This window comes from Polyodon spathula, chromosome 8 (assembly GCF_017654505.1).
Source record: "Polyodon spathula isolate WHYD16114869_AA chromosome 8, ASM1765450v1, whole genome shotgun sequence".
In the NCBI taxonomy this organism is placed as follows: Eukaryota; Metazoa; Chordata; class Actinopteri; order Acipenseriformes; family Polyodontidae; genus Polyodon; species Polyodon spathula.
The window spans coordinates 4,182,599-4,249,270 of record NC_054541.1 but is presented as its reverse complement, the minus strand read 5'-3'; the positions used below and the strand labels follow the sequence as shown (position 1 = coordinate 4,249,270).

At 40.5% G+C, this 66,672-nt stretch overlaps 2 protein-coding genes across 2 annotated transcripts in view; both read right to left on the bottom strand.

Moving 5' to 3' along the window:
* Positions 1–18,997: 18,997 nt before the first annotated feature.
* LOC121319212 (prostacyclin synthase-like) lies at positions 18,998–36,085 on the bottom strand. The gene is made up of 10 exons (XM_041256413.1): positions 35,897–36,085; positions 32,752–32,875; positions 31,446–31,624; positions 30,834–30,977; positions 29,721–29,875; positions 28,991–29,172; positions 24,820–25,000; positions 23,427–23,608; positions 21,353–21,504; positions 18,998–19,837 (listed from the first exon to the last, which is right to left on the bottom strand). The coding sequence occupies exons 1-10, from the start codon at positions 35,965–35,967 to the stop codon at positions 19,675–19,677; spliced, it is 1,533 nt and encodes a 510-aa protein (XP_041112347.1). The 5' UTR covers positions 35,968–36,085; the 3' UTR covers positions 18,998–19,674.
* A 24,870-nt stretch (positions 36,086–60,955) lies between these two features.
* LOC121319211 (collagen alpha-1(XIV) chain) overlaps positions 60,956–66,672 on the bottom strand; it is a 61,481-nt gene continuing 55,764 nt past the window's right edge. The window contains exons 41-42 of the mRNA XM_041256412.1: positions 64,935–65,090; positions 60,956–62,048 (exon numbers count right to left, since the gene is read on the bottom strand). Of these exons, the coding sequence (XP_041112346.1) occupies positions 62,026–62,048; positions 64,935–65,090 (179 nt within the window). The 3' untranslated portion in view covers positions 60,956–62,025. The remainder of the gene's footprint in view (positions 62,049–64,934; positions 65,091–66,672) is intronic.

The window sequence follows — 66,672 nt, the reverse complement described above, 5'->3', positions numbered from 1 at the left end:
TGGAGGCGGCCAGGGACACCACATCGTCCTGCTCCTCCTCAATCGGCTGAGACTGCGGGAGAGCAGTGGTGGGTGCATGGGGAGCTGTCAAATTGACAAGATGCTCCAACAACTGCTGATTTGCAACCATGCTTGCTAGCTGTGTCATTTGTGCCCATAAGGCTGACATTTGCATTGGGCGAGTGCCTGCTCTTCTTCGCTTTCTTGGTCTTGTGCTCTGGAGAGCGAGACACAGACCGAGCACTGTGGCTCACAGACAGCTCATGCGAGGGGCTCCTCGAGAGTGTCAGCAAAGGCCGCGGAGAGCCAGAGCAGGTGGAACGACCTTCAGCACGGTCTGCCCACTTTTGAAAACTGGCGCACAGAGCACAAAAGGTGGGATCTGCCAGCGCTCGCCGGGCATGATCGGCACTCAAGCATTGGACGCACAAATTATGGCTGTCCTCCAGGGGGGAGGCTGGCCCCACAACTCACACAATCGTAGAACGACATTGCTGTACTGAGCACAGGGTAAGACACTGGTGCTATGCACAGGAGTGCTAAGTACCGAGGTGTAAGTGGAACAGGGACACTGAGGAAATGCACAGGGATGCACGGGAGTGCTATGCACGAAAGTGTTGTGTGTATCGTGGTTAATGCGGATTAATTCAGATGAGTGCACGGGTCACCGAGTACGGGGCACTGAGCACAGGGCACCGAGGGTGTTACGTACTGCAGTACAATGCACAGGGGTGGTGAGTGTACCGGGGCTATGAACAGGAGTGCTATGCACCCGGTAAGGTACAGGGCACGGGGTACCGATGGATGTGCGGGGTACTATGCACTGGAGTGCTAAGTACCATCGGAAAAGGCCCCAAATGCTACGCACTGGGTTAATGTGCTAAGCTGCCAAGCTGGAGCTATGAAGCGCGCAGACTAAAACAACTGTAGCCCGTTTGAAGACAGGAACATTACGTTTTTTTTTTTTTTTTGGAAAGTCAAAAACAACAGAACTCAGTTTGGCACAACACGCGAACGCAGACCAAAAACCGAGATACAAAACAATTTGTGGAGGACAAAATCCAAAATGGACTAGGCAGGAAACAGCAGCCGCCGCTTCTCAGTCGCCAAAAAACACACAGCCGTGTGACTCAGGCTAAAAAAGAACTACCGTCGCATCCAAAGGAAGGGGCAAGCAGGCTTCCGAGGAGGAATAGCGAAGTACTTTCCGAAGAGAAAGCGATTCTCATGAAAACAGAGCAAGTGAAGACACGTCTGCTCAGGTTTTAGTGAGGAATCAAAAGGCGAAGGTTGCTGTGTGACACAGCGACTTGTTCTAGAATGCAACAGACACGTGTTCACACCGGCCTATCAGGCAGCTTTTTAAATATGTGCTCAGGTCATGTGACACGAGGGTCATTTCCCAACTAGTAATAGTTGACATTTTGAGATTGAAAGGGAACTGCTGTGCACTAGATGGCACCGGCCCTTCTATAACGGCTGATCTTGCTCACTGTACATTACATAAGCCTCTGTCAGGCAGCTGGAACTGAACAGCAGCTCCTGAATTTAGATGAAAGCATCTGAACACAGACTTGTGAAATGAGCAATGGGAGAATGATCATTTGCACATCAATGTCTGAAACTGTTGGAACCGTTTGCATCACAGTATGAAGATGGAATTTGATTCTCTCTCCTTCTCTGGTTAAAGATCAGATTTGGGAATTGCTAGAACCTCCTGCCAATGCTTCTCCTCCAGTCCATATTAACAAATAGAAATGACTTGTTTAGACTATTCTTAGATCTCTGTATGCTGCTGCTTAAGTTTGGCCAACACATGTTTTTATTGTATTTTGTAGATTGTAATACTTGTTTTATACATGGCAATTGCCTATATTGCTTCCAGGACTCCTTGTAAATGAGGCCTCAGTCTCAATGGGACAATCTCCTGGTTAAATAAATAAATACTATGAGTACAAGAACCACTCCGAATGTTTGCAAAGACAAAAGGGTAAGGGAGGAATAAAATCAATAACTAAATAAATACAAATCGGAATGTTTAGTGTACCACCCGTACACAGGAAGCACGGTGGCTAATTCCAGCATGATATATAATGATTACTGTAGAGACTAATCAACACAAAACACTTAATTAATGCCACAGACTAAAGCCCAGCTTACATGAGGCAACATGTTTCCAGACAGAAAGTTTCCACGTGTATGCTGGATTTTTCCATGTTTCCAGAAAAAATGGGAACATGATTCCCACAGCAGACCTGGGTTCGACTTTGAGAAACATCTTGCCTTTAGCCAATCAGAAGAGACTCTCAGAGTCATCGATCATGTCACTGTGCAAAATGGTGACTTCTACAGAAGATAACATGGTAGGGAATCCTGCTGCTATCAGTTGTTTTATTGATGCACGCTGTCACATTGCAGGGTCACTGCAGGTTACGCAATACGGCTTTCCTGCATTACTGCAGCGTGCAGCAGGAATGATCACGTGCCGCTTCAAAAAGTTTCCTGACATGTCTCCACGTGTATGCTGATCTTTAAATATAAGGATTTCACAGACAAAGTGCAGATTAAGAACAACTAACCCTTAAAGCTCGCTCACTCAATACCATTGGCAAAACTGATCAACTCGAGGTTGATATTCAGAAATTCATTTCAGTTTTTCTTTTCAGCACATTATGTTAAAAGTAGAATCTAGGGCACATTGATCTCCCAGTATGGATGGTATACCCATTAAAACAATTACACATGTGTGCAGGGTGATAGTGTGCTGTACTGTATCTTACTATTAGCAAACTTTGTGAAGGGTTTCTCAGAAATGATTGTTTCTTATCCTTTAAAGCACTTTGTTGAATATGGGTTGGGTTCTACCCCGATTTTGACAATAAGGGGTCTGGTGTTCAAAGGAAAAGGGTCTATAAAAATGAAATATGAAGTTATTAAATATTAAGTATAAAGGTGAAACAACTTCCATGCAGGGGGGCATCAGCATATTAATAGAGGGAAAGTGCTGAACCAGTAGTGGGTGTTGAAGGAGAGCAAGAGCGATAAAGACAAAGACAAACTAAAACAAAGGAAAAGAAAGTAAAACAAATAAGTGCTTCTCGTGCTGGAAGGACCAGCGTGACAGAATTATAGGCTCAGTGAAGGAGACTGCCCACTAGTAGTACCTGCCTGTGTCTCTGTCAGCTTCCTGGTCTGGGGTCGATGTGTATCATGACCCTCAACATTGCCTACATACTGATAGCTCTCATTTTGAATGTACAGCGCAGTGTGGGATATGCAACTGACATACTTTATTTTTGAACTTTTGGCATTTGCCTTGTTCAATAAAGCCACCAGCACAACCTTCATTTGGGGTAATGTCTGCAACCAGGCCTGTGCACTGGCAGTCAGCTCAGAGCCAGGCAAAGACAGATACAAAGAGAAATTATAGCTCAGTATTGGAGCAACATCAACCCTTCAAAACCAGTGAAAACACCAAAAACAGAAGCAAACAATCCATTCAAAACACATCTGAATATAGCCTACTGTGCTGTTTATAATTAAAAAAGCTATCCTCTCAATTAAACTGTGTTCGATCCAAACGTGTTCTGTTTGGCCAGGTTTGAGAAATGTCCACCCTCTGTCTATAAATAATTTAGTGCAATTGGACACACTTCAGCACCAAAGGGTTTGAGTTCAGCTAAGTATTAGAAGACTGGAATCTAAAAAGTCTAAATTGTTATGGCGTATCACCTTGTGATTTCATATACACAGTATAACAAGAGCTATGTGCTGGCATGACTTTGAGCATTAGCAGAGACCACTCTAAAGTGGAACATGTGTTTTTCATGTTTAAACACTCTTTCTCCTGTATCCCATCACATTACCCACTACAGAAACATGATAAACACTCTCCCATAGAGTTGAATGGGTGTGTGGTGTTTATTTCATACAGCACTGCTGCCTTGGCTTTCTTTGCACATGGCCATGTTTGCTACCACAAAGCAGCATTAGCTTGCATATTCATCTGTCCCAGCACTACTCAAAAAAGGATGTTTTTAAAGTGATACGAGCCTGTTTATTGAAAGAAGAATATCACATGGTAACATGACTAATCTGATTCAGCGCAGCAGGTGCCTGAACATTCTGCCTCTATGGAAAGGGCTGCTCGGTCATATAATTGAAAACTAATCAGTGAAGCACAATCTTTCTGCAATGTTTACAAGTATAAATACTCTGGTAAACATAATTAAAAAATCACAATTGTGTTTTATTTCCCATTTAAAAAACGACCATTTCAGAAATATCACCATCTGAAGTGTTTTGAAACTGGTGAAAATCTAATCAAAACATTATGTCAAAAATACACATTTAACTCCAAAATACACAATTTACAATTTGAGTTTATTCATCATGTGACTTCATATGGCAGCTGCACCGACGAAGACAAAAAATGCAGTCTTTCTGTAAAAGACAGTAGAGCTAAAAATGTGATTCTCTATATGAGATGGTGGGATGCTATTGTTCGTGTTTCTGTCGTTGCTTTGATCATGTATGAGTCGATACCATTAAAAGATCATACTGCCAGTCATACACACGTAGAGAAAGCAAATAAGATGACAGCAATCTGGTAACACACGGCAGTGAACCTGTGCAGAACAATGAGTTAGTTAACACTTTTTAATTTTTTAATCAGTGTTTCATATTTTATCCTGGTTATTTTAATACTAGTAAAACTCTAAACTTCATTTGTGGAGTACTGTACATAGGATTACTCTCACACGACATTGCTGGACTGTTACTAAGCTGTTTCATATTGGTGTATTGTTATTATTAAACTCTTTTAAAACCTCCTTCATTTTGTAAACTGAACTACAGTGTCAGTGGAAGACTGTCTCACAACTGCGCTGGATATTTGTTTTCTGAACTGTTATAATATAAATGAGTTTTTCCTGATTATTTTAATGCCAGCAATGAGCCAAGTGATGTCTATAAACATTATGACAGGTCTGAAGTGTCTTCTGATGCTTTACTTACTAGTACAGCAACATCAGTCTGATTGAAAAACTCTTGGGTTTAACAAATAAAAAAAATTAAATAAAAAATTGTGGTAACATTTATTAATTTACTTATTTTAACTGTAGACATGTTTAATTATTAATACATTACTAGAAAGTGGCGGAAAGAATGAAATTAGCCATTTTTGTAAAATAATTTTCTATTCCCAAAAATGGAAACTCAGTAGCCCTATGGTTACAATTGAACTCAGTGTAGGCGCCAGTGTTTTATACAGAAGTATAAAGGAATTCTATGCAGGCAACCAGTTATGCAGGCAGTCTATATCTATGATAACAACTGACAGAGCTACAGTTATGAGAGGATCTCACACTTCATAAAGGTAAATATACGCTTCATAAACATTATATATGTTGCATTTATATAGCTGTTTTGTTTTAATGTAACTGTTCTATTGTTTGCTTTGTTTTATTATTATTGTTATTGCTATGTTCCTGATTTTGTTTTTTCATATTGTGCAGCACCCTGAGACACCTTGGCATGAAGGGTGCTATATCAAATTAAAGTTACTATTATTATTATTATTATTATTATTATTATTATTATTATTATTATTATTATTATGTAAAATTGTAAAATTAAGATACTTGTGTTGGAATATCATTTCAAAATTGTATAATGCAACAAAAGTAATACAGTAAAAGGATTACTGCATGGACAAAGGTTTCTCACTGATAATTCACCCTTTCTCGGTCAAAAAAGCAAGTTTCTCAGTACCAGAAAAGCTTAGAGGGAAGTCCTAATTGATAAGATCAGACAGATAGAAGGCTCACAGTCAGTGCTCGGTTGGCAGGTGCTTCTCGTCTAATAAATCACTGAAGCCACAGTATTCTGTGGATTTGTCTAAATTGTTTCTCAATATCTATCTTATGAAACAAAGCTATTTAATGGACTGTCACAAAGACGGCCAGAGTGGGTGGCGTCAGACCAGAGCCAGGAAATAAACAACAAGAGAGGTGGAGTTTGGTGGAGCTGAGCGAATGGCTTCGCTCAGCATTTAATGAGTGAACAGACAGACAGAAAATAAACAGTTGTAACAATACAAAACACAAGGACACAGCACATTCGCCAAAACAAAAGAGATAAACAAAACAGATTAACACTACATAAAACACGGTGAGCAGATATTTTAAATATGATTATTCTTATCACAATTATTACCTCCGTCTCCAATCCCGTTCTCCACTCACTGAACACACAACCCCGAGTGAGTGAAAACATGCTGCTTTTATGCAGCTGTACCGAGACTCGACTGCTAATCAATCATTCAATTGGAGTTGCGGTACAACTGCACGTGAATTAATAAAGTGCAATTCCCCGTGCTCACATATTACATTTTACTTGCATGTGAAGTGTTGTGCAATCCTTGTGCCTAAATACAAATATACATTTTAAATACCCATGTTACACAGGTCCGTTTATATGCTGTGTACCAATAACTATACACCAACATTAACATACAACACAAAATACACACAGGGGAGGGCACTTTGCCACATATACCTCCCCCCCTTGTGCAAAGCACACATGGCCTCAATGGCCACCTCCCCCCATAAAATCCCAAAAGTCTCGCTCAAAGTCCTGGGCCAAGAACAGGGACTTTAAGGGGTTGATGGGCGGTAATGTTGCCAGTAGCCAGGCTGCTACTGGCCATGCTGTCAGTAGACGTGCTGACAGCTCCCAGACTGACTCCTTCAGCCAGGGCAAGTCCAGCAGCGGAAAAGCTGCTGGGTTTGGTGGTCTCCAGACCTCCCCCAAGATCTCCGGCAGCGAAACTGTTGCGGGGGAAGGTAGTCTCCTGACCTCTCCCCCCTTTATTGCCGGCAGCTCCCTCTGGGGGGACTCCAGCCCCCAGAACTCCTGTAGCGAAATTGGTGAGGGGAAAGGTGGTCTCCTGACCTCTCCCCCCTTTTTCATAGCCAGCAGCTCCCTCTGGTGGGGCTCCGGCCACACAGACCCCTGCGGCCAAGCAGAGCCGACTGCGACCCCTGGCGAAGCAGTTCCAGCGACCCCAGGCAATGCAGAGCAGCTGTCAACCCCAGGCAAAGCAGTTCCAGTGACCCCAGGCAATGCGAAGCAGCTGGCAACCCCAGGCAAAGCAGTTCCAGTGACCCCAGGCAATGCGAAGCGGCTGGCAACCCCAGGCGATGTGGAGTGGCTGGCAACCCCAGGTGAAGCGTGGCAGGAATCCTTGGGCAAAGCGAGGCAGGGAGTCAGGACAAGCTGGGGTGCGGGTGTTGGCCCTCTTCTCGGCCACTGCAGCCGGGCGGTTCTTCCCCATGCTTCCCTCAGCAGCCTATGCAAGGGCTGCTGAGGACCGCCAGCATCTAGTCCTGGTCCTTCTGGTGAAGGGAGATGCAGCTCCCTCTCCTATCCCCCTGATGGTGATGGAGGCAGAGACAGCTCCAGCTCCTCTCCTCGTGATGGTGGGGGAAGTGATACCAGCAGGCATTCATCCTCTGCTGGTGGAAAGGGACCCAGCAGGCATTCATCCTCTGCTGGTGGGGGAAGTGATACCAGCAGGCATTCACCCTCTGCTGGTGGAGGTGGCGCAGAGGCAGCGTGTAGTCTACCCTTGTTACAGGGGACTGGTGACGCTCTCCCTCACTTGCAGAGGACTGGTGAGGCTCTTCCTCCTGCTCTGGAGACAGCGGTGGGACCTCTCCCTCTGGCGCTGGAGATGGCTCCTCCCTCTGGCTCTGGAGGCAAAACCAGCAGGCATTCTTCCTCTGCTAGTGGAGACTTGGGCGGTGGACGCTCTGCCTTCCTCTTCCCCTTTCCCCTTCTCTGCCTCCTCCTCACTTTCCTCTCCTGTGCCAGTTCCTCCTCTCCCTCTTGGTAGGGGCAGCGCACCACCGGGTGCCCAAACTCCCCACAGGCAAGGCACCAGCCTTGGTCCTCTAGACCACTGAGGAGGTCCTCCAGATCCTGGAAGCCATCTCTTCAGCTCCAGCCTTCCATTTCTTTCTTTTTTTTGTTGTTGTTGTTTTTGTGTTTTTATTTTTTTATTTTTTTTAATAAATTTTTGCGGTTCCTGCTCTGGTATGCGTCTAAGGGGCGCTGGTAATCCCACTACTAACACCACATGTCACAAAGACGGCTGGAGTGGGTGGCGTCAGACCAGAGCCAGGAAATAAACAACAAGAGAGGTGGAGTTTGGTGGAGCTGAGCGAATGGCTTCGCTCAGCATTTAATGAGTGAACAGACAGACAGAAAAGAAACAGTTGTAACAAACACAAAAACACAGGACACGGCACATTCGCTAAAACAAAAGCGACAAACAAAACAGACTAACACTACACAAAACACGGTGAGCAGATATTTTAAATTTGATTATTCTTATCACAATTATTACCTCCGTCTCCAATCCCGTTCTCCACTCACCAAACACACAACCCCAAGTATGTGAAAACATGTTGCTTTTATGCAGCTGTACCGAGACTCGATTGCTAATCAATCATTCAATTGGAGTCACGGTACAACCGCATGTGAATTAATAAAGTGCAATTCCCCGTGCTCACATATTATTACTTTTTACTTGCACGTGAAGTGCTGTGCAATCCTTGTGCCTAAATACACATATACATTTGAAACACTCGTGTTACACAGATCCGTTTATATCCCGTGTACTAATGACTATACACCAACATTAACACACAACACAAAATACACACGGGGAGGGCACTTTGCCACACGGACACTCTGATTAAATACGTGATCTTGTTTTATTATGTCCTGTTAAACTAAACACCAATGCCCTTCACGTAACCCTAGTTACAGTAAACTCATGTCACAGACTATATGAAAGCTGTTTCATACTGAAAGCACAATATTATTTACACATTTATGGGTGTATTTGTGTCAACCTTTTCACCAATTTCAAATGGCAGATGATGCATTTGTCTCATCACTCTGCTTACCACTCACTTCTCTTCCAGTTCAAATGTGTGTATATATATATATATATATATATATATATATATATATATATATATATATATATATATATATATATATATATATATATATATATATATATTTGTTAAATTAGTAGAAATTGTGTGTTTTGCATTTTGTTTTAAGAGAAAGTGGTTAATGTTTACTAAATGTTTGTCATTACCTTGAATTATGATAGAACAGGCCTAGGATATGATCTAAATATAATCGAAATATAGTAAACAAACATTTTAAATTAATTTAAATGAAATTGCAAAAGTAGTGTACAAATAAACTAAAATCAGACTAATTTCTCTCCAAGCATTATACTATCTGGTGGTGTGCTCTTTTTCATCTGTTAATATCTGGTGGATTCTGTGAGATAGGGGAGATATTTCATTACACAAAACTGGTTTGTTTATTGAAGTGGAGAAACTATTAATCAATGTAAATGCATAATGAAAGATTTTCAAACTTACCACCATTGCAAGCGGATAAAGCGCTCCGACAGCCTTGGCTAATTCTAGTAAAAAAACAACACTTTTGCGGTCGTTTCTGATACGTATCCGAGAACCGAGGACAACGCTAACCCCACAAGTGCCGCCAGCAAGCGAATGCGAAGTTCATTCTTCATAAAAATGAAACAGGCGACCTTTTGAATTCCACAGTGTCAGTGTCATCGCGCTGCAATCTCAACAAACACACACACACACACACAAAAAAAAAAAAAAAAAACCTTGCAGAAAAAAAAAAAAAAAATTGCAGCAGCTAACTGAACTTCATACGCGGAGAAGACACTGCTTACTTATCATGGAAACACAGAAGAGCGGAGTAATTAACGAGACGTCCCCGCTTGTTTAAACTGTTCCTGACAGCAGTGATATTTCTCGAACTTTTGTCTTTGCCGCGTCAGCTGCAGAGTTATATCTGCATTCATGTGGTGTAAACGGCTTGTTTTTATTGTCATTATTTTATACAGACACCCAGGATACATTTAATAAAACTATTAACGTGAAAGCATATCAAATATTCGTATGTATCTCTAATATAATAACACAATTCATTTTTATAAGTTTGACAAGTTGTTAACAAGTGTTAACTGTCGTTTCAGAATCTTCGTGTAAAAACAACTAGAAAGCCGCCCCCCCCCCCCCGTTAAGAAAACATGCCCAATTAACAGTTGTCCATTATTAAAGAAAATAAACTATTGCAATTTATAAGTATAGCAAAATTAATTATTATTATTTTTTAAGTATTCTAAAAGATAAATTAGCATACCCACCATACACCGTGTTGAAGGAAAGACCGCGCTAGTTAAACGATCAAGTTTCAGTGTGTCTATCGGGAATTAAAAAAACAAAAAAAACAAAAAAAAACAAAGACAAGGTTACCGAGTGCAGAAGTCAATAGAGATTCAAGAAAGATCTTGAGCAACGATTCCCAAAAGGTAGTTAACAGGAATTACTGTCTGTAATATGCGTTTTAAGTCTATATCAATTACGGTTCATTTTTGTACAAGCCCAAAAATCAGGTTTAAGATTTTTGCATTTCTGACATTTTGGTTCCTGCTAGAAGCCCTTAAAAACAAAAGTAAAGATTTCCTGTTTTATATTCTGTATTTACTTCTTTAAATCATGTCATATTGTTTCAAAAATATTGATAAATGTTTTGTTTTTGTTACTTTTTGTAATCAATCATTAATTATATTTTTGAACATTTTTAATAAAAAATAATTAAAACATAAGTCTATAGCGATGGAGCTTTGTTTTTACACAAATGAACCGACATATAAAACACGGGGTAATTGTCTGAATCCTCTAAAAATGTACGGGCCAAGTTCGCCTTTGCAGAATAGAAATATTAAAATAAAAACTAAATTTAAATCTATATGTACAAATTACTTTCAGAATGCTTGCTTTAATATTAGTATTTATTATTAGTTTTTTTTGTAATCCAGTATTTACACATTTCATGGGTCTCATAACGACCACACTACAGTTTTTCTTAGCCATTTTATAAAGCAACATTACTCTGCACGCAGTGTTGTCGTTTGGGGGTTTGAATAGATAACGATGCACTCAGCTTCGTATTATAACTTCCACCATGGCCGATAGGGGGCACCATGTTCGACCATTCAAGTGGTTTAACCTGACTCCTTAGTTGAAGAACGAAAATATTCACCATTTTGGTATACATTTTGATAAACCTAGTCAAATAATATTTCTTTTTAAAGAGCAGCCGTGGTGACAATAAGCGAAAACCTGGTCAAATAAACATAAAAATAGAGAAGATTTGTTAAGAAATGTTAAAGCTGCACAGCGCAAACGTCCTAATCTTATTGAAGTGATATTAAGTGCAGAGGAAATCAGTTTTATTACTAACCAAACAGTAACCAAAGTGATATTATCATACTGCCTCCCTTTGTATTCTGTCTGGGGCATTTCAATGTGGTGATAATAAGCAGAGGCTGTGCAGATGGGAGCGGGGGAGTTGCAATATGCAGTGTGTAGTCCTCACAGCAGTTATGCAGATGGTACAGCGGGCGTTGCGATATGCAGTGTGTAGTAGTACTACTCCCAGCAGTGTGCAGATGGGACAGGGGGCGTTTATTTGCTGTCCTTGTTTCAGGCAGAATTTCAGAGACAGTATCTACCACGGTATCTTTGTATTTCTTTGATTCGATGCTAACGTTAGTTTACCTACCGTAAACCTGGTTCCCTGAAAGATGGCCACCAAAACATCATTATGGGAAACCTGTACCAGAGCTGTCCTGCCTTACCAAGGTCAGCGGTGTGAGCGTGCAACCTCGAGGACCCTAGTGCCCACAGAGGGAAATGAGGGATCTACCACATTCAGGTGATAGAACCTGGAAAAAGTGTGCGGGGTAGGCCAGCTAACCGCATCATAAATCTCAGCCATGGAAGCACCTCGAAAGAGGGCCCATGACGTAGCCACACCTCTCATGGAATGTGCAGCTATCCGCCCAGGTGGGGGTAAGTCAGTACCATCATACACAGTCGAGACAGTCGCTGCTTCGAAAGGGGATGTCCCAGGGTCCATGATCCATAGCAGACGAAGAGCTGGTCAGATTGACGCCGCGCTCTTGTCCTATCCACATAACATTTCAATGCCCGAACTGGGCAGAGAAGGTTCAACTTCTTATCCTCCTCCATCGCAAACGGTGGAGGATGGAAAGACTCCAGTTCCACAGACTGATTCACGTGGAAGGCTGTATCCACCTTGGGGAAAAAAGCAGGGCTTTCACGCAGTGACACCCTGTTGCCATCATCCCAAATATGCAAATGGTAGCAGGCACTCTATGCTACCTGCAGCTCACTAACCCGTTTTGCGGAGGTGATAGCCAAGAGGAAGGCTGTCTTCATAGACAGCTGCTTCAACTCAATGGAGTATATAGTCTCAAATGGGGCTTGCATGAGAGCCTCCAGTACAATCTCAAGGCTCCATTCGGGGTGACTGGAGTATGTGACGATGAGTTAGCATGTGGAACCCTTTCTGTTTCAGAAACCGGTTGAGAAACCTCAGGTCCCTGGTACCACCTTCTAGGTTGTTCCTGTGTGGGCTGGCTACAGACACGTCCACATCCACCACGCTGAGGGAGGGTCCAGACTCTCGCCTGAGATGAGGCCTGTAGGCGATGCCTAAGGTCACCTGGCGGAGTTGTGGGAACTGGCACCGTCCGGGTGACTGCTCGCGTTGGAGTAGAGTGCCAGCAGCTCGACCTGACCCGCGCCAGAGGGAGCAACGTGGCTACCTGTCTTCACGCCTCACATTCCCTAAGAGACCGCTGCAGGATCTCCTCCACTGCCGGGCCAAAGGTGTGGTCTGGTGATACGGGCGTGTCCCGCGCCTGCAACAGCCGCAACTGTCTGCATGCGACCACTAGACCCGCCAGTCTCTGGCCCAGGGTCTGACCCTGCAGGCCGGAGATCTGGAGCAATGTGTGCGATAGCAATCGTAACTCCGTGGCCACTGGCTCTGGGAGCGGGGTGTCACGCAAAATCCCATCCGAGTACGCAATCAGCATGGTGGATGTGTTCGCTAAGCGGGTACTTTGGGCTCCTGCCACATAAGCTCTCCGGACATGTGTCTCTGTAATCCTGCACTGCAGGTTCGGGCACACAGGGTCCCTGGGCATACCTCCCACCGGTGGAGCCTTAACCAAAGCTGCGATGGTGGAGTCCACAGGGCAAAACCCGGCCTGGCCCAGCTTCTCTGCACTCTCCAGCGAGGCCAGAGGAGAACCATGTTTCAATTGCACCGGTGCTGTGGCTGGGTGGTTCCAGGAGGAGCGCGCCTCCTCCATAAAATTGGGGAAAACTGGGAAGGGTTGAGCTCAGGGAGCCACGTCATGTGGTCGAAAGATGGAACGCCGTGGCTCTGTCTGTGGTTTCCAGGGGACCTGCAGGTATGCCGCCGTGCACCCCATAAGCACAGGCACGGACCCTGCCAGTGGCAGCACACTAGTAACCGAGGCAGCCTCAGAACTGGGGTCGTATCAGCCAGGAATTTGGGCTCTGCCTCGACCTCCATATCCAGAGGGAAAGTGGACTCCCCCCACAAGGTGGCGATGGAGAGCGCATTCTCATCCGAACAGCACACCTGGTCGATCCGCTCGCCCTGCTCTCCCAAGGAGGGGTCATATCCATGATGTCCCAGGCCTGCCGGGACTTCTTCACCCATCTAGCTGGAGGTGACAGGGAGCGGCTGCAGGTGGATACTGACACATGTGCATAGGGGATCTCCCCGAAGGGGCTCTGTGACGGTTTTCGGGAGGCATGGCTGGGAGGGTCCCACAGCAGGGGACAAAGAATGCCCCATGTGAATCTCTCCAGGCGATTCACGAGCATACGGAGGTAAAGGCCCACGAAGCCCGCGTACATCTCAACCCAACAATGAGGGAAGCCTCCGTGAGGAGCATACGACTGTCGCGGCTGAAGCAGCCGCGCTGTGGCTAGTCCTCTGCACAAGCATGGGGACGTGTAGCTAACTCGACAGCAGGGATAAGGCAAGCCCAGCCCCGTGGAGTAACAGTGCTCTCTGAAGCAAGAAAGGGTGAAAAACACACACAAGTCTTAACAATAATACCTACCGTTACTAAGACGGACAGACAGAAAGAAGCAGCCTGACACGCGGAGCGAGCAGGTGCTGATAGTATATAAATAGAATAAAAAAGGCTACGAATTTTTAATCCACTGATTCCGGGAAAAGCAGCGAAGGCCAGCTTTCTGCTAGGGGTGAGACCGAATAGTCGAACATTCGACTATTCGATAACGATGGCACCTATCAACAAGTGAATCCAACATTCGAAACTTTAAAAAAAATAAAAATAAAACAATTTTTTTTATTTTAATCTTTTAGAACATAAGAACATAAGAAAGTTTACAAACGAGAGGAGGCCATTCGGCCCATCTTGCTCGTTTGGTTGTTAGTAGCTTATAGATCCCAGAATCTCATCAAGCAGCTTCTTGAAGGATCCCAGGGTGTCTGCTTCAAAAACATTACTGTCAACTTCAACAACCTTTTGTGGTCCATTTATGCACGTCAGGTCCAATTTATTTTCAAATGCACTGTTTATTTTACAGGCGCTGTTTAAAATATTTTTTTTCGAGTAAAACAGTTTCAAAAGGCATTGAATCGCAAAAAAACTCAGTACTCTATCTACAGCCAAGCCCCACCCCTTGTTCGCTGTATTTTTCACATACCTCTTTATAGACGTGCATACCGATAAATCCTCTCCTGATCACTCATTTTATCACCAAACTCCTCAATAATGAGATCCAAGTCATTATTTTATTATTATAACATCTCAAAAAGCTCTGCAAATGTTCGTGATATTCTTTGAGCCCTGGGTGCAGAAGGAGCTACCTATATTGTTATGTCTGTGTTATCTCTATAATGCATGGGGCTATGAGAAACGCCCTTTTTCAATTAAACTACCACAAATTTACAACTGGTATGTTAACCCACCTAAATGCCAAACACCCTTCTGCAACGTTAGCAACGACAGAAAATGAAAGAGGACCGCAACAAACCACCATTTTATCCTTTGCGGTGAGGCCTTACTCAGGCTCTGAAGTTGAAACATAATGACAAGAGATGTTTGAGTGCTTACAGGAACAGAGATGGGCAGTTGTCCGCAGTACAGTTGGGACGTTATCGGGGCGCTACTGCCAGTGTTATGCTCCTTGAAATGCGCTGCAACTGCTTTGTGCGGTGAGTCGGAGGTATCGATCTCTATGATGTACCCTGTCACGTCCATTCTGCTTTACAAGCATCTGATTTCTACCACAGGAGAGTCCACAAAAGTCTCACAGTTTAAAACAACTGTGTCCGAGTCACTTAAGCGCCGGTTGGCACCCGTAGACACACAAACAGCGCAGAAGGTGGCGCCCATCGCTTCGTTTTTAGACCCTAGACACAAACACCTGAAGTTTACAGAGGATGCGGTAAGGAATGCAGTCAAAGATAAAGTTGGGGAATTACTTCCAAGTCTCCCGGAGAACAGTGATATCGCAGAAAAGGAGCCAGGTACATCAGAGGCAAGTGGACCACCCGCAAAGCAACAGCGCTCTGGCAAGGATTCTGCTGTGGCTGCTTTATTCGGAGATGAGTACTACAAAGACGCCACAACCTCTCTGCAAATGGACCTGGAAAAGTACACACAAGATGAGTACATTCCTCCCTATGAAGACCCGCTGTGATGGTGAAAGGTGAATGCAAGCAGGTACAGGAAATTATCACGGCTTGCGAAAGCCTACCTGTGCATCCCAGCAACCTCTATACCAGCTGAGAGAGTTTTTATTTATTTATTGGCTTCCATGGAAAGCTAGTGCGTTAATGCCACTCAGGTCTTTTTGTTCATGTGTTTGTTTTTTAATATTATTAAGCTAGCTACTTACATAGCAAGCTATTGCCTGTATAGGTTGATTATTTTTTATCCACTGGAACTCGAACGCACAGGCATGTTTCCGATTTGATTTAACGTAGACCGGCAGTCTATATATTGAGTGTGGTTTGAAAACGTGGGAAAAGTAAATCGTTTAGTTAAGTGAATTGTATATATTAGCTAGCTAGACAGTCTAATGCATTTTGTATTTCGCTGTTATGACCGGAAAACATTACTGCCACAAGGATGCAAATGTTAAGGCAGTCTCACACGAGATTCGTGAGAGTTGACAGGTGTGCTTATATTAGTCCTGCTGTCATTATGGCATTTCTGTATGTCTCCTAATAGGAAGGTATTTTTTACATAGCCTACTGTTTATTTAACAAAGTTAAACAAGTATTTTAAAATGAAGTTCAGAATTTATTGCAATTGCAATAATTGTCGCATTGCATTATTTTGCATTTTGTGCGGCTCATTTTGAATGGGGAGGGGGCGACTATTCGATTAGTCGACCTCAACAGCTGTGGAATTGTCGATAGTCAAAATATTTGTCATGCGCATCCATACTTTCAGCACGAAGTGCAGGGCAATTGGCAATAGCTTACGCAACACCTTTTAGAAGAAAAAATGCAACACAGAGAGGTCTTACCGTAACAATTGTGAGAAGAGAAAGAGAGCGAATCTCCTCTGCGTGATTATACATGACGGATTGTTTATATCCACACATAAGACTCAGGCAATGCTTGGCCTCTTACTGTTTGTAATTCATTAAAGTTGGTAGTTACTAGGTTTCCATTGCAGCATGACAACAGTAAAGTGCAGCAAGCTTCAAACGTCATTGCCACCCCCCTTACTGTCTGATGGTGTTTGTAATCATTCACAATGGTTCTGGGTTTTCCAGTACTGAGTTGTGGTCATTCTTTCTCTAAATCTGCCAGTGTTCCGTCCTTTTTTGCGTCTCAGCAGTTTTGTCTTCTTTTTTCTAAATGACGCTTACTGCGTCAGAAAAAGCCCCCAACTTAAATAATTTTAATTTATTGGAACTTAAGGAAGTCCATTAACTACACCAGTCTCGAATCAGCAGTTTTGAAAGAAACACATTCTAAAACATGATAGCTGTTACTAGTGTGGGTTTAGAGGAAGTTTCCATTTTCTCTGCCTTTTTCACAGGATATATGTTACACTTTCACTTCCTGGGTCATTTCCCCTTAGCAGTGTCTTCTGGGTCATGTGACTGGCTGAAAGCATGTCAGTCAATAGCAGGAGTAGCTGGTTGGTTATTGACCAGAAAAAAGCCATTAAAGAGTTGGGAAAATATCACCTTACAGGTGATGAAGAAGCAAGTGTAAGATAGTGCATGTTTTAAATATAAACACATGTTTACAATAACAGGTTTGTCTGTAACAATTGACATTGGAGACCTATATAATGAATGGAAGTACACAGGCTGTAACAGTTATGGAATTATTTTGTTAGCTAGTCATTGATAGATTCAAGCATGTCAAGCATTGATTTGAAACACTGAAAAAAGACTTCTAATCAGAACAACTGACATTGGAATTTGTTAAGTTTCTTTTGGTATTTCTAAATGTGAATGTTAATAGTTATGGATGATCAATCAGTCAATCAATGTTTATTTTATATAGCACCTTTCATAGTGGAACACCATCACAAAGCGCTTTACAAGATGGGGTGACATTACATTAATGTTTTGTACTACTTTTAGAAAACAACATATAATGCTAAACTGAAGTCGCAAGCCCTTTAAGTGTTAAGTTTGAAATATGTAATATTGTAATTAACTAATTGTTGAAATGATTGTTGTGTAATAAAGTGGTATTCACTTTTCTGCTGAATTGTTCTGACTGATTTAATTGACGAATCAACAGTTTTCTGTGGCTTTTCTAGCACAAACTGTGGATTTATCAACAATATATCTGCCTTCTCTTCAAAGCCACTTTTTGTTAGAAGAGTCGTAGAATGAATCAATTCAAAGATGAAGCTCTTCATCCAGTTTGTACCGTGAGATTATAAAGCAGGTCAGAGCCCAGGATGAGGGAGTCCTTCAGCACACAAAGCACAGTGGAAAGCATTGCCGGTGTAGCAGCTGTCACTGTCACCCCCATCCTGAGAATACTTTATGGCAGTAAATGCTTTTGGAAAGCAACAGCAAGCACACCAGATGCTTCCACGGATCTTCAGTTTCTAGAGCCAGTTTATAATACAATGAAATGTTCCGTGTACTGTCATGACAATCCCATTGACTTCCATTGTAGCTTCTGCAGAAAATTGATAAATATTAAGGCCATCATCTGCAGTCCCAAGTGCATCAAGCCTCTTTTCAAGTGGTTGTAGCTAACCAAGTAATTTAATCATTTCTACCATTTCCCATATAGGTTCCCAAGTGTGCAGTTTTGAAAGAAACACGTAGTATAACAAACACCTGTTTGCATTTTAAAACTGGTAATACCCCAAGTAAAAGAGAGTTCTCAGTTTGCTTGCTTTCCCATCCATGAAATCTGCTACTGCTTCACTTCCTGAGTCATTTTACCTCAGCGGTGCCTATTTTTGAAAGGAGAAAAAAAAATACCAAACTACTAGCAAACAAATAAATACTGTAGTTGAAGGTCTCTTAAGCATTTTTAAATTGTTTCTCAGTTTTTTTGTTGTACATTAAAAAAAAAATAGGAGTTAACTAAAGACTGCAGTAAATGCTTTGAAAATATAGCCCTATAGTTCTTATAAATGTATAAAACCCATTAGAAATCATCTTTCTTACACTGTAGTAGTTATGTACATACATGTAAGCAATCAGTTGAGTGCTTTCTCTTAAGCAGAGGGAACACAAAGCCACATTTTCAGCAACAGTAGCTGAAACCTGGTTCTAGGAGACTGGGAGACCTAGTTTGAGGCAACTTCTGTCTTTCCTGGTGTGCCATGCAGTGGCCTGAAACCTAGTCTCCTGAAAAGTGCCAGTGAACAAAGTGGCTATGTGTTCCTTCAGTGCTCTCAAAATGTCCCCTTATTCATGTCATACATAATAGAGTTTGCAGAGTTTGGAGTGAAAGAGTTATAAATAGATACAAACCAGAGGGAGCATTTAAAATAAGAGGCGCGACTAATTGGGTTCTGCGAGTTAGAGAGCACACCTCCTAGAGTGCAAGTTTAATCATTTTTACATACATGTATTTTGTGTGTTTCTTCACCTCAACAGTACAAACGGCACATGACTAGAAGGGTAACAGATATGTACAAAACATATATGACAAATATCAGAGTATAACAAAATAAATTATTAAAATATAAAATATAAAAATACTTTACAAATACCACATTCAAGAAGTCATAGGGTCTGCTTGCCAAAAGCTGTGCTAAAAATATGTGTTACCTTCAATTGTATGCTTAAAATGCAAAGTGTGTCCTGTCTTGATCAAGCAAGTTACATTGTTAAATACAACATGCCTGACATGGTACAATAGATTTTCTATTGACTTGTGGATGCACATATAACTTTATTAGCCTGGCTGAGATATTCAAGGTTAGCTTCCAAGTACTGAGAGCAGACCCAAGAGTGCAAAAGAAAGACTGGCTGAATATTTTTTAAATATGATTACAGTCCATGACTAGCTTTATAATGTCTTACACAAGCTAACAATAATCAATACACTTTAATACATTGTGATAGAGGACCTATTCGAAACTAAATCAGGTATGACTAGGGTCCCATGCACAGCACCAGCATATAGAAAACATGCAGGATGCTCTCTGGACTGTCTCTAGGCAGTGCTGTGTCCGAAGTTTCTCAGCCTGTACTGAATCTCAACGTCTCCCTTTGGCTGAAGCATTCCGAATCCATAGCGGCTCACATCAATGTCAGGGACTGGAGCTTCTGGATCACACAACTCCAACTCAAATGAGGTGAGAACCATGAACAGGAACCTAGAAGGAACACGAAACAGCTTTCACCAAAGGTTTTAAACAAAGGTTTATAGACCCCTTTGTTTTTGGACCAAGTTAGTGGCAGTTAGAGCTGCACAAGCTGCTGATTCGGATCAAGCTCTCCGCCATTGAGGCTCATTGGTGTTGATTGGGCTAATGTACCATTAATAGTGAAACAAGTGAAGACGCAGCTGCTTGGATTTGTATGGATCGCTGTTCTCCACAGAGTCTAAGAAATGGTACATTAGCCCAATCAACACCAATGACCCTCAGCTGGTTGTCAGCGATTGATTTCTGTGGAGCGCTCAATCTGTATAATCTGTTTGTGCAGCACCAGTGACATTGCTTGTTCCTGTGCTACAGGCAATAAGACCCCTCTTGATTCCACGCAGGAAATTGACACAGGTGTGAGCCTCCAGCGGGGTTCAATGATTAAGATGGAATGATGAGAAACTCAAGTCAAGTAGACAAGCATATCTTCTTACTTCGTTTCATATGGTTTCACTTCGTAATTCGTACTGTGTTTTGAAGTTATGGATTATTCAATTACTTGTAACACATGAAGCGAATCTAAAGCGTTGTGTCTGAAAAAAACATCAGCAGCAAAAGATACTTGTGAGAAAACAGTGTGCTAATGCTGAAGAAGAAAATGCCGAAGTCTGTTAGTTTAACATAATGGTTCACAGCAGACCTGCACTTCTAACGGCAGTCTTAATTTGGAAGCATCTGCTAGGTTAGCGATTGCCATTTGAATCAAGCTCTGTTTTCATTCTCATGTATTTCTAATGATGTTGTATGAGGGAGGCTGGCCTGCAGACTCATTCTCATGTATTTCTAATGCTGCTGTATGAGGGAGGCTGGTCTGCAGACTCATTCTCATGTATTTCCAATGCTGCTGTATGAGGGAGGCTGGTCTGCAGACTCATTCTCATGTATTTCCAATGCTGCTGTATGAGGGAGGCTGGCCTGCAGACTCATTCTCATGTATTTCTAATGCTGCTGTATGAGGGAGGCTGGCCTGCAGACTCATTCTCATGTATTTCTAATGCTGCTGTATGAGGGAGGCTGGCCTGCAGACTCATTCTCTTGAATTTCCAATGCTGCTGTATGAGGGAGGCTGGCCTGCAGACTCATTCTCATGTATTTCCAATGCTGCTGTATGAGGGAGGCTGGCCTGCAGGCTCATTCTCTTGAATTTCCAATGCTGCTGTATGAGGGAGGCTGGCCTGCAGACTCATTCTCATGTATTTCCAATACTGCTGTATGAGGGAGGCTGGTCTGCAGGCTCATTCTCATGTATTTCTAATGCTGCTGTATGAGGGAGGCTGGTCTGAGAGTCAGATGTCCTGTTGCGTGGTTAAACAAGGACAGCTCTTTCACCCTCCTCTTGACAGAACTTACTATGCTGGTTGGAAACACAGGCTGGCTCATGCATTCTTTAACACACTTGGCACTGGCTTGTTGTCAACAGTGCTCCTTGTATTCAAAGTTCTCTTTTCCTCTCTGAAAACTTACTGTTTGATGCTATTGATTGCAAAGAACCTTCCCACGCACATGTGACTGCCTGCTCCCCACGGCATGTTGTAGTACTTCAGCTTTGACCCATCTTTATAGAAGTCTTTCTTCTCCGTCCCATCGGGATTGAGAAATCTATCGTATTTAAATTTCTGGGAAAAAACACAGATGGGGTTAATTTTAGCATTTCAGACAGAAAACTGATAAAACCCCTTGTGAAATATCTTCAGTGGCAATGCAGCAGTTGCACTAAAGGGCCATGCAATGGTTCTTACTGAGTTTAACCATAATGGCATGAGGGTGCCATTGGTAGAATGGTGCCACAGTAGAAACAATTTCCTATTTTGTGTTGGCATTGAGCAAATCACCACACTGGTAATCCATTCCAGTACTATATCAGAACCACACAGCATTCTAGCGTATCTATAGCACTCTAGATATGGGCCTTCAGATTTTCTTTGTTGGTAATGCTATAGTCTGATAACGGCTCTGTCAGAATATTCTGGGCTAAACCCTGAATGTTTCTTGAATGTTTTAAATTGGTATCTGCAGTTCCTTCCTGTGTAACAGGCTTTACACTTTGGTTCAAAGTTGCCCATTTTATGTTAATTCAGTAGATGGAAAAATATTTGAAATACGACACTAGAGATAAATGGCTGCATCCTGACTGCTGTAGGTCCCATAGTCTGAATCTGATACACCACTGGAGTCAGTTTGAACTTCAACACATCAAGGAATTACTGTAAGTACATGGAAGCAGCAATAACTTTTCATCTATAGTACTGACTTTGAAATATGTACATTTTAAAATACAAGCAAAGAACCAAATCTGAAGAAAAGGGGGACAAGTGATAACATTGCTAACGCTAATGCAAGCCAAGAACAAGGCTTGTTAGCACTTGTTTAAACACTTTTGTTATACTGTAAAGCAACCTCATTTTAAGCCAGCAGTAACTTTATCCATTCCAGATGTCTATTACCTGCTAATGAAGATTGCGGAGATGAGCATGTACCTAGTGTCCCGTGAGCTGGTGACGTACCTCTTTAAAATGATGATCTAATGATTGTTAACATGCCCACTTTGCCAAGTGTAAATAATAATTAACTAGGCACCAACTGGAGCTTCATCTACTGAAAACAAACAACTTGCAGATAATTGAAATTCTCCCTGATGGCTGCCCGAGAAGGAATGTCAATATGTTTCATTAACTGGCTTGGGAGTGAATATGGCAGGCTTAGCTAATTTACAATAATGAGAAATACTGGTTGATTGACCTAAATAGATTAAATAGAAACAGATCATTTAATTACACAGCCTTTATTGGTTTGGACAGTAAATTCCATATGTCATATCCCTTTATAAGCTTTCTTGCTTATAAATGGATATGACATGTTACAGTGCTCCTCCTTTACAATGCTGCAGTCAGGGTCTATAGTTAACTATAACGAGTTAGTGTTAGTGTAATGGCATTATGGGGCAAATGGGAGCCATGACTGTACCACCTTATAACCTGTTCTGCAGTATAACGGACCACCTTATGAAGGGCAGCACTGTTTTATAGCGAAGAGATTGACATTTTTTCCAGGTCACAGTGAAGTCATGCAAAAGTGGGTTGAATCCAGCTCAGGCCAAGTTGCCAATCTTTATTGGGAACCCACAGGGAACACTGCATTGGCCTTTGCGCTCCTTTAAAAGTGGCTTTTTAAAAAGAAAAAACATAACTGTGATAAATCTAACAGATGTTGATGTGCTATGCAGTGTTAGCATTAATAATTGCACACCGTTATTTTAGATTCTGTTAGTACATTTTAAAAGTTGCTACAAGGCAGCAGCCACATAATTAAAATGTGATTCATTGAATCTAAGTTTGTACCCAATCCCGGGTAACTGTGTAAATAAACTCATTACACTCAAGGTTGGATTATTTTTGTGATATTTCACTAGATTGCTCGTTACAGTATCAGTAAATGAATGCTAGTCACTGTGCCAACTGTCAGATATCATCGCAAGGTCCACTCACTAAGATGTATAACGTATAACCTGGCAATTCTAAAAACAGAACTATCTAGTTACCTGGGGCTCATGGTGGATTTCGGGGTCCATCTGGGGGCTCAGATAGGGGAAGAGAAAGATGCGGTCCCCCTTCCTCATGTTGTACTGCCTGCCGTCAGCAAGGCACAGCGGCATGTCCTGAAGGATTTCTCTGGTTATAAAGGGGGCTGCTGTCAACCGCAGGGTCTCATGCAACATGCTGTCTGTGTGAAGAGACTCCAATCAGTGCACTGTACTATTAAAAAACAGCAACACATGTTCTTCTCTGACCTAAAACAAAATCTGTCTGCTGTGTCTCTTATGTTAGTTTTATTAACTCATCAGCCACTAGGGAGAAATCCATTAAATGTTCACTAACAACATGGAAAGCTTCAAGGGAGAGGAGGAAGCTTGTGCCCCTGCAGCAATAACAGCCTTAGGTAATGTAAACAAACTGGTAAGCCAACAAAATGTGCTTTCTGATGTAGGCACAGAAGGCTATGGAAGAATGCAAACATTCCCCTAGACATGGCCTCACTGCTCACTGCACCCATGCAGTTATCAGGGGGGCTGAAGATCAGTTTGTGACCTCCGTTCCTGCACTGAAGCCAATCTCCACTTTTCACCTCCTGCCAAACCTAATCAAGAGGTATTATTGAGCTACTGCTCCAAGGGGCCCAGCCTCGGAAGTGTATATATTTCATACGCTCCAGCTAAAGAAAGGAGAGAAATGGAATAGGGGCATCCCTCCACTCTGTCACACTGAAGCAATCTTGACAGTAACGGTTTCTTCTCAGAGCAGTGTCAGTGATGAATACATTGAAACATGTCAGTTTAATTAGAGGGAGGTGTGTCTGTTCCTAATATAGCGGAAGCATTTTAACACAGCGCCAATGCTTGCAGTCTGATCTATTGAGAATCTGTGTCAAATTCATATCTTTTGCATAAGGGCTGAGATCTGGATTGGTTTTGCTTTAAACCGCGTTTGCAGGTGTTTGATTATTCATAAAAGTTTCATACTGGTTTTGTAACATTTTACATTCAGAACCTAAACATTATAATCAAATCCCCTAGCTTTGCAAATGTATTCATGACCTATGATCCACTCGCCCTACATAAAGTGGGTGAGAATAGTGTGCAACTATTCAGCAACAGCCATGGGAAAGCAGAAGAGTCTTGGTGAATCAGAAGAAGAGGTTTTGACAACTTCAGCAAGCCAGCATTACTCAAATGTTCACTTTCTTGATGTGCTGATCTGAACAGTTTTTAATAATGCAGCGATGCTGGTGATTACAGCGTGGAGTGGATGTCTTTTCAAATCTAAAAGAGCGGTTCCAAAATCCCAGGCTTTTGCGGTCATCTAACGTGGGTTAACGATCGCTCGACTGACTTGAACCGTGAGGTTTATAACAATAATAATAACACACAAGTTTACCAAAAACTGGAGTGTTATCCAGCATTTCTTGGGTGACGCTGTGCAGTCGAGGATGTAGATGCTGTCCTTGCTCTCTTGACCCCTGCAGGATTTTATTAAACTCATTTTTCAAGGCTGACATGGCTTCAGAGTTCTTCAACAGGAACACCAGCAACCAGAAAGCAGCAGGGCCAGCATTCCCCTGAAACAGGAGGAAGGGAAATGAACCGACTGAAAAAACTATCTGCTAACTTCAGCTACCTTTAACAGAATCCATTTAGCACAAGCTTATTGTGATTGTTACAAAATAATCCTGCATGTCATTTTCCATGCATTTTTAAAAAGGGGTGGCATCTGGTACTACGCTGCAGAGAGTCTTGCACTTTCTTTGTCATTTCACCTGGAAAGTGAAATTATCCCCACCTATTCACTGCGGATTTCCTGTTATTAATCAACCAGCTGCTGCATCTAGTGACTGACATGCTTTGCAGCCAGCAGAAATTCTCGACCCCATAGAAACTGCTGAACTGAAATCATTTCTGAAGTACCATTTCTCGAGGATAAAGCAATCACATTTTAGTTTACTAAGTGTAGTGTCAGTATCAGTGTAGTAACAGATGTATCATTTTAAAGTCAAAATACATGTTAAGATGTCATATTTTCTTTTGAAACGGCACATTTGAGACCTTTCTATTGGATGGCATTGCAGAATGTACTGTATACTATGCAATACCACAGTTTTTGTATGCGTTGCTCAATGGGGGGAGAAAACAGCAGAACCTTGAGATTTTTCTATTGTTGTGTACTTTGTAAAGCTGACAAACCTTCTGTCTTATACATGCATACATCTTTGAGTTCTCCGTTCAAAGTTATGAGTACAGGATAAGCTGAAAACAGTTCCTCATTCCTCAAGAATGTACCACTGCATCGATTATACTAACACCTCTGAATATCCTGTTTTAACCTGGCTTGTTATGTGCAGCACTCCCCTTACTAAAGTATCCCATAGTAAAAGCACAGCAAAGTGTAATAAACCACAGAGGAAGCATGGTAAAGCATGACTAAAAAAAAAACATGGAAACAACAGTAAGCTATGGTAAGTGCACAGTATAGCCAGGAGAAAACATAGGAAAACAAAAATGACCAAGCAGATTTACAATGGAAAACTAGAACGGTCTTGTGCCCTACTGTCACAGAAAGACCCTCAATCTCTGGTATTTACAGAACAGTGCAGTATTGGATGGTATTTATTTAAAGATAAAGGGGATGTATTATATGTTTTTGATGAGGTTTGCTGGAATTGGGAAAGTAATACAAATAATCACAATAATTCAATAATCTGAGCACCCCATGGTCCCAATTACTTTAGATAAAATAGGTTTTATTGCACTACAAACAAGGCAATGAAACCTAGTCAGCCTACTACTCAGGCAAGCAAAGCCAATAGCACTGAATTCAAAAGCAAGATATACTGCAGTCCACTGCAGGTTCTTAGTGCTTTAAATGGGATTCTCGTCCTGATAAGCTTGCACTTGGATGCTGCTAAAAGTGACAGAAATGTGACGTGATCACATGCTGATGGCACTACGCAGAAATGTACAAGCTGAAGTGACGCTGTCCCTGCCACGCTACCCAAACCCAGCACTTCAGCAACCCTCTGCGTCTCTGATCACTTCAAGGTCTGACTCGAATGACCACTGGCGAGATTAAAACAGGCCAATCTGTTTCTCAAGCAATAGCCCATTCATATTTAAAGCACCGTTTTCAGTGCGCTGAAGCCTGGCTGGAAAACAGTTTCATGTGCTGTCGTGAATTATATTACTTTAAAAATGTGGTATAAATATTTAAATATACAGGATTAATGCATGTCTGCTTTTCAGGTCTTTGTGTGTAGACATAGCAAAGGCATATGCTTTTTCTAGCCTTTAGAATTCCATTATAAGCCACACCTAGTCAAAATGCTTGCAGGGCCATTACGGTTATGAACAGGTCTGGCTATTATCGTTATTGTCCTGTTTTGTTGTAGTAATTAACTCTGTCTGCTGTCCTTAGTAGGATCAACATTGAGGAGTATTCTCTACCAAATACTGTTGTACTTTCAGATAATTTTCAAAGTGAAGAAAGTCTATGAGAAATTAAAGTCAACTGCTTTAAATACACACACACAAAATGAGAGCTATCAGTAACATGAAAAAGTAGGTAGTCACAATTTACACCTACTGAATACACACAAATCCAAGTGTCACATAAAGACATTCTGATATTACCAATAATGTGTGCAAAGAATGGCTGTACCAAGTTTTATTATACTTAATTAAGCCCTTTTCTCTCCCTTTCCAATTGGACAGGCACTTTTCATTTGAAAAGTTGATTGACATACAGGAGTGAGCAAATGTATCAGAACACCTCAAGATTTATCATTTATATCGTTTTATATACCTGCCTGCATGAAAACCTCTGGGTGTGAACATTTACATTTTTTTGGTCAGTATTCAATACTATAAAAACAGAACTCACGTGTAAAAAGTGTTAGACCACTTTGTGCTTTAATTAGGCATCTTAAACAACTTCTTAAAAGTCTTGTGCATTTTATCATTTGTGGCTATGTTCCTTTTCTCTTATTTTAAATTGCATCAATTGAATTAGACAATCGCTAATTCATCTATTTTGACAATTTTTCTAGATTTTCAGTTCCAGTGGTTTAGCATATGCACAACAAATGAAAACAACAGAAGCAATGGGATGCTCTAATACATGTGCACGCTGCTGTATTATAGACAGAAGCAATGGGGTGTTCTAATACATGTGCACACTGCTATTATATACAGAAGCAATGGGGTGTTCTAATACATGTGCACACTGCTGTATTATATACAGAAGCAATGGAGTGTTCTAATACATGTGCACACTGCTGTATTATATACAGAAGCAATGGGGTGTTCTAATACATGTGCACACTGCTGTATTATATACACAAGCAATGGGGTGTTCTAATACATGTGTACACTGCTGTATAACTACAGAAGCAATTGGGTGTTCTAATACATGTGCACACTGCTGTATTATATACAGAAGCAATGGAGTGTTCTAATACATGTGCACACTGCTGTATTATATACAGAAGCAATGGGGTGTTCTAATACATGTGCACACTGCTGTATTATATACAGAAGCAATGGGGTGTTCTAATACATGTGTACACTGCTGAACTACAGAAGCAATGGGGTGTTCTAATACATGTACACCCTGCTGAACTACAGAAGCAATGGGGTGTTCTAATACATGTGCACACTGCTGTATTACACAGAGAAGCAATGGGGTGTTCTAATACATGTGCACACTGCTGTATTATCTACAGAAGCAATGGGGTGTTTAATGCATGTGAACACTGCTGTATATTAACACACGCCAGCCAGTGAGATGCACCCGCAGTGAGGGGTAATAGGGGGCTCAGTGAAGAATGAACAGTGAAGAGTGACCCAGCCCCTGGGGTCTGTACCTAAGGCAGGTTTAGACAGGGACAGTTTTTTCTTTTCTAAGTCACAGGAAGTAAAATGTGATAAACTGTGAAACGGAAATGGTAGGAGACAGGCTGTCATCTCCAATTCAAGCCATCTGGTAAAGATTCACACCCCTGGGGAAAAGAGACACCTTGGCCAGGGAAACAAAGCCGTCCTCATTGTGTTGCAAGGCTCCATTTGGTGGCCATGAGAGTGAATTGGTATCTAAAATTCAGAGCTTGAATTGATGTAAGTGTAAATGTATTTCTATTCCTGGAGAGCCCGTGTCGCTCCTGGCTTTTGTTCCAGCTGTACCCGAAATTAATTAATTGGACCAATTAAGCTTCTAATAAGCACTTAATGGGTCCAATTAAGTTCTAAACAGTCAGATCTGAATGCCAGCACTACTAAAATCATTCAGAAAGAACTCTTATAATGACAACTAGGACCTGTAACAGTGCAAGCAAGCTTTTTTTTTTTTTTTTCATTCTTTTGTGTTATAGAAAACTCCACATAGGTTTTTTTTTTTATTTTATTGGTTTGAATGTTTGTGGTATTAAGCTGTGACTGTATTCAGACGAAATGAACAGACTCCATGTGCTGGAGGTGTAGCGGTTGTCTACTCCTGCTCTGGACAGCATGTGATAGTATGACACGTAGACTTGATCAGAATGACTGAGAGAAACAGGTACCTGTGTTGCCCAAAGCTGCAACAGCATGGCTCGGCTCTGCATTTCCTCATCGAGTCCTTTCTCTACCAGGTGGCGCCGGTAACTCTCCAGCCAGGAGCTTCTGTTTCGTTTGCTGACGAGTTTCATTGTGGACAGCAGCTCCCAGAGGACCTCCTTTACACCCTGGGCTTCCTTCTTCTCCGCTGTTAGGAAAACAATTACAGGGATACTGGTGAATACCGGACATATGTCAGCTGAACCAGTCATAATATTTTGCTCCCTATAATATACAAAACTTGGTTACTTATATCAAGTGTCTGTATATTTGTTGGTATTGACATTATGTGGTTAAATACTTAATTCACTTTCAATTGCATAACTTTTAATTCCAATGTATATATTGTTTTTATTATTGGTTCAAAATAATAATACAAAAATCCAAAATATGTTTAGTAAAGAAAATCTTTATCATTAGTACTGACACCCATCTGGCGTACCTGTACACTGCTTCTAGACTGAATGTACAGTCTGACAGTTCTACTGCCTTTTGCAAGCATTACTACACAGATCTACCCCTTAGAACAAAGTGACCTGCTGTATAAACAGAATGCAGACTGGTTTCCAGTGACAGATCAAACTTTCTTCCAGTTGTGAATCAAAGCCTGTGTTGCTAACCTGTGGCTTTGCCATTTGCTACTTGCTAGTCTACAGCAGGCCTTTTCTCACTGAGATCTAGTGTGCTTTTTTTTACCAGATGTCAAGGTTGTTCGTGCAATTTTCATGAGGAGCTTGTCAAACTTCCTGAACTCTCTGTAGATGTCTGCAGAATGGCTCCTGTCTCTGGATTTCTCTGGCTGGCTGCCACTCTGCTCTGATTCACTGCCGTACAGAGTGAGGTATCCGGCCCTAGGGGGAGACAAAGAAACTATTTGTAAATGTGCTGAGAACGATTTGGAGCAAAACACGGTCAACCTTGCACTTAAACAAAACTCTGATGGGATTCTCCAAGTTTGATATTTTATTAACTTAATATTCAGTGCAACTGCACTGTTGATTACAAAATGAGACACCATGTGTATTGATGCCTACCATTTGGAAGAGAAGGGGACCATGGAAAAGGTCCTTGTGGTCCCTAAGCCACCCTAACCACTATGAAGGTTTCCTATATATAGTAAAAGAATGGCAGAGTGCATTAAGCATAGTGTAAAGATGGTAAAGCACAGGTAAGCACTGTAAAGCCCTGAGGAGGTATGGTAAAGCATTTTAAAAAATTTTTTAAGTCAAACCATCGTAAACTATGATAAATACACAGCAACTTTCATAGGGGCCAATATACAAAACAATCAACCCCATTGGACAAGTATCCCTATTTAAGAGGAGTGAACCAACCTATTGCCTTACCTCATTTTTGCTTTCTTAACGTTATTACTAGTCACTTTATTATGCCAATAATCTTGTGGTTGTGATTGTTTTGTTGTTTTTACTTTTTTCAGGATATGCACTCATTTTACATAGAATGCCAGATAAACATCTGAATCCTGGTACCTTTGCTGTAGGTCACAGGGTTCGATCGAGTTCGACACATGACTCGACTAGGTACCAGGAAACAGGAGCAGCAACTCGAACTCTGTCTTTGACATCCTGTATCTGAATTTACCAAATTGATGTATAATAATTTAAGCAAAAACTCAGAAGATCTTAAACATGACAAAAGCGGGATCAGTATTGCTGAAGCTGATAAGATGTCAGGAAATTGGTTTGATAACCTTGGTGAGCGCTCCTTTAAAAGGTTCAATTAGCAGATCTTTGAAAGCAGCAGTTGAAGCACACTGTAATTGCTGTGGGTGTCTGTGGAATTCCCTACCTGAACAGAGTGCTGTAGCAGAAATTAAAGAGTCCGTCTCGCCTCCACGTCCTCCCCAGTCCATTGCTCTCAGGCAGCAGCATAGTGTCGAGGTTTGACTGCATCACTGTGCTCAGACTGTGCAGGGGTTTACCCTGGAAGTATCTGCCAGAAAGAAGAGAATAAAAAACAGTCCTTCAGACGTGAGGAACGCTGTCAGAGCAGAGGACTGGGAGGTGTACTAGCAAAGGGCACGCAATCTTTGATATAAAAACAAATGAAAGCGCTAACATTTTCTTTGTTTTTTTATTGTGTCTGTTTGAATGAGTTCAGGAACTGCTCTTCAGTTCTAGTTGCCTGTCAAACATGTAATACAGTCTTTGCACAGTATTAGCAAGCAACATCGCCATCTAGTGAATAGCTGTTTATTACCAGAAAGACTAAAGAAAACAGATGAAAGATTACTTACTTCTTTAAAGGCACCAATCCAGCCTATGTTACATATTTTTGCAGCAACTAAAACAGAAAAGCAGCTCCTGATCTCTGGAGAAAGCACCTTGACACAGACTTAATCATTGCCATTGTAGTGCCACAAGTGTACTGAAGACCATGTGGTAGGGAAGTAGTACTTACAGCTTCATCATAGCCTTCTCTGTGCTGGGCTCATAGTCGGGTAGCCTCAGATTGAATATTCTGTCCATTAGCAGACAAGCGTATTTACTGAAGTTGAATTTGGAACTGGACTCCCTAACAACTGCATCGTAGGATTTGGGATCAAGGAGGACGGTAATATATCGTCCAGCCACACGCACCTAAATAATGCAAAAAAAAATAAATCACCTTGGCTGTTCAATAACTGACTGTTTATTAGTTTATTGGAGATATTTTTAACCCAAGCGATATGTTCTCCTTACCTAGCCTAAAGTATAAATCTCACATACAGTATAAAGTTATATTTGACTTTCCAGTAACATATCGCATAACAATAAATACATATTGCATAGAAATTATAGAAAGGTAGCAGCTTCAACAGGCTAATGGTATATTTATATGATAAACAAGGGTAGAGTGTTTACTCCTATCATTAGTTAACTTTGCCAATAGTTAAATATTCAGTCAAAACGATGGTTGTCAAATAGAGGTAGACTTCAGCCTTTGTGTTTATACAGTAAAGCATATATGTTAATAAGGTTTGTATAGTTTACATTCTAAGAGAGTCTTCAATAAATGTCTAGCTTTTGAAAGGAGAAAATTCCACGTAGGGATGGGAAATAAGACTCAGCAGTTTGATCCATTCCTGGTTTTACTATGAGTTACACCTGAGTTTGTTACTTATATTCCATGACTAATCAAGCTCATAGTAAAACCTGGAATGGGTGAAACTGCTTTGCAATAGGAGTCTTATTTCCACCCCGAACAGTGACGAATCTGAACACTGCCACTGCATCTAACAATGGGCTTATTTTGTGCACTTCTATCTGTCAGGGCTCCATATAACTTCAAGGAGCAGCTGGTTTTTTAAATTTTATTATTATTGATTTAAATGCTGCCAGTATTAATATCTGCCACTGTGTAGATCAATTGATTCCACCCCTTGAATTACATTCCTTAGTTGGAGGTAGTTTTATAAATTATAAATCAGGAAGCTGCTTTCAGCTAAACAAAGCATCAGATTTCAGAATATTCCAGAAAATCTTTTTCTTAAAACGTTGTAATATTTAGAATAATGTAAACTTCTAAATTAGCCCTTTGGTTGACAGCTTTGCATTCCTCTTGCCCACGACTCCTTAAGAAATCAACTGTACATATAAACCAAAAAACAACTGTGCTAAATTGAAAACTGGGATTACCACTCGTTAGAGATCCCAATTCTGCACGTTTGCACCCCAGCAGCATATATTTTTAAAATGCCGTCCCCAGTGCTTGCGCTGTGCCTTACCGTGAAAATGTCTCCATGTTTGCTCTTCATGCGACTTAAAAATTTAGCAGCATCTTTTCCAAACTCTAAGGCATGCCCAAGCCATGGTATACAGCCTTTATCTAAAGGTGGCTCATTCGCTAATCTGCAATAAATACAAAACATACACATAGCCAAAAGTTTTTCATCACAGAATTTTAGGATTGAGACATAATTAAAAAAAAAAAAGACATAATTTAGATCTTTTTTTAATATCATGCAATCAAAGAAACTACAAAACCATACCCTCCAGCTGTATCGATTTAGGCTGTACAATACCTAATTTCTAACTTTGGTATGAATCCCCACAAATTGATTGTGTGTCCTGAATTTTGAGCTTCATCTGAAGGGCTTGTTTTATTTATTTTTTCTGCACTGTCCTGCCAGGCCACTACAGGCATGCGGGCGCTAGCGTCACATCCCCATGGTACTTATTGCCTGCTTGGCAGATAGTTAGCAGACAGCATTGGTAGAGACACTCCATTCAAAGATATTACAGAATTTGTTTGGTTAATTTCCGAAGAGAAGCAGTAGTACTCAGAACCACATTCATGGCTTGTTCCATTACTGCATATGTAAGGTAAGAATTCTTAACATTATTACACGTGGGCCTGGGTGCTGGAGATTAAACAAATAAGCAAAAAAAATAAAAAAATGCTTATTGAAAAACGTAATTGCAGCTGGCAAATCACTATTGGTAATAAAGAGGAATGAACCAACATTAAAAATTATAAAAACTCAGCAGGCTACCAATGTTCAGTACTGCTGTAATCCTATAACAATTCATTTTTCATATGATGTATCCCAACAACAACAAAAATAATACAAATTAAGAAGACAGGCAAGGCTCTTCAGCATGATGGAATTTCAGGACAGAGCACTGAGCTCAGGGTTAAGAAGAGGCAAGGCTCTTCAGCATGATGAATTTCAGGACAGAGCACTGAGCTCAGGGTTAAGAAGACAGGGAAGGCTCTTCAGCATGATGGAATTTCAGGACAGAGCACTGAGCTCAGGGTTAAGAAGACAGGGAAGGCTCTTCGGCATGATGGAATTTCAGGACAGAGCACTGAGCTCAGGGTTAAGAAGAGGCAAGGCTCTTCAGCATGATGGAATTTCAGGACAGAGCACTGAGCTCAGGGTTAAGAAGACAGGGAAGGCTCTTCAGCATGATGGAATTTCAGGACAGAGCACTGAGCTCAGGGTTAAGAAGACAGGGAAGGCTCTTCGGCATGATGGAATTTCAGGACAGAGCACTGAGCTCAGGGTTAAGAAGAGGCAAGGCTCTTCAGCATGATGGAATTTCAGGACAGAGCACTGAGCTCAGGGTTAAGAAGAGGCAAGGCTCTTCAGCATGATGGAATTTCAGGACAGAGCACTGAGCTCAGGGTTAAGAAGACAGGGAAGGCTCTTCAGCATGATGGAATTTCAGGACAGAGCACTGAGCTCAGGGTTAAGAAGACAGGGAAGGCTCTTCGGCATGATGGAATTTCAGGACAGAGCACTGAGCTCAGGGTTAAGAAGAGGCAAGGCTCTTCAGCATGATGGAATTTCAGGACAGAGCACTGAGCTCAGGGTTAAGAAGACAGGGAAGGCTCTTTGGCATGATGGAATTTGTTAGTGAGATTTTGTGAGAATGTTGAAGGGTATGCAAAACAATATTGCAAAAGTCTACCAGAAGCCATAATAGTACATGTAGTACACAATTGTATGTTAGATTTGACCTAAGGGTAATAATTACTGTATTCTTTATTTGGCTGTTATTTGAATTTGATCTTACTTTCTACTGGTTTTACTTTACTTATTACTGCTCTTATGTGTAATGTGACACATAAGAGCAGTATGTGTCATATCTGATCATTTCATTTTGGCCCGTTACAACCTTTGTCCGTTTTTCAGGGAACACAAAAAAGATCCAATGTCAAAAATACATAGCTGAAAAGACTGTGTTTTAAAATAAGTAGGCTTCCATTTACATGTACTGTAGTTGGTTTTGGTGGTACAGTACTATATAATCAAATAAATTGTAACATTAAGAGATGGGCTTTGCATCAGAAAACTGAAGTCTGAAATCGCTTGTGACGGTAAGTGCATCACTTTATTACACACACACACACACACACATATCCGTGTGTGTGCGTGTGTGTGTGTGTGTGTGTGTGTGTGTGTGTGTGTGTGTATTCATGTTATTCTTAATACAAGGACGGTAAAACCTGAATAATGTGAGTGTCGCATAGATAGTGCTGACTAATTCTAAAGTGTGATGCAAAACGTTTGCCCATAGACAGACAGACAGACCTTTTGTGTGCCTGTGTATTAAACCCACGCAGTTTAAGTTTACAACACACCTTCAATTAGTTTACAAACTGGTTTCGGAGGTAACAGTGACGGTCATTTTTCAAATCGCTAACTCTTCCAATACAGGAGCATCCTTTACAAAACAGGATTGTCTTAGTAATGAGTATCTTCCACGTTGCTATGGGTTACTGACATGGAGACTTTCCGCCAATAAGAGAAAAGGTGGCTCTCCCAAGTCTTTCAGCAGTGTCTACTGTATCTTAAAACTACTGTACACATGTATTTGAGAACTTTGTGACATATTGTTATCCATTCATTAGGTAAAATAAAGAAATAAAACAACCCCGCACTGCACGTTAAAACAGCCAAATAATGCAATACTTAACACATCTAAATATATAACAATACTAATTATAGATGTATTCAACATGCCCCATCGTTTACAGCAAGTTAAAAAGCACAGTTGATTTAATGTAGAGTAAAGTAAACGTGTGATAATTACAGCCCAGAGGACAATAGTACAGAAAGTTAGTTAACATGATCCCGCTAGGTTGTACTGGGGGTGTTTGTATTGGATGGATGTTTCTAACGCACTTGTTTCAATTACTAAATGTTCATCTTGAAATTGAAGTTTTAATAAGTCCATTCCCTTGACCGTATCGACCGTGAACATGTAGCTACTCCTAATGTGAACTGGGAAATGTCACATTCACAATAAATGTGTTATTAACAACAGCGTGATGAGGAATGTATAGTGAGCATATCAACATACACATAGTTTAATTCATCCTCTGCAAATCATGTCAAATGAAACATTGTGAATGTAACTTACCTCGTTCTACCTCTGAAGATTAAAATGAGAATTAAAGGTACTGGCAAAATTAAAAGCACGGTCCAAATCATTATTTCCTTTAGTCAGGAGTGTATTTCTATATTCCTGTCTTTAACTCTAGGTCTCTGTCTTCTTGAACTCGAAGGTAAAGTGTAAAGCAATCTTGGAGGTGAGTGAATTGCTTTGTGCTGCTGTTTGCTAGAATATATCTGCGGGAAGCACGTGAGTTTATGAGCAATGTCAACAGAGGCGTGTCTTTTTTATGTTTTTTTTTCTCACACAGGCAGTAGTTACCGTAATTAATCACCTGTCTCATATTCAATGCAATTATTTGTTGAATAACACCGTGTAACAATTTTTTTACGATTATTGATTTGCAAATCGTCAATCTCGAAACACTACTAACTTCTAAATCTTTTGTGGTCATTTTTGTATTACTTTAGTATAAATACATGTTAATTTGGATTAATATGTTGTTTTTTCTGACTTTATGTGAACGAAAAGACACAAAAGCGCCCGTTTTCTCATTGGAAATAGTGATATTTTGAAATTTACCTGTCCTGGTCACAAAAGCAAAGTTTGTGGGGAATAATAGCCATTTTCTATACTTTTGAGGCATAAGCAATTAGGAAATAACACTTACTACCCAGGAACAAAAATTGTGTTACATAGTGTAATCAGTAGCCTTCAACAATACGCGCCATTTTGTTGTTGTTGTTGTTGTTGTTGTTGTTAATTTAAAAAAAATAGGCTAATTGTATTGCAGTTTGGTGATGCAATATATACTGTATAGATACTCTGTTTAAAGTATACCGTAATACCAGAGCGAAACCATAATAACTCATAAAACAAACGTTACGAGCACTAATATATATATATATATATATATATAATATATATATATATATATATATATATATATATATATATATATATAATAGTCAATCCTGCGATTACTAGACTGGTGCTGCGCTAATGATCTGACCACTTGAAATGACGTTGGCATGGAGCCGAAACAATATTGTATTTCTGTAATGGAATTCGATCTGCTACAATCTGCAGTTAAATGAAAGAGCTGTGATAAATGTGAACTGTATCGCATTGCGGCTGGTGGAATTCGTGTAATGTGATCCAAAAATAAATAAATAAATAAATAAATAAACGAAAAATAAAACACCACGCAAGTTATTGGGCATAATGTTTATTTAAGAGTGTTTCAGAAGTGAGCGGTGAGTGTTCAGGTCAGGTGCGCTCATTTAACATAGTCACGCGCACCGAGACTGAGTCAAACCACAGAAACTGCTATTTCACCCTGTGCAATAAGATATAAAAGACGTACTTTAAATTCCTTACTTTTAATGCTTGCAGAATATCAACAATTGCCACACCACCTTACCGGCATTCTGTGGTGGAAGAAGTGGAATACAGGCTCTGACGAGATCTTCCACGACTAGAAGTGGAATACAGGCTCTGACGAGATCTTCCACGACTAGAAGTGGAATACAGGCTCTGACGAGATCTTCCACGACTAGAAGTGGAATACAGGCTCTGACGAGATCTTCCACGACTAGAAGTGGAATACAGGCTCTGACGAGAGCTTCCACGACTAGAAGTGGAATACAAGCTCTGACGAGATCTTCCACGGATTCTAAGGAAAATACAATCAGTTTGGGCAGTGAGTGTTGGGGCGTCATAACTGCTGATTTAAATAGACCGATGAGTTAGTAATGTGTAATTAATGCATAATGCAAGTTGGTGAATACAAAATAAGATCGAAACCATTTATGTAATATTGGAAATAACTACTATTGTTTTTTCTTGTTTCTGTGTTTGTCTGTGTCTGAGCCAGCTTGTTATGTCCTAATATATGTCTGAATTGAGTGAAATCTGGTTTGAAAAGAATGGTTATAGTCAACTTATAAAATACAAAGAAAAATGCCTATTGTGTAAAAAATACCTGGCCCAAAATTGAAATACAAGTATTTAAATGTAAATTGTTTAAATTAAGTGTAGGTGTTGGCCCATATGGTCAAAACTTGAAAAGAAAATATTATAACAAGTGGGCAGTTTGTGTTAAAATGGGAAAATATCAAATTTGGGAAAATAATAACAAAGAAATTAGAAAAGGCGTGTTTAGAAGATTAAGTGACATAATGGATGCGGCAAAAAGTAATATTGTTGATTATACTAGCTTGACAGGATGTCAGAAAAAAATGCATGATAGGTGGGGGCCAGGTCCCCTGAGGCAAAATGACTTGTGGTATACTAAGTCAAGCTTTCCACTTGGTGGAACATTAAGTACAAGCAAATTAGCTAACTGTAGCATGGAGTTAGAAAAATGGGAGAAAGAAAAGAAAAAGCACAAGGGAAGAATAGATTGGGATAGTTTCCGAAAATAGAAAAGAATGGCAGAGGATGAGTTAGAGAAACAAGAAAAGGGCAAGGAAAAGAAAGAATTAATGATGCAGACGACAAGTATTACAAAAAAGAAAAAAGGTAAGAGTAGAGTAGAGAAGTTGGAACGCCTTGCTCCCCCGCACCGCCCCCACTGGATGCTGATAACGAGGAGGGAAGTGACTCCAGTGACAGCAGCAACACAGTAACATCTAGCTCCACCCACGGGGGAGGGTCCAGCCCCAAGTACCACAAACCTATGTAGCAGCAACAATGGAACCACCACCAACAGGCACAGCCCTGAGCACACGCTCCAAAACAGGAGGGAAGCCAAAGAGCACACAGAACAGTGCAGTGAAAGAGACTTAGCCTTTGGTGACGTATCCTAATCCCCAACCAAAACCGCCTCAAGGCCAGCCAGGACATAATGAGTGGCAACCCACAGTTCGTGTCCAAAGGGACTGGGATATTGGCGAACTGAATGATATTGCCGGGGACCTGTCTGATCACTGTAAAGACAGTTCATTGAACAGGTGCCAGACATGGTTCAAATGTATCGACCCAGCGCTGGTGAAATAGGAGAGGTACTGCGCCGCAAACTGAAATTGGATTGGCAGACAGTTAGTGGAGACTTCGATACCACTATAGGGTACGATAGCACAGGACTTTATAGCACACAGCTTAATTCTTTACTCACACGGATTGCTAATAAATGGCCAATCTAACCAGACTGGACTGTAATTCATAATTGCAAACAAGGCTCGGAAGAAAACTGGGACGATTATTACGCCCGTCTAGTGAAGTGCTATCGTGAGCATAGTGGACTGAAACCTACTGACGCTCATTTTAATGAATTGTTGAAAACAGTCATCATGAATGGTATAAAACCTGATCTCCGTGGTCCGGTATCCCAGTCCTGCATTGGCTGGGAAACCGGAACATTGGACAATCTTTTGACACATATTGTACACCAAAACTGACAGCAATCTACACAAAAAGAAAAGAAAAAAGAAGACAAAGAAAAGAAACAAGGGCAACTACAGATGGTACAACTGCAATATTATCAGAACCAGAAAACGGACCATGGGGCCGGAAGGGGCAGCGGTGGTTGTTGTGGTGATCGTGGTGGATGAGAACGGTGGCAACAGCAATGGCAAGGTAGGGGCCCAGTGGGTCAGGGATTTAACCTGGAAGATCAGGAATGTTGGAATTGTGGTAAGAAGGAACATAGAAAGAGTCAGTGTGCAGAGTGGGGGCTAGAGGGGGTGGTAGAGGAAACCGGGGAACACAGGGTTTGTGGGCAGATGAACCACAGACACAAAGAGATAAGGAGGGAACAGCAGAGAGAGTGACAATAATTAGGAAGCACAAAAAGTAATATGTCCCCTAATATTTGAAACCCAAACAAGCCCACAGATGATATTAAACGTAGCAGGCAAAGAAATAATTTTTTTAGTAGACACAGGAGCAGCAATGTCGTTAATAAGGAAAGGAAGATCATCAGCACCTGAGGGTGTCTAATGACTCTGTGTCAACAGTAGGGGCCTTTGGTCAAACTAATAAGGAATTGCTTACAGAGCCTGTGAGGGTAGGGTGTAGTGACATATTCGTGATGCATGTATCACTGGCAAAGCATAGAGGTTTTGCCTGGAAAGAGTTGGGCCCATGGGTACTACAAATGTCTCAATTACGGGACTGGACCCCTGCGAAGGAAGGCGAGCACTCCCCATCTGGTCTAATGTACCGGATGTTAAAAAGGGGGGCTTGGGCCGGTCACAGGGTGGCACTGGAACTTTCGCTCTGTCCTGATCCACAACCCCTGATAACTGCAGACATAGGGGCGGATCCGGACTGGTTGAAAGATATACCCCAGCAATTATGGCCTACTACCAAAACCGATTTTGGCCGCATAAAAAAAAGTGCGAGCCATTGATAGTGGAGCCAAAAAAGTACCCCTCGGACGAAACAAAAACAATACCCCCTGGGGTGAGACGCTGTTGAGGATATTCGACCCCTCCATGAGGAACTAGTAAAAAGGGGGGCTATAGTGTTTGCCACCGGAGTACGATGTAATTCCCCCATTCTCCTTGTGCTTCAGGCTAATGGAGAATGGTGGTTCGTGCAAGATCTCCACTAAATTAATTTGGCTGTGCAGCAAAGGACCCCAATTGTACCAAATCCAATTACTTGTCGAAAGGGTTCACAAGAGTGGTTTGCTTTCACGTTTGAAGGTAAACAATGAACTTGTACTGTATGCCACAACAAGTCAACGGCCGTTGTTTAGTGCTGCCATGCAGGCAGATTTAGCAAGATTCATGCCCCCCCTCCCCCCTGCTGGGAGCAAGTTGGGACAGTGTGTCAATGATTTATTACTGTGCTCTGAATCAGGTAATGCATGAGCTGATGCTGCAGCTAAGGCAGCAGCAACATTTGAAGGTTCTCCCTCTGTTCAACAATTACTAACCTCCCTTGTTGTAGATCAACATTTTTCCTTACAGGACATTCTTGACTTTCAGGCATCTGCTGATGACAGAAAAAAACGCCAGTGGCAAACAAAGCAGGGCGGCAAGACTGAATCTGGTCTGTGGTTGGGCTCGAATGACAAGCCTATCCTTCCCAGAGCCTGTTATCCTTTGATGTGTAAGTGGGCACATGGTCTTTACCATGTGTCCAAAGGAGGGGTGGTGGACTATGTTTATCAGTTTTGGTTTTGCATTGGCTTTGCTACTTTTACTGCTCAGTTTTGTTCTAAATGTATTATATGTATGCAGAATAATATGATGAAAGGAACCGGGGTTCCCATGGCAGCCCATCCCAAACCAAATCTGCCCTTTTACCATGTTATGGTGGACTTTATTGAACTAACTCCATGGTAGTAAAAAAAAGTACTGCCTAGTCCTTGTCGATATGTTCTCATGCTGGGTAGTAGCTTTCCCCATCAAACATGCGTCCGCTCTAGCGGTAGCCCACGTGTTGGTAAGGGAAATTATACCCCGATATGGAGTGCCCATGAAATTGAGCTCAGACAATGGGTCGCATTTTGTGAATGAAATAATTGACAGTTTGGGGGCTTTCTTTCATATTGATTTAAAAAGACACTGCGCTTACCACCCGCAAAGCGGGGGCACTGTGGAACGTGCAAATCAGACCTTGAAAAGTAAGCTGACAAAACTCTGTGCTGAAACGGGGCTGGCATGGGGGAATGGTTCTTCCTCTGGCCTTGATGTACATGAGAGGACGCTCTCATTCTGCACACGGCCTGAGTCCGCATGAGGTTTTGACTGGACGAGTGATGTGTATACCTAATCATTTACCTCATACCAGGCACCAGCTGACCCTTCAGGGATGCGACAATGAGTTAACGGCGTATTGTGTGGCCCATAACAATGTGCTTAAGAATCTTTTCTCTAGGGTAGAAGCCGCCTTGCCTGATCCAGCTGAAGGACCCGGACACAACATCCATCCTGGAGACTGGGTGGTGATCAAGGACCTCCGGAGGAAGCATTGGCACCAACAGTGCTGGGAGGGTCCATTCCAAGTGCTGCTGTTTTTTCATGAACCCCTGTACTGTGTATTACACTAACATGCTGCTATGTTACAGGATCACAAAAAGATTATTCCTGAGCTGTAGCCATTTCCTTTCTGTAGGCTGCAATCTGAACATGTGCCATGAGTAGCAGCAGCTCCTCCCACATTTTTTTATTATAATCTGCACACACCAGTACATAATTAACTGCAGCCAACATGTAAACCAATCCTGTTATGTCTGTGTTGCTGTCCCACGAGGGAAAAACATGGGAATGAAGAATGGGACCTTTTTTCCTGGGTAAAAGCCCTATTCGGGCTGTGGGGAGCTACTCTGTTCCATTGGTCTATGTATGGATTAATATTGCTAAATAGAACTATCACTCAGTATTGCTTGCATTAAAAGACTCTGTACCACACTGCTGTAACCATGCCTCTGCTTAAAACTGATGGTCAATGTAACAAGTATATTGATCCTTTTTCTGAAATGACTGATGATTTGATGTAATTTTCTCTTAGGTTGTAATTTAATTACAAAAGGAGGGAATGTGGTGGGAAAATTACATCTTATGCAATTTATGTACTAACCTCTGAGCTGTTTGTTCATGTGTTTGTTAAACCTGTGTGACTTAAAAAAGGATTATACCAATGTAATAGGAAGTTTGAAAGCTTAAGTCTATTAAGTTTTATGATTGAGTTATACAGTTTTTAGCAGTCTAGATGTTTCTCTAGCTCTTTTACCCTTCACCTGCATCCTGTTATTGCTAAGTGAAGAGAGTCTAAAGTAGACCAGAAATGTCCATATATAGTCATGCCTTTTTTGTAACCGCAAGAAGCCTATGTGACAAGACAGAGATTGTCAATGTGTCAGGAGGAACAAAACTGCTTGCTAAAACCATAATAAGTTCATTATACAATAGTTGATTGATTATGCTTATATAGTAGTTGTATTTGATTATGTTTATATATTAGTTGTATTTGATTATGCTTATACAGTAGTTGTTTTTTCTTTCTAACATATTACTTATTTTTCTTCTGCTGAAGGGCAGGTGACTCATACAAGAGTTGGAAAGATACTGACTACGAGCTAGAAGCGTTAGCAACCGCAAGCCGCATCAGTGGCACTTCACGGAAATGTCACCGGTTTAGTAGAAAAAGATGCTAGCAGATGCTTCTGTGGCACTTCACAAGAGATGTCACCGACTTACTTTTCATTTTAGGGGGGCAATTTAAATAAGTTGTTATGATTGGTCTCATTTTAATCTTCCAAGTTGTTGCTATCCGTTAATATTGAGTTAAGCTTCTTGATTGGCTCGTAATAACTATAGGTTATAAGGTATATGTTGTGCTTACTGGGTCTGCGTAGCTCAGAACATTGCTTGGTTTCCTAACAACTGCGTGTGTTGAGATTGTTCTCGGGTTTGCAAACTATTAAACTTATTTACTCAATCCTGTCTGTTCTACTGAGTCTCTGTCTCACAGAGGTTTAAAATATAAACTTCCACCACAATTCTCAACATTTGATTGCGTGCGCACTCCACTCACTGCTGGGTTCTTACTTGCGAATTCTGTCATTTTAAATTAACCAATGTTATAGTTTCCTTTTTTCTTTTATTGATTTGAATTATAATTTGTAATAATTTAGGTCAGATTAATCATGGAGCGCACTGGTGGTGTTCGGGGCTGGATTGAGGTGCGCACTCACCTCCCCATATTCGTATGTGATGGCTGTAAATGACATGGGAGATTTTTTTTTTTTTTTTTTTTACACCGCTCATACATCTCTTGTATCAAAATAAATGTTCCTTTCCCATACTGGGCTTTAGAAAAGCACGTTCTGATCTTGGAAGTTCCTTGTGTGTTTTACAGTTGATTTTCTGGTTTTTGAAAATTTGAACAGTGTCAATGACATCGTCTCCCAGCCAAGTTGTCAAGTCAAAACTAAAACCGTCATTAACATAAAACTACATACAAGAATGTAACTGGCATGCACACAGTATAGATAGACATTAACTGCCTTCCTAGACTCTAATACAGTAGCTTCAGATATCATCTCAAGTCAATAAACACTTCTTAGTAAGTAACAGGTTGCATTAGGTTTCTTTACATGGTAGTTACTTAATATATACAGGTGTAGTTACACATAATTACAATGTCATTATGCATTGTTACAATGTACTTAATGTAAAGTATTGCCCACTTCTTTAGGTACAATGTGACATATGGCTGGAGATGCAAACATTCAGACAAGGTGTTTCCATTTACTGTACACACAGATTATTTTACACTCAAAGCTTGTGCTAAGGCATGTCCTCATAAGTTTGACAAGGGCTCCCTGGATACATGAAAAAAGGGAAACATTGAGGCAGGTGCCGGGCAGACAACCTCCATATACCCACAGATTATGTTACCTCAGCAACTCTCGTTAAAGAAGGCTATTAGCAAGTTTCATCACAGTGGGGCAAGCACTTCTCTAAATATATGTGACAATGTAAGCATGACAAAGAAAAAGGGAAGCCGCCCACTCAAACATACTCCTAAAAGTTTTCAAAATGTATTGGGAAAGAAATTAACGTTTCGCCTGCAAAGCCTTCCTCAGGGTATAGAGAGCCACTAACAGAATATTTTTTTGTTTTGTTTTGTTTTTTGTTTTTTTATAGACAAGGTAGCTGATGTTAACAATCAACACCTTAAGAAATCACAATCAATGTACATAACTGATAGTTGTATAAAGACATAATAAATTGAAACAATTTATTAATTAAAGTTAAGTATAGAATCACTTGGATAATGTTTCATAATTCATCAATAGTAATGATGCAAAAGATAAAGCTAATATATAACCAATTATACTTTATAATGGATAATAAACTGCCTCCAAAAGGGGGGGGGGGGATTTGTTGTAACTGCTGTATTTTTAGTTTGACAACTCAAAGAAGAAATGCCCTGAGATATAGTTAAATATCCCATCATCACACAACTACAGCATTCACTCCTGAAAGATGTCAATTATAACCTTCTTAAAATCAGCCTCCAGTCACAGCCTGTGTTTGGTAGTCAAGGTAACGCTGTACATCACAGTATCGCCTTCCATGCCCAGCCTCATCTGAGGCCCCAAGTCCTGTTTATGCTGTTTAAAACATGCAGAGTTTATTATGGATCACAGGTATTGTACACAGTAAAATATACAGTTTCAGTATCTATTGATTCACACATTCTAGTTTAAGTACGTCATGCTGCCTCACATTACTACCAATTGCAGCAGTACACAATATCTTCATTGTCGATGACTAATCGTGACCTGAAACTTGCTTTACAGGAACTGCCATCAGATGTTGCTGCTGTCATTGAATCATTGAAAAGTTAAGATCAACAGCACAATCTAAGATAAACAAGAGGCCGTGTTGCTATCCTTACTGCATAGTACATGGTTAAAAAAAGCATATACCCCTTTTTACTGGAGAAAAGTTGTTTCCCAGAAGCCAGTACTAAACATAAAAAAATATACTGTACAATACAATACAATACAATGCAATGCACTGCAATACAATACAATGTAATGCAATACAATACAACAGGTTTTTATACGGCAACGTTCATAACAGAGTTATTACTAAGCAATGAACAATTATGAACAAGCCACATCAAAACCGACTTTTAAAAATTGAAAACAAGTCAACGAGGCAAATACTCTCAAGGAGCGAATTTCAGAGTCTGGGAGCGTGATTAGAAAAAGAGCAGGCGAAAGAAAGAGCAGAGAGTAGAGCTGAGGGAGAGGAATGATAAGAACGACCCAGAATGGACAGCTTTACCAGCTCACAATGTAATCAGGGCCAAATTCCCAACAAGCCTTATAGGACAGAAGCAGGACTTTAAATTCACTTCTGAGCTTAACAGGCAGCCAGTGTAGGGATGCCAAGGCGGGGCTAATGTGCTGTTATGGTTTAGTTCATGTGAAGAGATGGGCAGTAGAATTTTGGAGAAGCTGAAGTTGTGAAAAGGTAGAATCAGGATGGACTATAAAGAAAGAATTGCAATAATCAATCAAAAGTGCCAATCAGGATCTCTGCATCCTTTGACATAGCATGGGTCCAATTCTACAGATATGCCCAAACTCAAAATGGGAGGTTTTTGTAATCGCACAGCTGTAAGAGTCAAAAGAGCTCAGAGGCAAAGATAACCCCAAGATTCCCTGCTGCAGATTTAAGTTCAAGCTGATTGCCATCAAAGCACAGTCTCTCCGCTATCTCTCCATTTCTGCTGAGGTGTTTTGCGTGTGTTGTGTCTAAATTCTTTATGAAACAGAAACAGAAATTTAAATATTTATCCCCCTATGTTTCCTTTGTGTATACTACACTACTAAGCACTGAGTTGAAATGCTGTATCAGGTCATGGAACATGTTGTGGTTAGGACATCTTTCATATATATATTACAACAGACTACAATACATCATTTAGAATGCAGCTGGGAGATGATTACATTTACAGCAAAGGTTTCTATTACCTTACTGCAAGTTGTGGTAGATTAACATAAGCAAGAATATACTAAAAAACTACTTGTAACCAAAACACAATGTGCATTTTTCCATTTGTTCATCAAAAGGGTGGGTTGGAATTGAAAACAAGTCAAGCATAATTTTTAATGCAACTGTAGGCGTCTTGCAAACGTGTGCTGTAATAATACGGGAATGGTTGTGACAGTGGATATTTTTAGGGCTTGGCTACTGATATCTGTAAGTTGGCTTTTGTTGAAATACAGTTTTGTTTGGGGTTTCTAGAATCCTTCAATGTGCTACGTACGTGTACATGTTATGGTTTTGGTATGTGGGTAATAATATGTTTATGCTTTGCTATCTAGTTTCAGAGCTTAAGCGTCAGTGCTTAAGAAATATCAATGACTCTGCTGTGTGGGAGGAGGGCTAATAAGGGTGTAATCAATGATTTCATTTTCTCAATGACTTATACAGAAGTCATTATGACAAGTGCAACAAAACTTAATATAGAAAGGATTATGTCACTTCTTATTTTAATGTGTCATTTATTTTGGCTTTAGAGGACTAATTGAGCTAAACTTCTAATCTCTGATGCTTTTATTTTGAATGATGATGAATTAGTTTAATGTGGGTTCGTAGTAACAGTTATACTGGCATTAGCCAGTGTTTTTCCTTAAAACAAAATAATAATATTGGTATGTGTGTGTATATATAATAAGTAAGATTACCCACAGACAATGTTTTCCTGAAGTCGCTGAGAGAGTGAAATAGTTCATTACACAATCATTTCAATGAAACAGACACAGACCAGTAGTTTTAAAATAGCTGTCTATCCAATTTCCAAAATAACAATAATAATAATAATAATAAAGACATCTCCTTTTTTCCCCTGTATACCCACAAGCCCTAATCTTTATGCTTAATTCTATGACTGTGGGATTCCAGATAACGTTATGTGAGATGACAGGACAGGTTGAACAAGCACATGTCATAAAGAGTCTGCTAGCATAGCCCAGGGGTGGCCAACCCTGGTCCTGGAGAGCCATAATCCTTCAGGTCTTCTGGGTATCTTTAAATCTTCAATGGCTAAAGACCTAGAACACTTTTTTAGTATTGACCAATTAAGAACATAATTAGTTTAATTAAGTAATCGAGAACTCAGGTGGAATGAAAACCAGATGACCCTTCGATTCTCCAGGACCAGGTATGGCCTCCGCTGGCATAGCCTGTCGCCAAGCCAAATGACAGATTTGGCTGAAGTCAAACAAAAACATCAATCAACTAACTTTAATTGGGGAAACAGGACCCAAAACAACAAAGACGAAAACAATTGTCATATAATTGCTGTATAGTGGCTGGGGTGCAAATAGTTTTGAAAGTTGATGCTAAACTGTTTTGAAAGTGCAGTACCAGAGAGCCAACTGGTACTAAATAATCAAGCCCCCCTCCCTCGCTCTTTACTTTGTTTTTAGGGTTTTGTGTTACAGTCAAACACAATGAGAAACTACCGTCATCTAAGGTTGCTAAGGAATTAAAAAAATCTATATATAATAATTATTTTTTTACTTGTCTACTGGCACCAGAATGTAATGTTGCTGGCACAATATTATGTACACTGGGACTAGATTCTCGCTCCATAGCACTTGATTTGCCCCTCTGAGTGTACTTGCAGACTCCCTCCCTATTATAACATAGTCATAGACAGCGTAGTCCAATTGTAAGACTACTATCGCCTCTTACATTGTATGCACCCTGTAGTTACTTCTTAAATCACAGAAATGCTTTTTTGGCATCTAAACATAACTCAGAAGGAGCATTGCCACTCATAGTGAACCTCTTGTTTCTTAGATAGTTCATAGGGCCAAAGTACCAAATGACTGCACCTTGCAATGCATTTCAATTCCATTATTGCACAATAATCAACCTGGGATTCAGCAGTATGAAAGCTATACGTAATGGGTTAGTAATAACAGATGGGTGCATGGCTATTGTATAAATTATCATGCCTTCAACACGCCCTTCAGGGGTGTGTACATTACACAAACAGAAGAGCGCTGTTGTGTTTATAGAATTACAAGGTATTGGTGAATGAATGAAAGTGAGGTCCTGAGATCTAACCAGGATTTAGGTATTAGCTTTGTTTTAAAATGTAATCTAAACCATGCTAGTATTGGTACTGGAATTCAATTTTGAAACAGCACTGCAACCTGGTTGTACTGCAACACACCAATACCATCTTATTTCCTGGTTGAATTGTATTTTGCCGTTCTTACTAAAGTTAGTTAAGAAAAATAACAATTAAGGAAGAAGAATAATACTGATTCAAAATGTGTTTGTGTGTAGATACCCCTGGTACCACAGAGGCCCCTTTTTCAATGGATAACCTGCCTGACAACCACAAGGAAGTCCAGGATACAAGGGGTTAAGCTCAACAATGTGTACAATCACAGACAAAAGTACTGGCACCCTACCCTTAATATAAGAATTCAAGAATTACACACAAGCATTTACTGAACATTAGACAGTAATTTTTTATTGGCACCTTGACATTAACAGCCTGTAAAAATGTAAATATGTTATTTGATTGAAAAACCATTGACATTGTGGGGAACAAATATTTGAAATTGCTTAAGTACTTTTGTTTTTTTTATAAAGCGCTTACTAAACTACCACAGATTGTGTATTTTGGTCTTTGCCATAGTAATTAGTGGCGAGTGTTCACTAAATGCTTGTGTTTGACATGTTTTCTTGAATTATCTTATGGTGTAGATAATGTAGGCTGTAGGGTGCCGATGCTGGTGTCCGAGACTCATTGTGTTTTTTTATATTGCGCTTCAGCAGGACTTTTCAAAGCGTGATTGTGCTGTGCTTGTACAAAAGATCATGCTGTGAAAAGTCCTGCTGAGGTGCAATATACAAAAAACGCAATGAGTTTGAGTGCTAAATCAATCCCATCTTTAACAGTAGAGCCAAGGATATGAAAATACTATAAAACACCTCACATTATTATTTTATTTTCTGTTGCTGCCCTGCCCAGTTTTTACTTTTCATGTTTTTGTGCCACAGATCTTAACGAGTGTTGTATGATCTAAATAGTGCTTCAGCCGAGGCATGTGAAAGCCACTCAGCATTATGCATTAATCTCAACATTATGCTTCAACCTAATAGCCGATGGTATTGCAGCGGTAGCTGGAGAAAACAACGTGAATAGCTGCTTTGATATCAGCCCCCTTTGGCTTGGAAAAACGCTGTTCTTTGTTTAAAACTAAAATGTTCCTACTAAAATTGCCAGTGCTTGTTTGAAATCTACCTCACCTTTGTTTGGATACATTTGTTGATGCAGTAATGAGTGACTATATACTTCCAGCTCAAAGAAGGGTGTTTGGTTGACCGGTCAGTTCGTAAAGGCCACTACACACCAGAAGCGATGCAGTTTTTCATCGGACAACAAGACATGACCATACACACCTGATGCGATAGATTTGAAAACTGTCAGATCTGTAAAAAATTGTTATTGACAAAACTATGATCAACACTGGTACATATTCAACAATATGGTCTGGAAATTGAGTATCTTCTCATTGCATGGCATTGATTAGAGGAGAAACCTCACAATGGAACGAGGTAACCAGTGACTACATTAATGACTTAGATTCTGGTATAGTAAGCAAACTTGTTAAATTTGCAGATGACACAAAAATAGGAGGAGTGGCAAACACTGTTGCAGCCGCAAAGGTCATTCAAAATGGACAGCAATCAGAAATGGGCAGACACATGGCAAATGTCAGTTAATATAGAAGAGTGTAAGGTACCACACGCAGGCAATAAAGATTTCCATTATAAATACCATATGGGAGACATTGAAAAAGTTTATGTCGACTCAGAAATGTCTTCATCTAAAAAGACAGCTGTGGGGAAGCTATAAAAAAAGGCCAACAAAATGCTTGGATATATAGTAAAAAGTGTTGTTTTAAATCAAGTGAAGTAATGTTAAAACTTTACAATGCATTAATAAGACTTCATGCACAACGCAGCAGCATGATTTATTTTGCGTTACCGGTAGCCTACAGGCTAAAGAAAAAAGAAAGTGCACTAGACATTCATTTGATTTTACTACTGTACACTGTATAGGCCTACTGTACAGATTGTTTTTTATATAATGTAAAGTGCAACTTACCCAAAACACATTTTGCGCAATGATTTAAACATTTAAAAGACATTGAGCACTATAAATGTATGTGTGTGCAATTCTAGTGTATTTTTTTAAACCCAACACATCCTTATGTCTGACATAAATATTCGGAATAGGGAGGGACTACTGTATGACTATGAAAAACGTTTTGATTGAAACACATTTTTTATTTGGGGGTGAAGGTTGGGGCCCCACTATAGAATCTGATGGGATTAAACTGCCTTTTATTATTTATTCGAAAACATATCGCACGACTCTTGCAATGCTAGAGATCTCTCTAAGATAATACAACAGATATTTCAATTAGTATATTGCGGCTCTCTTTATTAACATATATAATGCTAGTGCGCTCAGTTGGGAATAGTGTTACTACATTTAAAAACTGTTCCACCTGCTGCCAATTTCTTTTCGATAGCTGGCACTGACAAGACCTGTTTTAAGGAATGTTTTGTTCAGGAATTAATCAGGTTTGCAGTAAATGAAACCCCTTCAACTGTTTTTGAATTGGCTTATTAGTTCATTTTCATTTGTCAAAGCACTTTTTGTTAACCTGCTGTACAATAATTCTTCAAAAAGCAGTCCTAAAAAAACATTTGTTGCATTTTCTTTTAGGTTTTATGAACAAGGCCCAACATAGAAACAAATAACTAAATTTTTTTGGATGTTGATTACTTTGACTACAAGACTAACATGGTGGGTTGGCAAGGTTATCATATGGCTCTGTCTTCAGCGGAACCATTTGGGACAGCTTTTCCTCTCACCACCCAATGCATTCTGGTACGTTTTACCTGTCAACCCAATGCATTCTGGTACATTTTACCTGTCAACCCAATGTATTCTGTTAAATTTTACCTTCTCAGGTACCATTCTTTCTTTTAAGAGAAGCAGGACTACGCTTACCAGAATGCATTGGGTTGTGAGTTGAAAAGCCTGAACTGTCCCAAACTGTCTCACTGAACACGTATCTTATGTATTGGGATCTGTTTACAGCATTCCTTCAAACCTTGGTTTGTATAATTTTAGGCATGACTTTATGTAAAATTGGAAATGTACTTCAAAGAGACATTTGTTTCTGATAAAATATTTGGATTGGAACAATCATGTGTTTGTTCTAGTGTAAAACCAAGACCAGAAGCTCTGTTTTCTTTGGACCCACTGGTGTGCAGGTCCTAACAGATCCTACCTTCCCTGTGTTGATGGTGGCACAAAAAGACAAGGGCATGTATTCCAAATGTCAAAGGCATCTTAACAGGTATATATTATATATATATATATATATATATATATATATATATATATATATATATATATATATATAATATATATATATACTACACACACACACACACACACACACACACACACACACACAGTGCCTTGCAAAAGTATTCAGACCCCTGACCAATTCTCTCATATTACTGAATTACAAATGGTACATTGAAATTTCGTTCTGTTCGATATTTTATTTTAAATCACTTTAACTCAAAATCAATTATTGTAAGGTGACATTGGTTTTATGTTGGGAAATATTTTTAAGAAAAATAAAAAACTGAAATATCTTGCTTGCATAAGTATTCACCCCCACACATTAATATTTGGTAGAGCCACCTTTCACTGCAATAACAGCTTTAAGTCTTTTGAGGTAAGTATGTACCAGCTTTGCACACATTGTCAGAGTGATTTTGGCCCATTCTTCTTGGCAGATTTGCTCCAGGTTGTTCAGGTTGGTTGGACGACGCTTGTGGACCGCAATTTTCAAATAGTGCCACAGATTCTCAATGGGATTGAGATCAGGACTTTGACTGGGCCACTGTATGACATTTACCCTTTTATTCTTGAGCCATTCCAGTGTTGCTTTGGCCTTGTGCTTGGGATCATTGTCCTGCTGAAAGATGAATTTCCTCCCAAGCTTCAGTTTTTTAGCAGACTGAAGCAGATTCTCTTGCAGTATTTTCCTGTATTTTGCTCCATCCATTCTTCCTTCAATTGTAACAAGATGCCCAGTCCCTGCTGATGAGAAGCATCCCCACAGCATGATGCTGCCACCACCATACTTCACTGTAGGGATGGTGTGTCTTGAGGCATGGGCAGTGTTAGGTTTGCGCCACACATAGCGCTTTGAGTTTTGGCCAAAAAGCTCTATCTTGGTCTCATCTGACCACAAAACCTTTTCCCACATCGCAGCTGGGTCACTCTCATGCTTTCTGGCAAACTCCAGACATGCTTTCAGCTTCTTTCTTGCCACCCTCCCATACAGGCCAGTGTTATGCAGAGCTCTTGATATGGTTGACTGGTGCACCATTACTCCACTCCAAGCCACTGAACTCTGTAGCTCCATCAAAGTGATTGTTGGCCTCTCTGTGGCTTGTCTCACAAGTCTCCTTCTTGTTTGAGCTCTGAGTTTTGAGGGACGGCCTTTTCTTGGCAGTGCCTGGGTGGTGTGATGCAGCTTCCACTTCCTGATTATTGATCCAACTGTGCTCACTGGGCTATCCAAACACTTGGATATTAATTTGTACCCTTTCCCTAATCTATGCATTTGTATTACTTTATCTCTAACTTCTGTAGAATGCTCTTTGGTCTTCATTTTCCTTCAGATTCACAGCCTTACCAATGATCCTTCCAGTGGGGTTTTTATCCAGAAAATGTGACAGCAACTTTAATGGTTCACAGGTGGAGGCCAATGGTAAGGTAATTGTGTCCTCGTTTGGACAATTTCTTTCATCGGTGCAAACTGGGAGCTTCCACAGCACAGGGGTTGAATACTTATGCAAGCAAGATATTTCAGATTTTTATTTTTCTTAAAAATATTTCCCAACATAAAACCAATGTCACCTTACAATAATTGATTCTGAGTTTCAGTGTTTAAAAATAAAATATGAAACAGAACGAAATTTCAATATATCATTTGTAATTCATTAATATGAGAGAATTGGTCAGGGGTCTGAATACTTTTGCAAGCCACTGTGTATATATATATATATATATATATATATATATATATATATATCTATATATATATATATATATATATATAATCTATATATTATTGTCACATAACAGTAGATACATAAAGACTGAAGAACAGTAAATGGACCATTTATAAATAATATTCACCTTTTATAAAAAGGTAATACTAAATAATGAAAATACAATGGAGTTTATTTTAGTGACAGTGGATGATTGTAATACTGCCACCTTAACCCTGTCTCAAACTGGGTCTGTCCCACCATTCATCATCACTAACCCTAAATGCTGTGCAAACACTGACAGCACACCAGGTGCATAGGTCCCAAGTTTCATCACCTGGAATGCTGGTTCAGTCTATTTGCAGCATCTTTTTAATCTCCCAAACAGTGATCTTACATATACGCATATACGTTGTATTCTGCAGGTTGTACAATGACTGTCGCGGGTCTGCAGGGTTTAATGTCAGTTTGCGGCTCTGACTCATGAAATGCAGGTCACTTGGGTGGTCTGCAGATGAGTCTTGTCTCTTGAAATGAAATCTCATACGTTATGCTCAGATCAATAAACAGATCCTGTGTGCATTTGCCTTATCACAGATCTATTTACATTGTTTTCTATGATGTCAGTTGCCCTTCAGCAATAACATTTAACAGTACTTTGTGAAATCTTGATAACCTTTTGGCAACATTCCTTGTATTTCTAAACAAGTGGTGCAGATGATTTGGAGTGTTCTGCAGGTCTGATAACTGCTGGCTTGAACTTTTTGTGGAAAGCTGATTAAATATTTCATAATCTTCACAACAGATTCACAAACAGAACCTGTCACCGCAGTGTATCCAGGTCATGCTCCCTCCTGCAACCACACTGCTGGATTTCTATCATTATAAAACTGTTTTGTTTGCAGTTTTAGCTCAAATATTTTACGCCAAGTAGCTATATCCCATTTCAAATGTATGCGTTTCTGCCAAAGAAATGTGCAAATAAAGCAGATTGTATCCTCACGTGCATCCTGCTTGAAGGTTATCTTTCAGTAGTAAAGAGTTTTGGTTTTCTTCTATTTATGGAGTTGCCATGACAGCGAACCCTGTGTACCTCAATTAGTTCTGAAAACAGCTGTAAACACTGGGGCCGAATCAATGATTACTGTGGTTACATTATGAACAACGCTGCCCGGAGGCAAACACACATCTGAAAAGATAAGTCCAGGATTTCAAGCATGTTATGAAGGGGCTAGGAGGGGACACTTTAACTGCCAGTGCCCCAGTCTTCTCTGCTTGAACCTGTACATTAGAAAAATGACTGAAATTCTTTGGAAGCTGTTAGCTGTTAACATCTTCTTTGAAATGGAAACAGGTATCACAGGCAGTGCCTGTAGTGGAGGGCTTCCCCAGCCTTTGTTAAGAACGATATTGCATACTGTAGTGATCCCTAGAAGGCACAGCTTTTACTCTTGCTGCACTTACTGTAAACTACAAAAGTTTTACTTAACAAAAAACTGACAAATTGAAAAATGTGATATTTCAAAATCTAATATGAAATACTGTACAGTTGCTAACTATATCAAAGACGTCCTATCTGAAAACGCTATAAAAAAACTAAAAAAGTACTACAAAGAATTTCTATTTTTATGTTTTCATCGCATGAGTGTTTGTTGACTTACACGTTCAGTATCTTATTAAACACTATATAATAGATTTATCGACATAGTAATAATGATGTATAACGTTAATCAAACGTGAGGCAATTTTACTGTAACAACTTGATCTCTTCAAAACAGCGGATCAGTATGCATAAACATTGAAATCTCTTCATTAGGATCAGTCAAGAAATCTTAACAAAGAGGTGCTCTTAATACTGAAGGCACATATAGTTTGTTGTAACTAATTAATATAGCAGGATTTTGACTGCCTGTGGGAGGGTAGTGGGTGGAGCTTTGGGGCAGGACCAGAAGTGACAGCACACAAGAGCCGGAAATAGAGTTTAGTCCTTAGAGCCCTGTATCATCAATGGTATCAGGGCGGGGTTTTATTTTACCAAACAAAAAATAGAACAGTCCAGTATTGCAAGAAATAAACAAGAAAACCACCTGGAATACCAGCAATGGTAAACTCAGGTTTGAAATAAAAAGAGTTAACAAAAAAAAGTCATGGTTACAAAATAAATAACAACAAAGGAAGCACTGGGTTTCTTTGTGCTACTGCAGTTGGTTTCCTCTTACCACCTCTTAGCTCCCTTCTACAGATTAATGGCCAGTCCTCGGTTCCTCACCCCAGTAATCCAACACAGTTTCCAAGGTTTTCAAGCTTCTGTGAATAACAGCAGTGAATAAAAGCAACACAACCGTTTCACTTCAGCCCAGGGAGAGAGAATGGCAATACTATACTGCTTAAATAGTCCCACCCCTGCAATCAGCACACTGCCCCTCGTCAGCCAATCAACGAGAACAGCACAGCTGATTGCAATGATGGGACCCGACGGCCGCATGGTTCTACCTTGGGCCAAGATGGCCGCCTGACCCGGAACTTCCTGTATGGTCAGAGTTCAGCCTCCTGATCCAATCATGGTCAACCCTACACAGCGCTGCCGGTGGTCGGGTGGGCAAATTACGACAGGGACTCCTTTCAATCCTGTCACACTGCCTAAAATGTTATTAATTTATTTTCACTGATTAACACTTTATTGATGACTTCTGTGGCAATGTGCAATTCCTCACACAGCTCAGGAGAACTCAAAGCCAGTGGGTGATTCCATGACCAAGTCAATTGCCTTTTAACACCCGGGATCTTGAGAGTAGATTCAGGGAGCTGTAGGATAAAGGTCAACTCTGCAGCTGTCCATGTGAGCTCTCCAGGCAGTTACAAAGGTCACGTATTATAGATGTGTTGTTAGGAAGGCATTTAAGCAAGGATTGATATATTTCGGACTGTAGATGGTGGCCTTTTGAATATAGGGTTGGTCTTAATATTTTAGGTGACTGTACATTGCCAAGGAGAAGAATGGGACTGTAAAACAGGGGGCCGTCTGTGAAGGGAGTCTTTTTACTGATCTCAGAGCTAGGCTTTACTAGTACTTACCAACATTGTTTGTGCCTGTTTTGAAAGCAGACAGCTTGTCAATTTGAGTGTTGACTTGAAGTCTGTAAAGCTCATGAAGACACCCTACACACAATGCATTATGCTTTTTATAAACTTATTATAAATCACAAAAAATGGTACACACAAACTACAACTGTTTCTGTGCACAGAAAATAATCTGTACACAGGATTAAATGAAATGACAACTGAGCAAATCTGTAACGGTGATTGGCTGATTTTTTAATACATGATTTATAATAGATTTTCACACCGCCTTAAGTTACTTAACAAAACTGGCTACATTGTAATTAGTTACAGTGACAAATGCATTTTACAGAGATCTTATTTTTGGGTTTGGTCAGGCTGCAATTTGAAATATTCTGTGAAGATCCAGCTATCAAACCCTCTCGATCCCTCTGACACCCTTTTCCAGCAAGCGCGTTCATGTGACATGCATGGCTTGCAGCCTCAAAATGCTTTATGATTTTACGCATTAGCCATAGTTTTTTTTTTAAAAGTAACGAAGTGTGATTTTTTCAAATAAAATTGAATCAGCTACCACATTTAATTACCTGTTTGAAAAAGGAACCATTACAATTATAAGCTACAGAAAAATGCAATCAGATTTCGGTACAGCATTACATGTCCCTGCATTAGACAACCAAAACTGGGCACACACGATTCTTAAAGAGTAATACAGACATGAAATAGTTTACCAAGTGAGGTAGAAGCAGTTCAAACTCCTTGACATTGAGGCAGCTGAGATCAAATTGATAAGGACAGTATGCCCAGAAATTGTTCTAAAGAGCCTGTAACATTTTGAAAACATGCTGCAATGTCTCCAGACAGTGTTTTTCCTTGGAAACGGGTCAAACATTGCAGAAACAACATTACCTGCTCTTTAAGTGCTATCAATATTTTAGATCACATTTCTGATCCATTGAAAGGCCCTGTAATTAACATAGGAAAGCTTGTCATTCCGAGTATAAAATATAGTGTAAACGCACGGGTAATGAATGGAGGACAGTATTATCTGAGAGTGTGTCAGTGACACATATCCTCTGGCACAGCTCTAATAATGCCACACACCCCCTCCTCCCTTCAGTTTGTATTTGTATTCTTGCAGGTTGTCATGTAAATGGAAAATTCCAACTGCTGCTGTTGAATAAATATATACTGTGGTATTGCATGAAACAACCAGCCATGAAGCTCCCTGTGGTTGGAGAACCTTGACTCAGTGTAGGTTCAAGACCAGGCTGAGACACTCAATCATCAATCAATCAATAATCATTAACAGTTTATTAGTTTACTATTACACTTACTTTTTGCACACAGCCTGTTGTTTGTTACGTCCCGCAGCGGCCTTGTGTCCCGCGTGAAGCCGGCAGCTCGTGTCACCCCTTCCCTGGGACCAAGCAACTGAAGTCGGCTGACTTGTGCTCCCCTCAGAGGATGCTTACCTTTTTGTTTTTTAGTAAACGATATTATTTTCTGAACTGTAATTGTTTTATTACTATTTTCTGAGAGAACATCTTTTTCTCTTCTGTGTTTTTCTGTCTTTTTTTCACAGAAAGACGAGCACAGCTGCTGTGTCCATGATTGCAGGAGGCACGAAGGAAAAATGACGCTGAGATCTGTACGTGCAGTACTTTTATGCCCTCAGAGACACTGAGATCTGTACGTGCAGTACTTTTATGCCCTATGCAACAAACTGTCTCTTTAGTGACTGTTAGGCTGTATTTTTGTTACTGTAAAAACAGCTTGTTTCACAAAATTTCACTGTCTAAAAACAGGTACTTCAATACAATGCAGACAAAAATAGTGTTTTTGTGTTAAAAATGTATCATTTGCTCTAGTTATCTAAATATTTAAATGCTAACATCGAAAAATGTTTAATTTTTTTTTTATAACCAACTTTTAAAGACCTATTTTCACCATCAGTGAATTATCAAAGAAAATAAAAAGATGAATAAATAAAAATAACAGGCAGACACATGAAATGTTCTCTTCTTGTACTGGACAGAGCAATGTTTAGCAGAAATATTTCCGATCTTTGATGCAGCTGATGTCTTTTTTGTTGAAGGTATTTTTAAAAAAATCACACAGCTCTATGCAGTGTTCAATCGTTTACTGTAAGCAAACTAAACCGGCTGCAGGTTAGTAAATGCAGGTAGTGCGTCAATAAGGCAAATGCCTGCTGTATTTAGTTTTAAGTGATAACAATATGTATATTTACACTATCAGATATGGGAATTTTCACAGGGGAACTACACGTTACATGGCAACGGGCAATGGGTCACGGAAATTGTGAAATCCGTGAATGAATACAGCCTTAGTCATGGGTATCTAACTAATGCATTCTGTTTCTTTAGAATGACTGTTTAGAAGATACAGGGGCGGCAGTAAGACTCCTTCTGTATAGCAGTTTCATCCAATTCCAGGTTTTACTACAAGCTTGATTTACACTAAAAGGAAAAAGAGCACTGGATGTAAACTGGGATGCCTGAGCTGTTGTTCAAGCCGACTGGTGGGTTGGTGGAAATGTGATTATGTGGGGAGGAAACTCCTTTCACACAATAAAGCCTTTGGTGCAGATTGAGGGCAACCTTACTGCTCAACGATACATTGACATAGTCCTTGAGGCAACAGTTTTTCCGTTTCTGGAAGTGTCGATTTTCCAGCAGGACAATGCAAGACCACACAGTGCTAGGATTACAATTGCATGACTTCAAGAAAACAATGTTGAGGTCTTGCCAGGGCCAGCTTTTTCTCCTGACTTGAGTCCAATAGAACATCTGTGGGACCAAATCGCCAGCGCCATCCACAGGAGACAACCGCGACCAGCCAGCCTTCACCAGCTGTGCAGCTGCACAGGAAGAGTGGCGGAACATCCCACAGCAGTCTATCACGAGGCTGATCAGGTCTACGCTGCCAGGATTGTGATAATGCTCAGGGAGGTCATACCCGATACTAACTTTGTAATGTTTTCATTTTAACAATGTGTCACATTTTATTCTGAAACCTTATCGTGATTCTTTGATCTGTATTTTTGTTCACATTTTCTGTAATTTTGTTTGATATCTATGTTTAAAATATTTGATTAAATCCATTAAACCTGTATGTTGCGTTTTCATTGTGCATCAGTATATATTGTATCATAACAGAGGCCTGAATCGTTTGAAATTGGGATAAAAGACCAAAAGTACAATAACATGATGTATAGATGGGATGAATGCATACTCTCTCTATCTCGTTACAGTTGTGTCTTTTAACAAAATAGTCCATCATTAAATGATCATTTAATCTTATTATGCATCATACAAGTAGCCCATCAGGACAATTGTATCGTGACATTAGAGTATCGCTGCACCCTAGTCTACGAACAACAATTTTTTTTTTGCCCTGGTCTATCGTCAAAAAAAAAAACAGACAAAAAAACAATGAGACTGGCAGATACACACTGTGTTTTCTCAAACCTGCCTGCAGTTTTCAGTCCTGTTAAAAAGATCACAAGTTGCCACTGCTAGAGATCCTAATAGCTGTTGCATGCACAGACATGTAAATTACAACTTTCTTTAAAAAATATAATCCTTTCTCTGATCCTGCAAAGCCGTGCTTACTAAACTCCTCAAATCTAGTTAGGAACTATCAGTTAAAAATGGAACCCAATAAATACATACATTCGCTATTAACAAGTTCAACATTTTGATTTTATTTTTTCTTAGATAAAACTAAAATCTGAAACAGAAATACATAAAATTAAAAACATATATGACACAGTATCAAACAGTACTACATATGCTATTAAAATACAGTGCTTTTAGGATTACATTTAAATGCAAGGTATGACTGATATTCTTCATAATACCTGGACAGTATTTAGCTAGCTTGTGCATGAGTGTGTGTGTGTGTGTGTGAGTATGCTTGTCTGTGAGTGTGTGACTATGTCTGTGTGTGAGCGTGTGACTATGCTTGTGTGTGTGTGTGTGTGACTATTCAAGTGTGAGTGTGTGTGACTATGCTTGTGTTTGATTGTGTGTGTGTGTGTGTGACTATGCTTGTGTGTGAGCGTGTGACTATGCTTGTGTGTGTGTGTGAGTATGCTTGTCTGTAAGCGTGTGACTATGCTTGTGTGTGAGTTTGTGTGTGTGTGTGTGACTATGCTTGTGTGTGTTTGTGTGTGTGTGTGACTATGTGTGTGTGTGTGTGTGTGTGTGTGTGTGTGTGTGTGTGTGTGTGTGTGTGTGTGTGTGTGTGTGACTATGCTTGTGTGTGAGTGTGTGTGTGTGTGTGTGTGTGTGTGTATGCTTGTGTGTGTGTGTGTGTGTGTGTGTGTGTGCTTGTGTGTGTGTGTGTGTGTGTGTGTGACTATGCTTGTGTGTGAGTTTGTGTGTGTGTGTGTGTGTGTGACTATGCTTGTGTGTGTGTTTGTGTGTGTGTGTGTGTGACTATGCTTGTGTGTGAGTTTGTGTGTGACTATGCTTGTGTGGATTTTGTTGGTACATGGTAAGTCTTGTGGGTTTCAGCTATCCAGGACGTTACGTTAGTATTTATTATGCAATACAATAGAAAATACATTTTTTGCTTTAAATTGGCTACATTTATGTAATTTCACTTATTTTAATGCATATACTACTAGCTGGCTATACCACTATTAATCATATATTGTCTTTATTATCATAACTGATATCACTGATTGTCACTGAAATTGGGGTTTTAATCTTACATCTCCATCAGTAAATATGGGAAACCTCTGGACATAATCATTTACTGTCTGAAGTGGCAGCAAAGCTTTTGGAGGCTAGCTTTATCACTGTAGTGCCCAGGTCACCTTCATCCTGTTACCTAAACAACCATGCAGCACCAGGGGTGAAAGGAGGAGAGAGAGAAAGAAAAGACAGGAAGAATCAGGAAAGACATAGACAAAGGAAGAAAGAAAGAACATCTATTTCAGGTACCCAGGCAACCGATGATCGATTGTAGCCAGAAACCAAGGCTTTGGAAGCTAGATGTACAGTTTCTCTGCTTAAAAAAGACAAGCAATGTTTCCCTCACTCCTGAATACCAAGGACCACGCAGAATAAGCTGTGTAATATTGTATTGACAGGTAAGCATCATGACTTAGGAAGTCATACATTACTGAAAAAGTATTTTTGCTCTCATATTAACACACAGTGAATGATAATGATTTTGATAACGCTTTTTACAGTAAAACAATATGTATCACCAAACCTGTTATTGCAACGGGGAGGAGAGCCTCATCTTTCATTCTCGACAGCCTCCTTCACATGTCATTTTGTTTTTCTCTTTCATCAGGTTCATATTTGATTTGCTCGTGTTTGAGCAGTGCTGTTTGTGTTTATAGAAACGCTCTACCTTCCCTGCTTTAGACCCAAAGAGACTCCACAGACACATCAACCCTGAACTTGCAGGTGAATCCATAAACACTGCTTCATCGGACCTCATTGTGGAGTTTCAGGCTCAGTAGTCAAAATGAGCATCACCTGGAAATAATGAAATATTTAAATCAGCAGGATACTGGTGGTGGTGGGGGGGGGGGGGTGTTCAGATCAATAGTAATCCCTGCTGTATCACTGTCAGTGGTGTATAATCCCACTGTATCACTATCAGTGGTGTATAATCCCTGGTGTATCACTGTCAGTGGTGTATAATCCCACTGTGTCACTATCAGTGGTGTATAATCCCGCTGTGTCACTGTCAGTGGTGTATAATCCCTGCTGTATCACTGTCAGTGGTGTATTACTAGGGCCACACAAAGAGTATTACTAGGGCCCTCACAAGACGGCTGTAGTGGGTGACGTCAGACCAGAAACAGGAACCAGGAAATAAACAACAGAGAGATGGAGTTGGGTGGAGCTGAGCGATTGGTTTCGCTCAGCATTTAATGAATGAACAGAACAGTAAATAAAAAAGTTGTAACAAACAAAAAACACAGGACACGGCACTTTCGCCAAATTAAAGAGACAAACAAAACGGACTACACAGACAAACACGGCGATCTGATATTTTAACTATTAACTATTATTATAACCTCCGTCTCCAACCCCGTTCTCCACTCACCGAACACACAACACAACAATGACTATACACCAACATTAACACACAACATATAACACCAAATACACACAGGGGCGGGGACTTTGCCACAGTCAGTCATTTGTACAGTCATGGGAAGGGTAACACCTACCAGTAGAAGACCTACATCCTTCTATCAGCCTTCTTTCAAAGCCAGTTAAATGTACTGTTTTAGTCAAAGTGAATTCTAACAGCGAGATGCTGTTTGCATAATGGATTAATCACTCAAGCAAGGGGACAAGTACATTAAGCAAAAGTGTGTGCTACAAATGGCAGTCGTTTCTATTTTTGTCCGCAGTACATCTGTTAAAGAGATTATACATAACTAAATAATCCCTCAAAAAGGTATACCAGATCCTAGAGTTAAATTAAGTGCAACAAAAACAAAATGAGCATTATTACAAATGTGAAACCACAGAAAAACGCAAGACATTTCACACCTGAACTGCATCCAAACAAACATTGTCACATCGTCTTTTTATTTGCTTTTTATCTGATGAACATCATGAAAGGGTGTGACAGAAATACAATGAGCCTTGATTGTAAATCTCTCCCGACCTGTGAGGCTACTAAGCAAGGACAGTTTTATGGACGGGCTTTTGACCGTTCTTTCCCCGGGTCGGGAAGACGGTCAGTTTGGAAAAAGGCGAGACTCTGCTGCGAGAAAGTATTCACCAGGATGAGAAACAATGTAGCAGCCGCAGATTGTAAAGGTAGCTGCATTCGTTTACCAAGGGGTCATGCGTGACAGCATATAAGGGGGGGATAGAGAATCGTAATCTGTTCTGTCGCATTTGGTTTGTAGTGAGTAAAAGCCAGAAGGACAGTAACAGTGTATTGTTGCCAGAAATCGTGAGTGTTGTGTTTTTGTTTGTTTGTAACTGTCTCGTCTTGTATTGTACGTTACCAGACAGTTAACACAGTTCCGGAGCTGTCGCCAGGGGCAGCACGAAACCAGACAACACTGCACCTCTGTCACAAATAAAACTGTATGTACACTAGCACTAATTCACGCACTAACAGACTTGTGTATGTGTTTTGCGTGGGTGTATAATAAAAACAGGATTATTATTTAAGGGGCAACACAGGGATTATAAATGAAGTAATACATGCCGCTGTATTACTTACCTCCATTATTATTTACTGTTTGTCTTGCAGTCAGGTACTGGACCTTCAAAAATAAATAAAACAAACCTTTTCACCTGGATTACAATTGTCTCTCTGTTCTTTAATCACCTGTACCAGCACGCTATCAATCACTTTGCCAGAAAGGGTCATGCATGTCTGACATCCATAACATCCACACCCAATTCTCACATCACATATCTTGAAAGCCTTATCTGCAGAGCTCAGTACTATAATTGTAATATTTCAGTTTCATGAATACCATTGCTTGCGGTTTCAAATACCGTAATTTTCAGATATAGCCACACACCAGTGTAAAACGCACTCCGATGCATTCCACACTTGTCATTCCTGTAATGAGTTGGTTGTATTACACACTGCTATGGATAACATGCAATGTTTTAGCAATCCTGGTATCAGTTTTTACCCCTGTATACTTCACACAGTAACTACCAGTGTACAGTCAGCTACTAACTCTGCCTTAGTGGAAGAAAAAGCAGTTCAGTGTCTGAAACATTAAGGTAACTTCTGATTGAAGGATTTTATTTATTTATTTATTTTATTATTTAGTATTTTATGAAAAATACAAATCTGGTTAGATGGGGCTTTGTACTGTCGATTTTGTGTAATTGCATTTGGAAAGGGCTAACACATTTCTACAGTACTGTGTTGATATGTTGCAGAATTCAAAACACAAGCTCGTTGAATTTCACAATTAGATTAAGAATATGAGCTGTTCTGAAACATTTTTTGTAAAGTATTACAAAACATCATTATTTCCCTGCGTTTTAAAGATCAGCCAGTGTATTGGATTTCACATTAAGATGAGGTTATGTAATCAAAACACTATACATTGTGAAATTCAGAAATTCTTATAGAATAGGAATTGAAATTGAACTTATGAGCCACTGTGTCTAAAATGATCTACTCCTCAGGAGGGGGTGGAAGGGTTATTTATTAATGTAAGGAAATGAGTCGAGATTTGTGTGTTTGGGATAATAAAAGATAGAGCATGAGTTTCTTCTTTTTAAATGAATCCAAAACTTAAAAACAATAGCCAGAGATTTAGAATGAACGTCAGCACTGTAGGAATGACTGTGTTTTCCATCAGAGTGGATGGAAGTTTGTGAACCTCGTTGTAAAGTGTTAGAGCAAGCGTGGATGCTCACCTCGTGGTTCTCCCCTCTGACACCCGCTGATGTCACAGCCCCCAGGGGGGCCCATCTCTCCCGGTGTCCCCAAGGCCCCCTTCAGCCCCGGGGCTCCTGGCTGCCCAGGCACTCCCTCCGGCCCCCTGGCCCCCACCTTCATTTCACCTGGAGGACCTGCACATGGAAAGACAAAACAGGAGCTTGAACAGGAGCCTGACTGAACATGAGCCTAACTGAACAACACAGGGGCTTGAACAGGAGCCTGACTGGACAACACAGGGGCTTGAACAGGAGCCTGATTGAACAGCACAGGGGCTTGAACAGGAGCCTGACTGAACAACATAGGGGCTTGAACAAGAGCCTGATTGAACAGGAGCCTGACTGAACAGCACAGGGGCTTGAACAGGAGACTGACAGAACAGGAGCCTGATTGAACAACACAGGGGCTTGAACAGGAGACTGATTGAACAGCACAGGGGCTTGAACAGGAGTCTGATTGAACAACACAGGGGCTTGAACAGGAGCCTGATTGAACAGGAGACTGATTGAACAGCACAGGGGCTTGAACAGGAGACTGATTGAACAGCACAGGGGCTTGAACAGGAGCCTGATTGAATAGGAGCCTGATTGAACAGCACAGGGGCTTGAACAGGAGACTGATTGAACAGCACAGGGGCTTGAACAGGAGCCTGATTGAATAGGAGCCTGATTGAACAGCACAGGGGCTTGAACAGGAGACTGATTGAACAGCACAGGGGCTTGAACAGGAGCCTGATTGAATAGCAGCCTGATTGAACAGCACAGGGGCTTGAACAGGAGACTGATTGAACAGCACAGGGGCTTGAACAGGAGACTGATCGAACAGCACAGGGGCTTGAACAGGAGTCTGACTGAACAGGAGCCTGACTGAACAACACAGGGGCTTGAACAGGAGACTGATTGAACAGCACAGGGGCTTGAACAGGAGCCTGATTGAACAACACAGGGGCTTGAACAGGAGCCTGATTGAACAACACAGGGGCTTGAACAGGAGCCTGATTGAATAGGAGCCTGACTGAACAAGAGCCTGATTGAACAGCACAGGGGCTTGAACAGGAGACTGATTGAACAGGAGCCTGATTGAACAACACAGGGGGTTGAACAGGAGCCTGATTGAACAGGAGCCTGATTGAACAGGCGCCTGATTGAACAACACAGGGGCTTGAACAGGAGCCTGACTGAACAGGAGCCTGATTGAACAAGAGCCTGATTGAACAGCACAGGAGATTGAACAGGAGCCTGACTGAACAACACAGGGGGTTGAACAGGAGACTGATTGAACAACACAGGGGCTTGAACAGGAGCCTGATTGAACAACACAGGGGCTTGAACAAGAGCCTGATTGAACAACACAGGGGCTTGAACAGCAGCCTGATTGAACAACACAGGGGCTTGAACAAGAGCCTGATTGAACAGGAGCCTGACTGAACAGCACAGGGGCTGGAACAGGAGCTTGATTGAACAGGAGCATAACTGAACCTCACAGGGACTTGAATATAATCCTGACTGAACAGCACAGGGGGTTGAACAGGAGCCTGACTGAACAGGAGCCTGATTAAACAACACAGGGGCTTGAATTGGCTGCAACATCTATTAATATCCAGATAATTCCTGTGGGTAATTTCAGGGATAATTATTTTAAAAGGGACACTTTATATCATCTACATTTTACCTATAGTTAATTTCTTACCTGTTTAATATTCTATTGTGCATGTTC

Coding starts and splice junctions, on each gene's coding strand:
- LOC121319212 (XM_041256413.1), bottom strand. CDS start 35,967: ATGATTTGGACCGTGCTTTTAATTTTGCCAGTACCTTTAATTCTCATT. Junction 30,978..31,445: donor GAGAAGGCTATGATGAAGCT/GTAAGTACTACT, acceptor TCTTTCTGGCAG/ATACTTCCAGGGTAAACCCC. Junction 23,609..24,819: donor GGATAACACTCCAGTTTTTG/GTAAACTTGTGT, acceptor CTCTTCACACAG/ACAGCATGTTGCATGAGACC.